The sequence below is a fragment of the Clarias gariepinus genome, chromosome 22 (genome assembly GCF_024256425.1).
Source record: "Clarias gariepinus isolate MV-2021 ecotype Netherlands chromosome 22, CGAR_prim_01v2, whole genome shotgun sequence".
In the NCBI taxonomy this organism is placed as follows: Eukaryota; Metazoa; Chordata; class Actinopteri; order Siluriformes; family Clariidae; genus Clarias; species Clarias gariepinus.
The window spans coordinates 22695018-22767106 of NC_071121.1; the positions used below are offsets into that span (position 1 = coordinate 22695018).

At 38.9% G+C, this 72089-nt stretch overlaps 3 protein-coding genes and 1 long non-coding RNA gene across 6 annotated transcripts in view; 2 read left to right on the top strand and 2 right to left on the bottom strand.

Moving 5' to 3' along the window:
• Positions 1-9177: 9177 nt before the first annotated feature.
• c1qtnf12 (C1q and TNF related 12) lies at positions 9178-33469 on the bottom strand. The gene is made up of 8 exons (XM_053481879.1): positions 32385-33469; positions 19691-19795; positions 19383-19494; positions 17818-17999; positions 15062-15170; positions 13335-13428; positions 10529-10607; positions 9178-10430 (listed from the first exon to the last, which is right to left on the bottom strand). The coding sequence occupies exons 1-8, from the start codon at positions 32556-32558 to the stop codon at positions 10332-10334; spliced, it is 954 nt and encodes a 317-aa protein (XP_053337854.1). The 5' UTR covers positions 32559-33469; the 3' UTR covers positions 9178-10331.
• A 4988-nt stretch (positions 33470-38457) lies between these two features.
• sdf4 (stromal cell derived factor 4) lies at positions 38458-46545 on the top strand. Its single transcript, XM_053483144.1, has 7 exons — positions 38458-38616; positions 41629-41962; positions 42121-42257; positions 42391-42504; positions 45124-45282; positions 45702-45877; positions 46011-46545. The coding sequence occupies exons 2-7, from the start codon at positions 41655-41657 to the stop codon at positions 46185-46187; spliced, it is 1071 nt and encodes a 356-aa protein (XP_053339119.1). The 5' UTR covers positions 38458-38616; positions 41629-41654; the 3' UTR covers positions 46188-46545.
• A 13993-nt stretch (positions 46546-60538) lies between these two features.
• LOC128510362 (cilia- and flagella-associated protein 73-like) lies at positions 60539-64358 on the bottom strand. Its single transcript, XM_053482586.1, has 7 exons — positions 64272-64358; positions 63668-63811; positions 62663-62764; positions 62291-62491; positions 61910-62131; positions 61312-61473; positions 60539-61003 (listed from the first exon to the last, which is right to left on the bottom strand). Exons 1-7 carry the CDS (start codon positions 64356-64358, stop codon positions 60869-60871), a joined length of 1053 nt encoding a protein of 350 aa, XP_053338561.1. The 3' UTR covers positions 60539-60868.
• A 7042-nt stretch (positions 64359-71400) lies between these two features.
• LOC128510719 (uncharacterized) overlaps positions 71401-72089 on the top strand; it is a 12261-nt gene continuing 11572 nt past the window's right edge. The window contains exons 1-2 of one of the 3 annotated variants that reach the window (XR_008356128.1): positions 71402-71804; positions 71928-72017. This is a non-coding gene — a long non-coding RNA (uncharacterized LOC128510719). Of the gene's footprint in view, positions 72018-72089 lie in introns of all 3 variants that reach the window. The other 2 variants (XR_008356127.1, XR_008356126.1) reach the window with 2 other exon arrangements.

Consider the following 72089-nt stretch of genomic DNA (forward strand, 5'->3'; position numbering starts at 1 on the left):
AGGGTGTGTGCTCAGATGAAGTCGTGAAACATCTCCAAGGTAAAGTCTAATTAGACCTGGATAACTAAATCCACCTCATTAAGGCTGTAACACTATCTGAATTAATTTTGTGCTTCAACAATACAAATCTTCGGGATAATACTGCCAGAAGTGACATCCCTATAACTCACTCATGCGTTTTCCTTCTTTTGTAAATTGATGTACTTTTCTATTTGTTTGATTTTTGCATCAAAGACGTAGGGTATATATAGGTATGCTCATTATTAAACATCCATTTAGACTCTGTTAAGGGCTTCTCGGTTAAGGAACGAAGAACGTCAAGCATTCACAAAGAGATCTTTCATTAGCGTTGCCTATTTTCGAAATGGTGGCAGTTGGAGGAGAGCTGCTCTAAGCATTTGGGCAAGAGGTAATTGTGATCACTCAGCTCATCTGATGCTGATAGCGGAGCAATGGGAAATTCCTGTCAACGAGCTCTGTCGTGGGTTTCGCAAGCACCTTGGCAGCCTCCATGCACTGCACACGGGGAAACGCGAATGAGTCGGAGCATGCTCGCATAGCTGTCATGTGTATGTGTGTGTTTTTTATTTTTTTAAGCAAACCGCATTACACAATTCAATTTAAAAGCTACATATCTCAGACGAGTTTCTCCAGTATTTAAGTAAGGTGAATGCCAGCTATCTAAGCCTTTGACTCAATCACTCGGGCCTGTGTTGGGATGTTGGGATTTGTGTTTGGGATGAATATTTACTGGAAATATTTGGTTTGAGTGGATTCTGCATGAGTCACTTTACCTGTCATCTGACCTCTTGAACAAGGTCGAATTCATCTCGCTTGTCATTTTTTTTCAGCAGTGTCTACGTAGTGCCTCATTTAGCCTTAGTTAAAAGTCAGTATTTATTAAGCATCAGATATTTTTCCTCAGTCCTCTGAGAATAATTATCCCCCCCCCCCCCCAAATTATAGAGTAAGTTTAATACTCATAATAAATCAGTGTTCAGCGAATGTGCCAAAAGAAATAAGATATTTAGAGCCTTCTCTTTCAGACAATAAAAGTAAAATGACAAAATAATAGTGTTGGCCTTTCTTTTATGTCATATTATTGGCCTGGGTGCAGAAGGGTAAGATAGGGTAAACAGTTCAGTTTGGACAATAACAATATTAAGAAAAGAATTCAATGACATGTCTAAACTTATTAATAGTAAGTGGAACTATTATAGAGATTTTTTAATACTGAGATTGTGCCTCAGCTTTAAAATTTACATTTATGGGATTTGGCAGATGCTGTTATTTAAAGGATTTTACTTACATGTTTGGTTGTCTGCTTGCAAATCATATTTTCAGGCTAGAGTTAAATTGGCCAAAAGGTACCAATAAACTAAGGTGCTGCCAGGGGGCAGGCGTCGGGACTGAAACATAGGAAAATGTAATACACACCAAGAGTTGGGCAGGGAAATATTATTCCACTTCATGGGTTTACAGAAAAGATTGCTGTTTCATGTTTTTGTTGTGTCTTATAGCATGGAGGCACAAACCATGCCATATTTGTGATTTCAAAGTTTAAAAGTTGGCAGATTTAAAGGAAGTCAAGGATGGGAAAACATCAGCAGATGGACATAGGCATAGTCAGAAAGACTCAATGAGTCAGGAATCTGCATGCATGCATAAACAATTATTATGTACAGGAACACAGGCCAGGAACATTTAGTGGTAGTCTGAATTCACATGGTACCACACAAGTGGCCCCCTTGAAGAGATAAATAGGCATATTGTCCTATATTTCTTAGCAGAAACCTATTAACTACGTTGTGCTGAGAATCATAGTTGCACTTCCAAGCCATACCAAGCTTTTGAGCATTTTCAAGGGATGATCATGGAGTTCCTAAAGGAACTGACACTGTCAAGGCATGGGAAAGAATTAGGCTAATGTTCATCCTCAGCTTTTACAGGAAGACTGACCACACTGAATTGGGTCATTCCAAATTACCAGAACATTAATTATGGTGATTAAAATGATCTCAGCTTCAAAAGCTATGGGTAACCCAGGCAGAAAACCAGACATAAAGATTTTTAAATTGATCAACCATGTTCTGGTTTTCCCTGCCCATATCTGTGATGAAATCAATGACAATGTGGCAATTTACAATATAACCCTGACACGGGGGCGTTGTTAGTGGCATGAGCTTGCCTGCTGGTAAAGCATGTAGAATTGTTCCACTGCATTAGAGGTCAAATGGGCATATGTCAAATTGGCCTCATATTAGGCCTTAAGTATTGGTTTGGAGCAGGTGGTAAGTGCTATACAATTTGAATGACCAGAAGCTTGTTCTGTGTGTGGTGCCATGTGATGCGTTCTCTCACAAAGCTGTAGGCACAAACCTCTTGCTTAGGTGGCAGGTACTGGTGACTCGTTGAGGCTGTGGTTGTGTGATCTCTTGGTCTATGTCCCAGGAAACTGCTTTCAGAAAACATGGTTAGGCGGAAGGATTTAATTGCTAGGTTGTCTAGGAATGTCAAGGAGACCAGACAGCAAGTCCGCTTTTATGTGTTTAAAACTTGGCCAGAACAAAAAGATGAAATGAAACATAGAAGGCACAAGAACTATGCCCTGTGATCGTTTTGCTAACTTGGGGTATTCCAGGTTTCATGGTCAATAAAAATTGGCATTTCGTTAATTTCGTCAAGCCTTTGTTGCCACTCCTTCATGGCTAGTTTGATTGCCAATAACCCACGGTTTCCTCTCTTCCAGAGACAGTTGCAATAATGCAACAGGTTAGTTTGTTTTTGGTTTGTCTCTAAACTGCTATCTAGAATGGGCATCTTTTTACTTATGATATGTCTCCTTTGCTCTGAGGTTCCATTGGTGGCAGTTGGTTCCCTTTCGTGGGGAAGTCAGAGTGTGCATCAAGAAAAATTAACCTTCTGATGATCCCTCTGTAAAAATTAGCAAAGCCAAGAGGTCCTAGGAGATCCTTTGACAGTTTTTGGAGGCCCCCAACTTGAGTGTGGACACTTTGTTCTGGTTCATAAAAACTCCTTCTGCATTTAGAAGGAGTATTTTTCATTATGTACTCCAGGAAAGGGCTCTGGCTCATGTCACAATGACACTTTTCCCTTTTCACATATATTGCTCATTTTTTAACATTTATGGAGCACTTGCAACCCATGGCAGTTGTGGGTTCCATATGAAAGGAAGCAGATCAATATGTTGTCAATGCAGGCAATTATAAATTGGCCCAGCTTGTCTCTGAAAATGTCAATAGTAAGAAACTGGTAAGTTAAAGACATGCAAGATGGCCCAAAATGCAGTACCTATAGTGGCCAGATGTCATTTATTGTCTTCTCTAACGTGGATCAGATTATGTTCCAGGTTGGCATGGAGAATTAATGTGAATCTAACTAACATGGTGTTAGTGTGAATCTGGGAGTGCCAAGCACTGGTTAACAGCATGGCCAGGTAGACTGGGACATCTTACTTTCAACATTGAAGTGCTTAGTCAACATTAGTGTACATTAATGAACACATCTAGATCTAGTAGATCTTGTCTTCCATGCAAGCCATATTTTGATCATGTTTAAATGTTTAAAATTACATTTACCTTAGCCTTAATTTCTACTAAAGGCTGATGCGTCTCTCCCATAAGGAATCTAGGGCAAAGTAATTTGTCGCAAATGGGAGCTGAAACTGATGCAAATGCAACTTATCATTTGTTTTAGCCGACATTACCAAAAGTTTCTGAGAGCATAATTCAAAAACGGGCACAAAGTCAGGCATTTTACAAACATCAACAAAAAGACAAATACAAAAACCAAAAGTCAGGTGAACAGCAAATAAAAAAGCAGAGAAAAATAAAAACCAAAAAAATAAACACTGAGAAATATTTTGCAAAGAAGGCAAAGTACAGATTGTGTTTACATGGAGAGAGGGTAATGGGGGACAGGTGTGATCGGAACTCAGGTAAGAGTTTCTGGCCAAAGCCATTGATTCTCTGACACTCTGTAATAAATTTCTGGGTTTCTTTTATATGCATTGCTGTTGCAGTGTGACATAAAATGGTAATGCCAGAATGTAAAAAATAATACACAAGAAAAAAAAGGAAACTGGAGTGTGTGGCTATTTTTTCATACCATTCCGCATTTAATAAATGGTATGTAAAATATGTTTTACTTTCTGAAAATATGTCTCACTGACGAGAAATTTAGGCCTCAAACCACATGCACAAAATGAAGTGAATATTATCAATTATTTCACAATGTTCATAGTTCAGAAAGAGAAAATAACTGGAGCCAATTGTATTGTGCTTGGACAGAAATTTCACCCTCATGCTTAGTCATACATAACTCTCTAGGGATATATGGTTTGGCAAAATATAGTTATTGTTACACAGCGCCCAAATACAGTAACACATTAAATCAGCAGCAAGGTCTACTAATTTCCCAGGATAATATAAAAATATGTCCTAGGCATGCTTAACGATTATTTATTAATTGAGTAATGTTCAAAATTTAAAACAGAAATCCTTGTGCAATTGCTATTAATATTTGGATTTTGATTCTGTAACTGCATTGATTCCCACCTCGGTTCGGTATGCGAGGAGTTTGCATGTTCTCCCAGGTCTTGGTGGGTGAGTGAGTGAGTGAGTAAATGAGTGAGAGTGTTATTACTGTATGTCCTTTCCTAGGGGTTAATAAAGGTCAGGGGCAGTTTTGTTCCATTTTACTTTGAATTTCACTAGGAAATAACTGGTAAAGATTTAGACATCTGTAGGAAAATCTCTTCTTAGCTGAACTTGATCTTATGTATGCAGGATGCCAGAAAATAGGCAAGATTAAAAAGCAAATATCAGTCTGATTAAAAACTTATTAATCTTTTACATTGTCAAAGCATGTAATAATTTACTCGTTGACAGAATTCAGCCACATTGGCATCCCCTGGGTTTTCCCAGACTGCCATAAGTAAGATTTTGTCTAGAGAAATCAATAAACCACAGCTGACATTCATTTTCGCTGGCTGTTAGGGCTGGCAAACATGCTATTTGAATGAGATTATTTGCAATCAGTCACTGTGTAATGTAGATTTAGAGGTATTTTATACGGTTATTATGCTAGCTCTAATTATGAAGAAAATTTGATGGGGTCAACTATGATGAATAGGTCGTAGTTGCATAACAGCATTATAATTTAATGGAAAGTATTTAATTCAATGCATGCCATAGCCAAATACTACTGGCAATGTTGCTTGTGTTACAAAAGATCATTAAAATTTGTATAAATAAATTCTTTTGAATTTTCAAATATACTAAGAATTTGGGCGGCACAGTGGCTTAGTGGTTAGCACTGCTGCCTTGCTCCTTCAGGGTCCAGGTTCGATTTCCAGGCCAGGTTCTATTCCAGCCTCTGTGTGCATGGAGTTTGCATGTTGTCCCCGTGCTTAGTGGGTTTCTTCTTGGTTCTCCGGTTTCTTCACACAGTCCTGCAGATACAGTAGGCTAATTGTCATTCCCAAATTGCTCATAGTGTCAGAGTGTTTGTGTGTCTGCAAGTGTGTGATGGATTGGCACCCTGTCCAGGGTGTTGCAACGCCTCGTGCCCTAAGTTTCCTGGCATAGGCTTCAGGCCCCCCTCGATTCTGTACACAGGATATAGACAATGCGTGAGTGAATTTTCTATAACAGCAGTCCTGATGCAATTTTTTCCCGGCAAGACAAAGCTTTAATTCAGTTGCTCTGCAGTAACAAGTTATAGAAGGACTATGGTGGAAGCTAAACTTTATATAATAAAAAAAAAATTATTGTTGATATGTTGAAGCTTTGCAAAAGAAATTTTGGCACTTTATAACAGTCATGGGTAAAGCTGTAACTTTAAATTGTCAGACACAGGAAATTCTTTGGAGCCTGATTTTATATAAATCGGCGATAACATAAATGATAACAGAATATACCTGTTTTTGTGGACTTTCCGCAATTATATTTAAGTATACATGGATAAACGGTACGGCAAAACACAACTGTTGCATCTAATGCAGCTGTAACCTTTGAACACCAGAGGTCCCAATCTGCACAAGACGTAGAGCTAACATACTGTACACAAAGAGCACTGCGGGCCTGATAGGTCCAGATCACAATGTACCAAAATGTGATCAAAAGGTATTATTGGTGACATGGTCACATAATCACATTCATGGTAAAAATAGGTTTTTAATAGCTTTTACCTTACATCAGGTTTATATCTTTAAAATTTACATTGTTTAGGATAGAGGCCACAGAAATTAGAGAAACGAGATAAAAGCTGCAGACATTTTAGCCACCTTTGGAGCTCTGCTTGAGGTTAACATGGTGCATTTGATTACATTTTTGGAACTATTTTCAAAATTATGTATTTCTATTTAAAATATGCTAGTAGCAACCTTGAAAAATCTCATATCTCCCATTCCTGATTATTTTCCCGTATCATGTTCTCTATTAATATGTTCTTCTAAAGAGTACACTAAAGCAGCATCTGTATCAAAACAAAAAGGCCCATTGACTTGTTCCAGTACTCTGAGACAGTGGCATAGGACCCCAGTTACTGAAAACCCTACACCTGAAGGCAGAATGGTGAAAAACCACAGAATACATAAATAAATACCTAGTCATATTTATGGGTGCTTTTTTTCACGTCAGTTCCCAAAAGGCAGTGAAAGGCTGGATTTTGGGCATCACACTGTGGTGCGTCCTGGTGGCTGGCCACAGTCAGCTTGGCACCGCTGTTTCTTCTCACCAAGGTATTTGAGGTAAAGTAAATGACTCAAAGATGTATTTTCTACTCCACTGCACCAGGTTTAACCATGTTGCTGCATAGCACATCATCAACAGGGATATTAAAGTTAAGGGAAAAAAAATCCATCCTGAGAAACAGGATTAAAGTAATCTTAATAATCACAATGTAATATTTAATTGTACCCAAGATTTATTTTTATATGTGTTAAAATTGTGCATTTCATTTAATGTTAAAATGCTGACTAAACCATTTTTTCTTTAGTTTAACCTTTGACTAATTCCACTTTGGTCCATTTTCATCTTGATTAATGCTTTTCGTTACTTATTGATAGTGATGCTGATTGGATTCCGCCATGGCTTCATCTTTGCAATACAGCAGCACTTTAGAGTTTTAAGTTGTTCACATTACAATCCATATTGTCTAATTCAGATTTTTTTGGTCAGATCAGAATTGCAGTAAGTTGGTTTTATTTGTTGAGATCCAGAAGAAGGAAGAGAGCCAGATACCTCACTTTAGCTGTTTTTAGCAGCTATTGCTAGAACTGCTATGAAATCCTTGTGCTGACAACAGCGAGCACCGAAGCAAAAGTTAATTTTCAGTATGACCATTCGCATTCATGTCACATGCAAGTGCAATGAACATATACTACCGTTCCAAAGGTTGGGGTAACTTGCAAATTTCTTTGTTTTTGTTTAGTGATTTATTTTCTACATTATACAAGAATACTGTGGATTTCAAAACTATAAAATAACACATATGGAATTAGGTAATTATGTAACAACAACAAAAAACAACAGTTATTTGTTATTTTAAAACACAGAGGTCAGCCTTTCTGTAATAGTTCTTGCAAGAACATTATTGTCAAGTGCATTTGCAAAATCCGTCAAGCACCATAATGAAACTGGCTCTCATGAAGGCCGTCCCAGGAGGACGAGACCAAAACCTACCTCTGCCGCAGACGAGAAGTTTATTTAGAGTTATCAGCCTGAAAAATGACCAATTAACAGCTTCTCAGATTAGAGGCGTTATGAAGTCTTTACAGAGCATAAGTAGCAGAAACATCTCACCATTAACTGTTCAAAGGAGATTAATGCATTTTTTGGACGTCTTCAGCATTCCTTTACAATGTAGAAAGAAATAAAAATCAGAACGTTTATGTAGTTAGAAATGAACCCTAAACCTTTGACTGGTAGTGTATATCCGATTGAAGATCCACATACAGAAGTAACTTAGATCTGATCTGAGAAACGTCAGATTTGTGCATTCAGACAGCCCTAAAAATCATGTCACATTATGGTAAAAAATTTGATTAGAGTCACATCAGGCTGGTAAAGTCAACATAGCCTTAACTAGTCCAGCTCTTTCCTCAGCTCATTTCATTCAGATCAACTTTTATGCTAATGCAGTGGTACCTCAGCATGCGAATTTAGTTCTTAAAGCAAAAAATTTGTATTGCAAAAATTATATGTAAATATAAAAATGTAAATACAGATCATCTGTTTCAACCACCCCAAAATATTGCCAATATTAATAATTTCCAACATTATAATCATATTTTTGTATATAAAAACAATCAAAACGGAAAAGACATGTAAATCAAGTAAAATATAATATAAATTGACTAAACATAATTTAACCTTAATTTATGATTCCTCTTGGCACTTGCTGCTTTAAAAACAAAACTTAAATTGGCCCCCTTTCCTACTTGCTGCCATCCTTGCTAACTTTCTTTGGACCCATGGTGCTATGTCTTCACAAAATCTGGCACAAAAGGCAAAAAAAAAAAAAACACATACAAAAATATGTAAACTCGTTTTCTTTGGCTTACCACTAGTGCAAACAATTTTTGAATGGCTGCTGGACGTACGCGCAACTTAGCAGGCGTTCGGTTCAGCTCGGATTGTTCGTTGGTATGCTGAAAATGCTTTTTATGCAGAGGCTAATTACTTGCAAAATTTCAGTTCTTAAGGCAAAAATTTGTGAGGATGGATGTTCGTTTGTCGAGGAACCACTGTACCAACATCAAACCATGCTCCTTGTCATTTTATAGATCACCTAGTAGCTGAGCCAAGCCTTTGTCGTGATGCAGCATACTGTGTAGCTAAAATACATTGTCATTGGAGATGCAGTGAGTGAGAAAAAAAGCTTTTGCACTTGAATTTTCAGGAGCTGAGAGAGCAAGATGATAAACAGCATTATTTATCTTTTAAAAATGTCTTGCGGCATAACACAAACCCACACAGTTTCACAGTAATAACACCAACAGTAATTATCACCAACCAACAAACTGCCACAAGATTTGCTAAGCACCTGACAAATATTTTAATATAGAAATATTTAATACCAGTGTGTTTTGCGGTGGTATTATCCTTTCAATAAAAAAAAATCATAAGTCTAAAAAGTAATTAAAAGTCCACATTCTACACAAATATTACTTACATTTATTAAAGGTAAAATGTTCAATCTCCATGCTACAGTACACACTCCTGAAGAGCAAATCTGCTTAAAAATGGTGTTTTATTCACATTATTTATTAGCGCTCTCATATTGATATCCCAATACTCACATAAATACTTTTAACAATTTGTATTTGTACTCATATATTTGTCTGCTATAAATGCAATGGCTTTCCCAAAGCAAGCACAAAAAAATGAAGGGGTGGGGGCGTGGTTGTCACCTCTAAAAACAAGAAAAGAGTGCAGCAGGAATCTTCTAACGTGTCTAATTCGTCATGGAGGCACCTCTTCCCGAGTGCCCGCATGCATTCCAGGGACCCTAGCTCAAATCTGGAAGTGTTTTCAAGCAGGCGTAACGAATAAACAAAGTCACAATCATTGCTTTTTATGGTGTGCTTGATCGCCTCCAGTTTTTGCCCTTTTGCAAGCACCGTTGTGAGCGGTGACATGATTAATTTTCCGAGTGCAGGGTGTTACGGTGTGTTATCTATTGTGTGATCGTTAGAAGTCAACAAAGGAGAGATGTGTACATTAGAAGTGAGAATGACAACAGGATCCGTCAGGTTCAGTGAGTCCCCAGCCAGCGCCTTTGCTCGGATTGAAAAATATACGTCATCTGCTAATAGCAGTAAATTTTTTCAAATAATGAATCTGCATCATAGAAGTCAGTCATTTTTCAAAGCATGGTATGTCTTATCATATATCTTTGTATACATCTACTGTAAATTATATGTGTGTGTGTGTGTGTGTGTGTGTATCACAAAAATAAATTCTGTTCAATATCATATACGTAACACCCCAATAAAACAAAAAAAAGATAACATTTCTTGCATATGAAAATACTCATAATTTCTTTTAGCATGCCTACAGCTCAATTAAAAGATCCACAATGTCTTTTCATTCCAAGCTGTGATACGAATTGCATCCAACTGTCTTTTTCCCGGCGGCGTAAAAATAGATGTGCCACAGTCAGCACAGTGGTTCAGTCATCATTTACTGAAGCATTTGCAGATTAACAGTTAGCTGCCTCTGGCTATCCTTTATTTCATTCAGTGTTGGATATCAGTCCAAAAGAAAGCAGTCTTAGGTGGGAGGGGGCAAAAGAAGAAAGGGAGGCTATACCCCCAACAGCATGCCCATGAAATCTGATCCGTTCTGTATCGTGATCGAAGCTCCTGCCGCATTGTCCACAAATATGGAGGTGTACTGACCAGCCTGAAGACGAAAGCACAATAAGACCAGTTAAAACCAGCAACAAATCATTAGTGATTGCATTAAGCTCACTGCTATATGTGCATGAATTAGCCTCTGACCTGGAGCTCCAGCAATCCATGAACATACACTGTGAATATCTTGCTGTTACTCTCCAAGCCAACAATCATCTCCAAAGACCTACAAAAAGATATCAAGGCATTACTGATTTGGTCCATCAAATAAGATGTTCAATATAAGATAAATGGCACAAATGCCTAATGTAAAGCCTTACACAGAAAACAATTTATCAGTGAGGCTAAAAATTAAAAAATATATTTATCAGTGAGGCTAAAAATTTAAATTTGCTCGGGTGCATAAAGAATGGACTGTGGAGCGAAGGAAAAAGGTCATGTGGCCTGATGAATACAAACTGACTCTGTTCCAGAGAATTAATAAGAAACCTGCTGTTTATCTGCTTGAACTACTGTCAGTGCTGTTTCAATAGAAAATTAATAATCTCAGCGCTGGTAAATTCTCGAGTCTGATTGGTCCCGAAGCTGCTCTGGAGTATACAAGTGTACCGAAAAACGTTCATGAAGGAATCCTTAAATGAGTGTTCATGCCCATGGCAGGTCTTCCAGTTGGAACGGAAAATCCGAAGTGACATTTTGACTTGATGTGCTTCATTTCTTTGGGCAGTCTGAAGATTCGCAGTGCACTGCCATATCCACCCACACCTCTTCGACAGAAAATGAAGAATTTGTCATGGTGAATGAATCTTGCTGATTTGTCTCGCTAAACTGCTTTCTCACTAAGCCTTCATCACATTCTCAGCATATCCTAGCAGTTGCCGGGTTTCGAACTGTGTTGGAAAAACCTAGCACGTTTTTTCCCCCCAAAGCGTGTCTAAAAGTTTATGATTGCAGTTTTTTTTTAGACATTTCTAGTAGATGTGACCTTTTTTTCGTGATAGTCTTTTACAGTAAGGTTAGTAAAGTTCTTCCATGAAAAGAGAAGATCAAATAACAGGTAAGTAAATAATATTTTAGCACCCAGGTCTGATTTGTGCAAACACATTTCTAGTACTTCCCTTGTTCAAAGAAACAACCAACTTAACCCTGTTAGGTCAAAGATGCTACCCTAAAGGTCAAAGTTTACCAAGGGTACCAGAGAAGGCAAAAAGGTTTAGGATATATAGTATATATATATTTTTTTGTTTTGTTTCGTTTTGTTTTTTTAAACAAAAGGCCCTCTTTCGCCTTTAACACAGGAAATGTCTTGCTGCTTCCACAAAGGGCAGAACAGACGACATAATTTAATTCCTGCAAGTTTTGGCTCAAGATACACCAGCATTGTAAGACTAATCAGCTTTATGAACCATCCTCTTGCATTTGCGTAGAGGGTAACTGGAGCAACAGCAACAAACAGCTAATTACTTCTGCCTTAAAGGATTTGCCTGGATCTGCCCTCTTTTCTCTTTCCTTTAGTGTCTTTTCTTCCTAAGCTAAAATCATTTTCTTGTTTGATTTCTCAAGGAGGACTTTTACGACATGCATTCGCTTGCCCAAACCACTTAAACAAGAACCACATGGTCTTCATTTCAAGAGGAGCCCAAAGAAAAATACTAATTTTCATCACCAATGATGTATTCCTCCAAGCTGGGGTCATGCATGAATTTATGAAGATGTGGATATGGTCTGTGGAAGCGGAGTTAAAATCAGGCGTTTGGCTGTAATAAATACATGAGGGGAAATTATACAGGCGACTGACTTTCTTACCAAAATTGCTGTTATAAGCAAAGATGTCTCCCACATGGGCTTGTTAACAGAGTTGACATTGTCTGACAACAGATGGAGCTGAAACCACCAAAACTAATGTTGGGGCCAAAGAGAATCACAGAGAATGTGACATACAATTATACATATCAGATTTTTTGAGTTCGGCATCATAAAACGGTCCACAAAGAGCGGTGACATGTCACTACTCAGAAACGCCGGAATAATGGGATAATATGCAACGCCATGAACAACATGGCAGAGTCACTCCACACGCTTTCATTTCACATTGGGTGAAATAAAATACAGAAGTCCCTGAGAAATGCATTACCTCATTCCTATGAGCACAACTGCATCTCTGAATAACCTGACTTGTTTGGTACTTGATCATTGCATTCTGTCTGAATGGATTTGAATGGAGCAGGGGGTCTCGCTTTTACTATTCCAGGACGCATTTGATTTGGGATTTTATTTGATTCTGTATATTGGTCTTTTTACAACATGTTGACCAGCTTGACTGATTTATGCTACAGCCAGTAACGCTTTTACACCACTACTGAATCTAAACACACATGACAGTAGCTTCATGAGCTTGTTAAATATAGAGAAGTCAGCTGGGTGTGTGTATAAAGCCTGAATTTTGTTCAACACATCAATCAAATATATTTCCTTTATTGAAGTTGGTATTACACCTCAGAAAGTGCCTGCAACATTAACACAATCCTGTACACACTCTTTAAACGCATTTTACAAACAAGTATCTAGCTAAGAATCTGCTTTTTTGCATTTTGCCTTTTTCAGAGTTTAAGTTCAGAGGTCCACCTTTCTTCCCTGACTTTTTCATTAGAATTGTGGCTTTAATCTTGGGATACTAACTTCTTCTTACAGGTACACACACTTTTAAATTCACAATTCTGAGATTTAAGTCACAATTCTGAGAAAAAATGTAGGACGTTTGAGAATCAATTAAGAATTCTGAAATTAAAGCCAGGATTCTGTGAAGTCAGAAGTCATAATTCTGAAATTTAAGTTACCATTTTGAAATTATAGTCACAATTCTGAGTCAGAACTTTTTTTTTATGGTGGCCCCAATCCTCTTCTGTACTTTACTGATCCCACTTTAAGAGTCACTGAATTAGAGAACACTCACGTGTATCGATGGCAGAGAGACTCGATGCAGATCAGGACTCTCACATTGTCTCTGGCCCTGAGTTGGTTTTTACTCCTTTTTACCTCACTGTGGTCTGCAAAGAGAACACACAATCAGTGTCACGCCTGGAGCTAAACAACTGGAACGCTCATGCGAGTGAGTTTGAACAATATGAGGTAAACTGAAGGAGAAGACAAAAATAAAGAAGTAATCTGATTTTCCTTTGCCGAAGTAAACATGGCCTGGAGCCTGCAATGTCATCAGTGGTATAAACATCAAGGTATTGGCATGTCACTAACAGTAAGTGCCAGCGAACTGAGGGAATTTTGTATACCACACGGAGACAAGTATACCACACAAGAGTCGATCACAACAGTCTAGCATGGCCTGGGTGTGGATCAAGGCAATGTTTGTGAATTTGTCAGGGGATGGTGGTGATTCTATTATAGTCTTGTGCTGAGGGATAATGGCTGAAGTAGTTTAGAAGTTTAAAAGAATTTACCTGGGAAGAGGACTTTAGGGTATTCGGTTAAATCACAGGAAAACGCAGTAACAACCAGGTATAATTTTAAAAATGACCTGAATTAAATACTAAAAATGGATGCTGAACAAACTGCTGTTGAATTTTCTACAACTATGAGTTGTTCTTTTTTAAATTAAGGAAACTAGTACATTACCATTTTTATAGAATCTGCTAATTCACAGTGACTTGTATGGCAGAACAGATAAATAAATAAAAAATATGCTGTCGTTTTACAGAAAGATATATAATCATCAGTATACATCATTCCTTTTATTTCTTTTAATATTTAAAGTTCTCCAATGTCAATGTTAATAACTTTCTGTATTTAAAAAAAGTTGCTGTACTTGCTGTAGCATGAAATAAATAAACACTTTGGGCCATGCTTTAATTAGAAAATTATATAACTTCCTTCTTTAGACCACTCTGTTGATGATTATTTTCCAATAATAGCAAGCCCCATTGTTAACTCAACTACACTACCTTAAAATTTTCAGTTCACATGACAGTCTAAACAAATGCTTGGATCTTATAAGTACTTTACAGTAGGCTTACAACTTAAAGATACATATGAAACTATATTTTACGCTAAATAATGTGTAAATGTATCACTATTTACAGCCATATCATACAAAGACTTATTTGAAAGGTGTAGAACTACTGATCAGAAAGTCAGTTTTAAACCCTAGCACTACCTAGGTGCCACTTTTTGGGCCCCTGAGTTAGGCCCTTAACTTTCAACTGCTCAGATGTCAGGATTTCAACACTGTGATACCTCAAAAAATGTTTATATTTACACGATAAATATAATTTTCTACTTATAATGCTTGATGTGCCATGTATTGAGGTAGGTTGATGTGGCAATGTTTTATTATGCATACATGTATATTATAAATGTATGTAAATATTTTTAATAAAACTCTTGATCCCAGAAGTTAATTGTATGAAGTCTCTCTAAAAAACAGAGACACTTAAGCCGTCCTAAGCGAAAATTACTATAAACTGCATACTTTCAAATCTTTCTTATATACTTAACTTTCTATCACAGCTTCTTTCTCTTTATTCTGCAACACTACCAGCCATTACAGCTTGACAGCTTTATTGCAGCGACTGTGATATATTGTTTGCACTAAACAATACTGTATCAAATAGGTACAGTGAACTATTTCCAAGTTTTAAAATGCAAAGATTTATGTAATTGTCTTACCAATATGGACATTGGCAGAGAACTGATAAATTCCTGCGATGGGTGCTGTAAATCGGCCAGTGGACTGATCCATCCCCGTTCCTCTGAGAAAGGCACCTTTGGCAGGAGGCTGCAGGTAAGAGGCAAGTGAGAATAACAGCACTGCAACTAACATCAGGCACTTACTGTATATTTTATTTACATTACATCAGTTTCTTTGGCATATATGAAATGCATCCTATAGCACTTAGGCAGTAACTCTTGACAAAAAGAACCCTGTAGAAAAAATATGTTGTGTCTTTTAAATAGTATTCCAAACTATTTAATGTTTAAAAAATGTTTTTTTTAAGCAGCTTAATATGCTACAATTTAGAAAGGCCACATACTGTTATAAAATAATTCATGTTTGGTTTGGGAGCATGGAGAAGTTAAGGGTTCAGAAATATTTAAGATTCTGCCAAGATGCCTTCAATTCTGTTTTTGATCATCACTGTATGGGGCAGTCATGCCAGGCTGTATTATCTGCACTACGTCTTTCCGAATCCATCAAAATGATTTTGTACATCAGTAAAAACTTTTTTTTTTTTCCTAAAAAGAAAAAGCTTAAAATAATAGTATTTATCTGCTTATTTATCGTGTAAGTGTTCTGTCATCCTTTTAGGACATGAAAGACTAGAAATTACCATTTACAATGCAGTCTCAAAATAAAACATGGTCGTGAATAATTGCTCTGAGAAGGGTTTAAAATCACCCATTCTTATACGCAATTTATAGCAAGGTTCCAGCTGGGCGCATATTCTATTACTGGTAAGAAATCATGCACCTTTAAACTTTGATGCTGTTTTAGCTCTGGGATGCTTGGCAGTGCAGCCTTGTATTGAGGAATCTTGTCTACATTTATCAAAGCCCTATTTTTTTTCCATTCCTTGGTGCAGAGGCTATTTCACAAATCACAAGGGTTTTTTTTTCTCTCCCTATATGCCGGCATCTCACTTCCCTGTGCCAGCAGCGTCAAAATGTCACAAGACATAGTTCTTCCCTGAACCAGTGTGCCATTTCAAACAGCATCTATTTTTTTTATCCTCTCCGTTCCCTGGTCCAAGTCCCAAACAGTGTACCTTTTTGTACAGTGCCAGGAAGGCAATGTGGCACATTTGAAAAAGGAGATATTTTTCAGCAGAAGGACTCTGAGAGGCTCAGATTTGTCCTGCCTGGATGATTGGTTAATCCATGGCGTCTCATCATTAGTGTTCAGATGACGAGAGCCATTCATACCGAGCTCATACTGCTCCAAAATATGGTACACAAGTCCCAGTTAATTCTTTAAAACTGTTATGATGAGGACACAACTGCAGAGTTTACAGTTACAGATCATTGCATAAATATTCAATCTTTTTCAACTTTTGTACTATAACAGCCTGGAAATGAAAATTTATCATTTAAAAATGTTATAATTTTTAACACCCTATAATATTAAAGAGGAAAGAAAAAAATGTTAACCAAATTTGTCGAATGGTTACAGGACAGTCATAATACATGACATAATAACATGTCATGTCAATCATAATTACAGACTGGTTATGGAATAGTATCAAGAAGAAAGCTATAATTTGGGCCCACATAGTGAACCATGGTGAGAGTAGCATTGTGTTGAGTTACTATTCTTTTACAATTTTTTACATAATGCATTTAAAAGCAAAGTTTGGTTGTTGTTTTTTTGAAACCATGTCCTGGATTTTTTTTGATAGCCCATTGTTTTTTTATGGTATGTTCTCTAACAAACTTTGGAGCCAGGAATATGGTATTGTATTGAGGTCGCGTGGCCTACAATTAACTAATTATCTGATTCCTAATGCCAACTGGTTGCACCAGAATTTATTTGGAAGTTTCACAGTATTAGGAGGAACACTTGATGCAAGCACGACTTTTATGTTTTTATTTGAAGAATTTTGCCAACTATTGAGCTATTTTGTGTTGATTCATGACACATAACCCCAATTAAGTTCCGGCTGTAACTCTACAAAATGTGGAAAAGTTCAAAGGGGGTGAATACTTATTTAAGGCACTCTAAGTGGAACCTGGATCCAAATCAAAGTGGTTCTCTGGAATTTGTGCAAAAGCAAGTCGTCGCCCCCAACATCAGCACCTAATGGAGCTATTATTTAGAACCACTTAGTGCCAATCAGAATATAATGTTAAAGTGTATTACGATATCATTAGATCTTCTCTGCTCCTCTCTCTCTCTCTCTCTCTCTCTCTTTCTCTGTTTCTAATTGATGATATATTCATTATGTTTTCTAAGCACAGAGGGCAGTCTCATAAAATAAAATCTGCTCATGAGTTGACTTCAGCCCACCTGTTTGTTTTTATGCATATGTGCCTTTCATGGCATTAAAGAATAAAGTGAAATCGAGATATGATTGCCAGTGATTAAAGCTCTTGTGGTGAGGTAATGCACATGGGGGAAGATAAGCCATAAAACAGTGGATGCAGAAAGAAAAACAGACAGGCAGAGGATGGATGTTGGAAAAACTCTACTGCCTATCTGCCACATAATGTTATCATTAGCAGGCTCACCTTTATATGTATACACTAGGCAAGTGCACAGTAGACGGATTTTCAGACAATACTGATAAACTATTGCAAAGAAAAACGGCTGTACTTATTATTTACCCAGGGCTGTGCATCACCTCCCTAAGTATTCATCTCTTTAAAAGCTTTTCATCAATTAGAACTAATACTACGTTCCCCAGGGAGTGCATTTTCATAATACTTACTGTCTGGAAGTTCTGCAGCTCAGTCAGAGTCTTCTTTTCTACGATGACAGGCCCTCTGAGCTTACAGTGAAAGGCCTCTTCAATCCTCCGGTAAGATGCCATACCTTCCAATGCCATCAGTGTTGTGGACAGGTGGCTCTGTTCGCTTGCCCTGTCCACCTGTGCTCTCCTCTCCGTGGCTTCTGGATGAACACAACAGGAAATAAATTCATCAGAATCCATTTCAGACATGATTCTTATGAAGAAATATCAACCACAGAGACCAAAAGGTCTTGATGCCAGTGAAAACATGAGACATCTCCTAACCATTATTTAAGCCATTTTTAAAGGTTTTTAAGGGTAGATTAAATAAATATGACAGAATTTAATAATATTTATGAAAAGACATTCTCAATCATCCATTTTCAGTTTACCAGCGTTGTGAAGTAGGTAGCAATGTTGCTTGGACAATTTCAGTTTTCAACATTTCAACAGTTTGTTTAAAAAAAAAAAAAAGAAAAAAAAATTCAATATTGTTTCCAGCAAGTAACTACTTTTTAAAAGCTGCTGCTTTTAGCTCCTTTTTTAGCAGTATAGCAGTGTAAGCTAGCTTCAATTTAAAAAATGCTGCTACCTTAGCTACATTTTAACAACTAAGCTATTTTAACTAGGTACTTTTTCAATAATTAATCTTGGAGCATGAAATGAAAAGATTTTCAGAAACAAGCAGTGAAGTAAGCTCTCTACGTCTTACTTGTTTTAATAATGCTGTTTTAGCTAAGCTAGTTTCAAAATAATATAGCTTTTTAATCCTGCTTACCTCAACAAGTAGCTAGCTTTCAAGAGTCATGGAGTAAGCTCTCTTTGTACGTGTTACTTCTTTAATTATTGTTGTTTTGCAGGATTAGTCAATGTCTGTATGGCATACCTAATAATAATTTTTTTCACAATATTTTATCTGCACAAATACAAACATCACAGATCATTTCTCCTCATGTCGACAAAGCCTTCGACTACTTTCATAGCACAACAAGCTAGATCAATAGAGCTAAAGTCTTCCACATGTGCTAATGGAAACCTGCCTCAGCCTCAACCTAGTGCATATTTGGTTATTAATTTGTGAGGTAAAAAATGTGAAAAATTTGAAAAACAAAAAACATACTGTGTGTGGGTGTGTGTGTGCACTGACCTGTCTACTACACTCAATAGATCAGTCATTTCAAAAAAAGCATGTGGTTAGCAGACACACATTTTACCAGCCTAAATGAAAATCTCCTTGTGTATAATCACAGGTTCTCTGACTGGTATCACACAAGCTAAGATCTTCTATAGTGGTTTTTGTGAAGCATGTTTGAGAATGTGTGAAAGTGAAGGCACTGGAAAACCACAGCCATGTCTATGGCGTCGTTCAGAAGATCAAACTTTTTTTAAAGCGCATATGGTTAGCATGTGCTGATTTTTAACAGCACTATGTCTTACTGGCATGTGAGAAGTGCCTTTTCCAATCACAGGTGCTAAGATTTCTTACATATGCCAACAGATTGGTTTTCAAGTGTGTGTATATGAATGTGTTTATGAGAGCACACCTTTGATCATTTCTTTAAACTCCTTCAGCAACACCTCTTGAGTGACCTCTGCACCAGGGGCCCCTGGGGGGCCCTGGGGTCCTGGAGGGCCGGGAGGTCCTTGAGGTCCTGGCTGAAACATAATATAAGCTCTGACGTGAAGGTTGTAAAACATGTTACAACATGACATAATAAATAAATTATGTAATGATCGTAATAATGCACTAAAAAGCCCTACAGTCAATATAAATGTTGACCTGAAGCTTTGACTAATAGGATAGAAACGTCGAAATCAAATCTGTGATGAATGACAAAGTACGATTCAGTACCAGTGGTCGCTTCCTTTTCCGACACTTTGCTGGAAAGTTGCCGACTGGCCTTTTGACAAAATCCATCCATGATCCATGTGGGTCTACTCTTTGGACCTCCAAGACCTAAATAAATTACAATGTAAAAAAAATACATGTATGTTATTTTGTAAGCATGCAAGCATGCAACACTTTGTTCTTGATTGTAGAGTTGGCTTCAGATACACATATCATTGATCATTCTGCCTGTGTTCACAGATTTTACTCTTGTTTTCCTCTTCAATGAGCCTTGGAGGACTGCACTAATTATGTGATTTATCAGACATGTTAAACCGGAATCATTCTCCACTTGGCATTCAGCGCGGAGTATTGTCACTAAATCCAATGAGTCATCACAAACCATCGTTGGAAAATCTAGCCTAAAGATACTATTAAATGGTGCCAGACATCATGGCAGGTTGCTCTCTCTCCTTCCTTCTCTCTCTCTCTCTCTCTCTCTCTCTCTTTCTCTTCATGCATATCTTTCTTTATTTTTCTCTCCTTTTCCATCAAAGGGAATAAATTGCTTTTCTGGCATGTTATGTTTCCTCATACTCATGTTCATGAATATTGCTCAGGTGAAACACCAGATCATACTGAATGTACTATTTACAAGTGCCTCCACATTATATGTTAAACAGGTATTGAAATAAGTCACATTGGAAATAAAGTCGCTTATCTTTTCACCTTATCTGAAGTTATTTTTCAGCATGATCCTGGCCCATTCGCACATAGTGTGGTTATCAAATATGCAATCTTGACAATTTAATATAATGCACACCTTTTGCCAATAACTCGAGCAATCTAAATCCCAGCCTGGATCAAGTACAATATTCATGCATCACTGATTGACATGCTTTGGACACATGTTTTGATTATGTGTGTGTGTGCGTGTGCGTGTGTGTGTGTGAAAGATCTTGCTTCTTAGATGGAAAGAAGAACATGCCTTTAGCATACAAAATACTAATCTTCATAATGCAGTTTTTTGGCTTTTCCAATGTTAATTCTGGTAATGTTAATAACTGGTGCTATAGTACTTGAGTACATGGTACAAGTTAACAGGACTTTTTCTCATTATAATTTTAGCATTCCATTAAAGTCACCATTACAGATAACCCCAGATCACTGTAGCCAATCAATATTGTGACTTTTCAACAAACAGCTCTTTTATAACTCCTGCACCAAATGATGATTTAACAGTGTAGAACCTTAACCCCCTTTATGAGGTATCTTTAGATTTATTTTCTTGAATAAATTATGTGAGTCAAAACCCTTTGAGATTTAAGATGTTCTTTTAAATTAAGTTGGTTTTGCTGTTCAGTAGCAATACATTGTTTGTTCATTAATTTTCTATACTACGCTTCTTGTTAGAGGACATACAGTAGGATGATCTTTCTTAGATCGTTAACTGTACAGCTAAAAAAAAATAGGGGGACAGCCAGGAGCCTATTCCAGGAGACTTTGGGCGCAGGGCAGGGTAAACACTGAAAATGGTGCCTATTCCACACACACACACCGGGCAATTTCAGAAAATCTATCACTCTAATCTAATGAAACATTTTAATGAAACCGGAGGAAAGCCACCAAGCACATGAAGAACATGCAATCTCTACGTCCACAGACCAAAGATGGGAATCGAACTCTTAACTCTGGTGGTCTAATAGACCCACATGGATCATGGATGGATTTTGGCAAGAGGTCGACTTTCCAGCAAAGTGTCAGAAAAGGAAGCGACCGGTGGTACTGAATCGTACTTTGTCACAGATTTGATTTCGACATTTCTATCCTATTTCTATCCTGGCGTAGTGGTTAGCACTGTGGCCTTGAACCACCAGAGTTGAGAGTTTGATTTCCACCTTTGGTCTGTGAACATGGAGATTGCATGTTCTCCATGTGCTTGGTGACTTTCCTCCGGTTTCCTCCCGCAGTCCAAAGACATGCAGACTAGATAGATTTGCTTTCCCAAATTGCCTGGTGTGTGTGTGTGTGTGTGTGTGTGTGTGTGTGTGTGTGTGTGTGTGTGTGTGTGTGTGTGGAATTGGCACCCTTTTCAGTGTTTACCTTGCCCTGTGCCTAAAGTCTCCTGAGATAGGCTCCTGGCTGTGCCTCCTTTTTTCTTTAGCTGTACAGTTAGCTATCTAAGAAAGATCACCTTCCTTTAACAGGAAGAATAGTATAGAAAATTAATGAATGAAAAATGTATTGGTACTGAACAGCAAAACAACTTAATTTAAAAGAACATCTTAAGGCTATGTAATCTAGTATTCACTTGCTGTGTTTAATATATCTAATGCTGCTACAGCCTAAAGGTAACAGTTAGATTAATATGTAAGGTCCAGCCAGCCAACATTACCTTAATTTATTGTATATACTGTTGATAATAAAGACAATGTTCACTTTAATTAGTTATTATAATCTTAAATAATGCATCACTTATATAATAATTTAGATTGATTTTGTCATTTATCATGAAGGAGGTTTATCCCTATGTTCCCAGAACCCTATATTCCTCAGTTCTCAGTATAGCACATTATGAAAACCTGAAAACAGTGTTCCCCAGCTCTGTATTTAATCGCATGAAATTATTTCTAGAGACCTCCAAACCCATATATAAAATGCTAACCATTAGTTTTTTGTAATTTAAAACATTTTAATGCCTTGTTTCAAACAAAATAGATAATATTCAGATATTATAAACATTTGCCTTGAACAGAATAAAAGTGTGTTAACAGAAAATTGAACTTGGGAACAAACTGAATTTGTATTTTGGTAGCAGTACACCCTCAACTAATTCGCAAGAATGATTATTGAGCAGAATCACAAATCAAAAAATATGTACAGCAAGGAATACCACAGTGCACAGGCAGAAACTCCTTCAGTAGATTTTCTTTAGAGTGATGTGTAGTGAATTGTATGTTGACTACAGATCCAAATAATCAACTTGATTCTCATGGCTTTACATACAGTAGTAGTAGTTCCAACCCAATCCTAAGAACTATCCAAACAACGACAATCCCTACTTCTATCCAAAGAACTGGTTAAAAAGTAAAGGCAGAATTCCAAAAACCACTACAATGGCTTCATGCCTTTTCCTAAATGTCAAATGACTACAGTTGAGATAAAAATAAAGATAGAGCAGAGTCTTAGAGGTGAAATGTCTGAAATGGATTTTGTTTAGGTTTGACAGCCTGACATGGATCACCTATCTGTTAAACAAACATGCCATTTTTCTTTGCAGAAAGACGTTTTTTTACACCGACAAAGTAAGCCCTTGTATTTTTTTTTTATCTCAGATATTCAGGAATGAAAGAGGCATCTATTTTGGTTTTGGTTGGGCAAGGTTTTTGTTCTTTCTCTCATTTTTCTTGTGACAGCAGACATAATAAACAACTTAACTAGCAAACGGGCTTCTTGCATTTTGGATGTCTTTGTGTTTGTGTTGTGCCTCAAGAGCCCCTAGACGTGTAAAAGACAGACAGGCTCAGTCAGTTGTAAATATATTGTTAAGGTCTAGAGTAATCCTTCAGATCCTTCCCACAAAGGTAATTGGTTTCTTACTGTTTCATTTCCTGGAATGTTGCCTGAATGTTAATAGGAGTAGGATTGGCAAAGCTAAGAAAAGCAGTTTACGTTTACAAAAGATGAACCATTAAGGTCAAAGATTCAGATCAAGAATATTATAATAAAAAATCACATGTTGGGTTTAATGGATAAGTTTTGGATGAATCCCAGTGTTAGTGCTGATACATTATCTCACCCATGTAAGCTTCCTCTTGGTTTCTATTTATTTCCTTTTTTGCATCCAGTCTTCTGGGATCCACAGTGACCATTCGTGGTAAAATCCAAATCCATTTATTCATGTTAAAGACCAAAATATTCACTAACCTGATAGAATTCCTAGGAATTTAGCACAAGGGTTCACACGCAGATTGAATCAAACTGGTTTTCTCTAGGGTCCGGAGGTCAATGAGTTCGTCAACGCCTTTGCTAAACCACTTCGAAATATATGACGACCCTGCGCAAACACTGCGGATGAACGGACTGAAATCATGCATGTGGAGACACCATAATGCTCTCAAAGCAAGGGATTAGCGCGCGACAAGACAAAGCACTTGAGCTTTGTAGACATTCACACAGGCCCAGCACTCCCCTTTTCGTGATGATATTCAAGACCACCTAATGCAACTCAAAAAAAGTGCAAATCCACCACTTGAGAGCCTGAGGGGAATGAATACGCTCATCACTGCTGTGTCAAGAAACAAGCTAAGGATTGTGAGCACGTAATTATAAAAACAATACCATGCCCCTGATGTAGCCCAGATCAGTTTCAAACCAGGATGATGATGATGATAATGGTGCCAAACCACTGCCTTTATTCCACATAATTCAAGTGATCTTTATTGTCTTGTTTGTGAAAGCAGCACTCATGCAATGTTCATTGTAAACAGAAGCGGCAACATGACTAGTGTTGAAAAAGCTGCTACGCTGAGTTATGTGAACATTTCGAGAAATGCCTGTGATGGATAATGTCAAGGAGCTTGTAGCTCAGCCTACCTCCACCTACGCACTTTTATGGACCTAGTTTTTCCTCTGATGATGTGGGTTTGTGGTTGTTAAAATAGCAGTGCAGTTTGGGGCAGGGCTGCCAAATAGTCCATTATGGGTGAGCTGGTGGAAAAAAAGAATTTCACCCAATAATATAACCCTCCCACCGAAGTAATGTAGAGACGATGAAAGGAAAACACAAAGCTCCATAATTTATTAGTCTATGAATAAAACACTGATGTAGTAGGGGTGTCAAGGGGTGTCATATGGTATGTGGATTTTGGACACCTAATAGTTTTGCTTTAACCACAGGAACACTAGAGCAATGCACCGTTTCGTATAATCAGCCCAGTTTTTTTTGTTTTTTTTTAAGTTATGCAGTGCCTAAATAGTGAAAGTAAATGACATGTATATGCCTGCAAATATGCAATTACGAAATAATTTGACCACAAAATGTACCTGGGCATGAAGAAACAGCAAATTGTTGCTTTTGCTGCTTTTAGTTTGGGTTTTACAAGAGACACACTGTACCTGTAAGTTGTGACATGATACAAATGCCAACTGCACTTTTTCGTTTTCAGGATGGTGTTTGCTGCATTCACTGAATATTTTCGTCACATTCGAGACTCTACATGATTTTAAAACAGATTCGCTTCACATCACGCGTTTTTTCTTTTTTTTTATTTGAAAACCTCTCCAAAGTTCTGCCACATAGTATTTGTTTAACATTTAAAGGAAATTTGAAAATGAGCTTATTTTGAGCAACAAAAAAGTGGGAGGAACAAGAGGCTGCCTGCCACGGCAAACATAAACACAGCCATTAAGCTATTTTGTGGCCGCCATCGACAGCCGTGCAGCACTGTCTCATTGTAGAGAGGCTTAATGATTGTTTAGGCTTCATTTCCATGCCATTACAATCAGCTTGGTTATGATTAATATAATTCCAGATATTCGCGCCGTGACTATGCATTAGGCCTAATTTTTTCCGTTGCATTTACTGACAGGCGTGTAGTGTAGGCCGAAGCCTGTAATTAAGCCCACGCACGCACAGCCTGCACAAACTAGACTAAATATTGTATAAATACTGAAGCCTTACAAATTGGGTGCCCATTACACCAGACAGACTAACAGTCGTGTTTTCTATTAACTTGTATCAGATATAGTAGTACATAAGCTATTATGTACAGCAGTGAAGATGGAAACGAGCCAGATACAAAACTGTACTGCCCAGCTCTCTGAAGTCAAGCCAGAGAAGTTTTTAATGCTAAAACCACAATGCACTTTGATGCTCTACTTCTATTTTAATACAACTCACTCGTACTTCATTGATCACAATTTTACGTGCATACAGACAATTTGCACATGAGTACTGCTGAGGTAATCATAAAGGCTGTTCCTCATGCATCCCAGCCCTTATATTCACAAGGCACTCTCAAAAAAAAAGGTACAAATCTGTACCTTTACTTCCCCACACTGGGACATCTTTTGTACCTATCTGTAAGACTACAGCATTTAGCCAAAAAGTATATGTACACCTAACAGTCAGACCCATATATCCTTGTTGAACATCTAATTCTGAAACCATTGGCCTTAACATTTGGTTGGTCTTGTTTGCACCTCTGCAAAGGCTTTTTGCTAGACTTTGGGACGTAACCATTGAGGTTTACCCATTCCGCCACCAGAGCATTTCTGGGGTTGTGCACTGACGTGCAAAAAAGCCCAAAGTTCCAGGTGTTAAGTTCACACTTTTATTCCAGATGTGTACATAGTGGTTGAGGTCAAGGCTTTGTGCAGAACACTTGAGTTCTTCCACTACAACCTTGGCAAACCATGTCTTCATATCGCACACATTGTGCACAGTGATATTGTCGTGCTGGAACAGGTTTGGACCTTATAGTTCTTGTGATGGGAAACTTTCACAAGAACTGTTACAACTAAACAATCATGAATTGGAAAAGACTTAAACATGGAAGGGTTGGTCAGGCATGCAAACACTTTTGGCCATTATAGTGTATGTTGTGCAGTGTCTGAACTTTCCTTGTGGTGCCTTCTTGCCACTTTTACCTCTGGATTGCTCAGTCAAGATCTAAATCAACATCTGGATTTCTGTAAAGTCGCTTTATGACAATGTCTATTTTTAAAGGCAACATACAGACTTGGACAATATAGACTTTTAACATTCTAGTAACTCAGGTGTGTGTTGAAATGATGAAATGTGAAGAACGTTCTTGCTCTGCATAATTTCCCACAGTACAAACTGTACAGATTGCCATCAGTAAATTCCTATTTTGGAATGTTGTGTAGTTACTGTACATGGTCACCAGATCTATAGATAGCACATTCGTCCAAGAAGCTGTTGTGAGTTTTTAAGGAGGAAAGTTTAACAGCAACCAACTTGCACAGTTTCCTAAATTCCTGAAACAAACCATAATCTGTTGCTCACAACAAACACAGAAAATACATCTAAATAAAAATTTTTTGCTTAAGAGAAATCTATTTGTGATCAGACATGGAAAATAGAAATATGTCATTGTGAAACGTATTTAGCTGTGCAGCACATAAGGTTCAGCTGATTGAATTGCCTCCATGTTTCCCCGCTTCCTGGCTTTCTTAAATTGTGCGGTTTTGTCATGTTGTCATTGTGCGGGGTTCCTCAGGGTTTTTAGGTTTCCCCACCTCCCAAAAACATGACAGTAAGTCCATTGGGGTCCTGTGTGAATGAGTGTGTACAATTTAGTTTAAAAGTTGTACATTTGCAAGTTCTCTTGCAATAAATGTGGTTTTGCATGCAATGCGGACAATTAGTTGTTTTTGGTCGTGTTTGCTTTACTGCATAGCATCTTTTTTAAAGATTAGCCATTCAATTGCACAACAAATCAAAACTATTGAAATATCACCTTACTGTACATGCATGAAATAGGAAAAACTGGCTTTGTGGGGTTATTATTATGTTATATAGGTTAGTATACATATATTATATGTTCTCAAATCACGGGATTAGAAAATATTTCTATGTTATAAAAGATTAAATTATGTCTTTAATTACATACATCGTTCATCATCTTCTGTGACCACTGTAACCATCAGATAGCAGTCCATCAGGTGCAGCATGTTCACAAAGGTTCACACCTCAGTGAGCAGTACATATATAGCATTTAAACATACTATTCTATATATATTTATTTATTATTTTATTATATATATATAACTCTCATATCCATCCCTTTTTAAAAGCACTCCTGAGTGAATATTGTGGAGATAAAAAGGAAAAAAAAATGTAGAGGAGAGCTTTGGAGGTGAGCTGTTTGAAATGGAATTTGTTTAGGTATGGATTCCGGACAAAGATCGCTTTTTCTCAAACTAACTTTTCTTCACTGAAAGTCTTTCCTCCTCGTATATGACAACAAAGTGCCCCATTGTTTTTTTGTGTTGTTGTTTTTTTTTCCTTTTTTTTAATGAATTGACTGAAGGGAGCCTCTCTGTCTTTGTTTCAGCAGTTGGACATCACTGGCGTGTGTCCTCGCTGTCACGCTCATCTCCCTTTGCCATTCAGCCGCCATTCCACTCCAGTGCCTTTCACTGGCACGGCAGTCCCAGCAGGAACGCGCGTACGGAAAAATCACCTACGCTTTACACGTGATCGTATGCTTTCACATTTGCACTTTGTAACAATGTGAGTAACGGAGGATCATCGAGTCAAAACCTACTACTAAACCTGCATTTTATTATGCTGAGCCCTTAAATTGCATGACATCAAGTGATCACAACTTAACATGTCATCGCATGACAAATTAGCATAGACAGAAAATCACATATAAAAAAATAAAAACATGCTCTGTGTGAAGTCCTCACGTACGAAACAGTACAAATAGTCTAAAAGCCGCATGTGCAAACTTTACACCTTGATCATGTCATTACAGTGACTTTTCTGTAACCTTGGACACAAAGTGGATCCCACTAAAAAAAAGTGGCACAAGTGCCACGCACAATGATGCCATTTTCCCAGTGTTTCTCTTTACAGGTCAAGAAGACAGATTTACAGTCTTGATTATATGAGCACATTGGTGGCACACCTCTGTGCCATACCTACAATTAAACCCTGGATTGATACTGTGTCATTATGCCCTGCGGGATCTGCACTGAGAAAAAAAAATCACTACATATCAAGTAGGAGGCATCCTTTTTACTAGAACTTGTTCATTATTTAATTTCATCACTCATTTCTGCCTAAGCCTTGACAGCTAATACACTCCGAACGGACAAATATAGACATGGCGCTTTTTTGCACGCTGAAATATTTGTTTGGCAGTTGCCATAAAGTTCCTTTCATCACATCCTTACATACACAGTGAAACAGTTAACTGCTGTGTTATTACTCCAGGGGAAAGTTGGAGAGGCGCCCATTAGGCCCATGGGTCATTAAATCAGTGACAACAAAGACGGCTGTATCTAATTTACACCGCCATCTAGCACACGTTTACAAAACACAGCGCCATTTACTGTATGTGTCGAGAATGGCTGGGAAACTTTCCATGAACGGAGAGATGCAAGCCGAGGTTAGCAGGGGCCCCGTGTTGTTTTTAATCTCTTGGCAGTGTAAACATTGTATAGATATTTTTGAGTGTGAGCGTATATCGAGTGCGCATTCCTTTGCTAGTGAAGACATGCGAAGAGTAAAAAAACCACAAGGCCTATTATGAGCTCTGGAGAATTATTCGGCCCACCTCCTTCCACAAGGATGAGAAGAGGCTGACTCGAGCATCACACCTGCTTTTGTGAAAAAAATTACAGTGCAGAGAGAGAGGCTGGACTGGATGCTCTTTTTTCTACCTTTTTCTAATCTGTGGTAGGTCAACTAGATGATTTATGCCACAGCGTTGCATCACTGAGATCTTGATCTTGATTACAGCCATGATTTCGCAAAGCGCTGTTGATGACAGCTAGTAATGACTTTTTCTTTCTCAAAAAGGACATGTGTGTTATTTGGTGACTCAGTTGTTAAGGCGATTGTGAATTTACATCATGACATCAGAAAGCTTTCATTGTTGGCGTTAAGATGTACCTTTTACTGTTTAGTTCAGTCTTAAGTCAGTTTTGATACTAAATGTCAGCGACTGAGAAAAAGGGCTGAAAACTAAAATATTAAAAAAATTCGTTAGTACTGTCGCCTTGAATCTCAAGGGTAGGGGTTCGATTCCCTCCTGAGGTCTGCGTGCATGGAGTTTGCATGTTCTCCCCGTGCTTGGTGGGTTTCCCCTGGGTACTTCGGTTTCCTCCCACAGTCTGAAGACGTAGATTAGGCTAATTGCCATTCCCAAATTGCCCATAGTGTGTAAACAAGCATGTGAGTGTGTGAATGTATACGTGTGCCCTGCCATGGATGGGCTCCCTCTTTAGTGTGTACCCCACCTCGTGCCCTAAGTCTCCTGATAACGACCCTGTACACATAAAATAAAGTGGTAAAGAAGATAAGTGAGGGAGAGTGATAATTTCAAGTATTAAAATGAACTAGGTTGTATGTATACATATATTATGTATACATACTTATTATATTTATGTGTTTTTTTATGGATGATTGCAGCTTTTTACGGAGTGAATAAATTTTTTTTTTATGTGAATATTGCTAAGAAGAATATGAATGGCTCATTTTACACCTCAGGCTTACACTCTCTGTCTAGGATTATGTTACAAATGGCAAAACCAACTTTATAATGGTTTTTTCCATCTCTTTTTTTAACATTGTGGTTATGATATAATTAAGCTTTTACTTTTCTCTATAAGATGCAAACTAAACTTTTCATTTTATAAAGAACACTTACTGTACATACTGTATAGTGATAAAAGCAGTCACTTCATGAAATCATACCTAAAAGGCAGGGCAAGTTCTGTGAAAGGCAAGTTCATATTCATATCTCCAAGATGTAAGAATGTTAATTATGCCTTTGGTACGAGCACAAAGCTTAAGTACGAATAAGTGAGGTGAAAAATGAGAGCGCATGCTTCTGTTTACCTTTTTCACCTGACCTGAGATTAAACATAGTATAGGGATTTGACATGTCTCCTTTCAATGGCCTCTAACATGCTTTAAAGCTCTGAAATTGATCTTCGGCCCATAACCTTGGATATCAACTTAACCCCGAGTCCACGGCCCAGGTGATGCTGTTTGGCACTGACACAATCTGGCATAACACAGGGTCTTAACGTGATTATGTCATTATTCCCTGATCGCATGGGATGAGATGAAAAGAATGTAAGCAAGGCAGGGGCAAAGCAGCTAATCCTCTTCTAGGTGTCCTCTTTCAGGACCCTTTCTGTGAGGCTTTGTGAGGGGCTTACACGGCCTGCTGCCCTGGTTTTTCTTTTTTTTTTTTCTTCTTCTTTTTTTTTCACCCTATCGGATGTCCCAGACACAGTGGAGTCAGGCTGGCCTGAGAATGACAGAATCAATGGGCTGGGAAAGAGCTCTGCCAAGGGTCTTTAAATATCTCCCCACCTAAACTTTCCCAGGAATTACATCATGGCAGCTTGCCTGCACCGGACCACAGCAAGAAGAAGAGAAAGAATAAGAAGAAGAGGTTAATTGCATTGCAAAAAAAAAAATACATTGTTTGGTAAAGCCTGGCCCAATCAGGGTTTGACCCAAGTAGCTTCTGATTTTAGATATAAATGCATTACAGCCTCAAATTTAAAAGGTAAAATCTTATAGTAGTTAATTTTATAGTTATAACCAAGTTCAAATTTTTGTCAGGATGTTATTCTGCAGTAGCAACGTGTTTGGGGAAAGTGTAAAAGTGTATTATTATTATTATTATTATATTCATGTCCCAGCATTGTGCTACCTATAATGTTAGATATTTAGTTTTGCCTCAACTTAGAAAGTCCAAGACAATCTCAAAATTAGTTTTCTGTAAAAAAAAAAAAAAAAAAAAAAGAAATACAGTTGTTGTGTACAAACTAAGTCAAGCATACAACTCATGAAGCGTTTTGGTATGGAGCCGGAGATCCAGAGCGAGTCATTTGAGAATGCCAACACAATGGGTGGCCCGAAAAAGGCAAATGATCCAGTGGAAACCATTATATCTAAACAATACTTATGCAATAAATAAACAGGGTTGAACTGGCAAAACATTTATCATGGTAAAGCCTGAGGATATGCATGCATACTTGCATTCAAGCTCAGTCACCGCATGTGGGCGTTTATGTCGCCTGAGTAATGCTGATCCAGACCAAAGTGTAATGCTGACATAATATTTTACATGTTCACTCTGGAAAAGTTTATTTTTGGAAAAACACTTTCTTGCCATACTGTCCATAGCTGCAGCTCATTAACACACTCAGAAGGCTTAATCAGTTAGGTATCTAGAGGTGGTTGGGAACTAATTGATGCACTGATCAGACTCCCCAAGTGCGCATTCCTCACATACCTAAGGCATTCATCCATTTTGGGCTACACATATTACAGTCTGGACTTTTTCTCTGTTTCGGACTCTATCATCTAAGCAGTGCACACCTGACCCAAAGAGGCTAAAGCCCATGCTCTGTCTCTTACAGTCTAATTCCATTTAAACATCCCTGACTGACTCATTAGTGTGTGTGTGTTGTGGGGGGCAGACATAAACAGCATTAAATACATTAAACATTCTTTTTCTCTGATGCAAAACAGCAGAAGACTTCTGCATTCACACGACACAGAGACATGATTATGATGGTCAGAATAAATCAGTTGGGTTCCCCGCTGTCTGATGAGTCTTCCAGATTTGCTGTGCTTAAGGAAATGTTTCTGGGTACTGTTTTCCATATGCTTCCAATACGATACCACTAATTATGATGACAAATGCGGCGACATAGCATTAAAGGTGCTCCCTGAGCATAACCGGGAGAACACTTAAGTACACTTAAAAACTGGCAGAGTGACCTTAAGGGTGATAATCCACAAATAAATCACATTATATGTATGTGCAAGCTTATAATAATGTTCCCTAATGACCCCTTAATGTGAGACATTTGTTTGTTATAATCTCTGTTGGAAATTGTGATTTATCATTTCAGGTAGTTCTGAACTTCCAGCAAAGTCACAGACATAGAAAGAGGAGAGTGGGAGAGGCGAATGAATTAGAAAGGAGCGATTTACCTCTGTGTTCTCATCCTCCTCCTCGCTGTTGGAAAGTGTGGTGTTGAACACCTCAGTGTGCTGCGGGGTCATCTCCTTTGGCCTCTTCCGTGCCTTTTTGGCTTCAGCCCCTTCCAGGAGTGTGCCTTGACTCCAAAGCAGGGCTGCCAAGGCAGCTAGCAGCCAAAGGCGCATCTTTTGTTCTCCAATCAATCTCCCAAAGCAATCTTCAGACCCTTCAGCCAAGTCTCACTTTGTAGCGCACACCCCTCTGTTGGGGACAGCTGAAGTTTCCCCAGGTATGCTTGGATTCAATGGAGCGCAATGGTTTGAGGGATAGGCACTTCAACTCAAGAACTCCCTTCGTAGGGAGGAAGGCTAGAGGTGATGGTGGTCTCAGTAGGCAGTAAAAGTAAAGTTCAGACTAAGCAGAGCAGCTCACTCAACTATAAGGAGTGTCAAGTAGAGTGGTCCTAGGGAGTGACAGATCGCGGCAGGGCTGACAGCAAATAAACCCATTAGTGAGATTTTTCACGCTTCCTGCCCCACTGAGGGTGGAGGGTACCATGGGGTGCCTGCAGAGGAGGGGCCGGGAGCCAAAGCAGGGAAAGGAGGGGGGCAGGAATGGTGGGTTCCCCAGATTCCCTTGTTCTCTCTCTCTTTCTCTCTCTCTGGCTCGGAGGCTGTGGTGAGACAGTTGTGATGAGCTGGAGTTTCTCTAGTGAGTGTAGTCGTCTGCTCCTCAGGGTAGATGAAAAAAGTCCTTAGAGAGATCAAATTAGGAGTAACTCCAGTTGGCTTGGCCTTTGCTCTTGTTTCAGTTTTGTTTGCTCTCAGGGAAAAAAAATAATTTCCCACAGACACCTTCAAGCACGCTACAAAGAAGAAGAAGGACTTGGTAAAGACAGCAATTGCTATATTTTCTTGTCGATGTAGGCACTTGCACACTCAACCTTAGAAGCCCCTAAGTCAACAGCCAATTCCAAAACCACAAGCACACACACCTCCGTGTCTGGGCTGCGTGGTGGGTCCTGCCTGCTCTGTGCCTGCTTGTTTCGACACACTTGCTTTTTCCAATCTCATGCACTCCTACACTCCCCAAACTTCCTGACTGAAGCATACAGGAGGACTTACAGCAGAGTTTATCACACAGCACTCTCTCTCTCCCCTCCTCTCTCTTTCTCTCTCTCTCTCACTCTCTCTCTCTCTTACTTTCTCCTCCCTCTCTTTTCTGATCCCCTAGCCTCTCTTCTCCTCTTCAGTAAAATTGGCAGGCCTGCTTGTTTCACTGGCCTGTTTTATCTCACAAATGAAATGTTCACGTAAGTGCCTATGAGCTACTTGGAGGATTTCAGGGGATGTGTATGTGTGATCCTGCTTTATTGTAGAGTAGTTCTCTGAAGTAATGATCAAACGACTGTCAAATTTAAAGAACTGACAGAACTGTCAGAGAGGAGACTATAAATATAAGTGCTCTGCTATATGCTTGGACAGTGTCCCATCTCACATCTACTAAATTAAAATATCCATTGTACATCGCACAATGTTTTTGTAAATATAATAAACCCTTATCAAAATTATTTTGTCATTCGGATTTCTCCAGGTGTCCAAAAAATTTATATTGTTCAAACAGCGAATCACCTTGACAACAGATGGTTTTGATGAGCTGCTTCCATTAATGTTTCATCACTAAGGAACACAACACTTTGGAGCATGGTGTTATAGAAAAATAATCCACAATAGGGCGGTGTGATGCAACTGGATTTTAATGTTTTATTCAAATTTTTTAAATAATTGGAGTTTATGCCGTATCAACCCCTGTGCAGCTCATTACTATTATTACAGAAACAACAGGTTAGAATGATTGCATTTTTTATAAACCTGGTATTTTAATTACAGCCTGTTCTAATGTCTCAGCTGTTATAGAAAATTTATTAACACAAATAATTGGAGAATTTAACAGTACTGTGGTATAATCACATTTAAAAACTTTCAGACCACTAGGCATAGACATAACCTTCATATTTTTTTTTAGCATCCCCCTGAGTTATTTTTATTATTTTATCAACTATCTCAATTTTATTAACTAATGTTTTTTATACAATAAAGTAAACATTTATTCCGACTAGTCATCACTGAGATATCTCGGCCAGACATTTCAAAAGATTTAAAAACACATAAAAGTAAAAAAAATAAAAAAGTATTAAAGCTATTAGTGTATAATGTAATTTTTTAATTCTAATATACAATATAATATTACAGTACATGCCAGAAAAGTTTTTTTTCACTTTACATTTGACTTGAATTATGTTGATACATTCCTTATATTTGGCAAATAAAGATTTAGATTCTGCTTTTATGGTGATGTAAGAATATGATGTACAGTTTATTATTATGGTTTATTATTACATACTTATAAATATTTTATAAGCATTAACATATCCCAATATCCCAGTATATTGGGATATACTGTATACTAGAGAAAAACTTGATAGGTCGAATGTGTTACATGAAAAAATACAGACTTTAAAACAAGAACTCTTGCTCCCTCTGGTGACAAAAAAGGAATAACACTGATATTTTTATCTTTTCATGTACAGTATATGATGAAGTCAAAAGCATGCACTAATTTTAGGAAAGAACGGAAGTAAGAAAGAAATAACTTTTTACTGCAGATAAGTAAAAAATATTTTTTCCTTTCAAAAGTACAAGTCTAAGTACATGCTTTTGATGTTACACTGACTAATTCTTTTTATATATTGTTCAGCTCACCATACTCTGTATTATAATTAGATTTCTAACAGGATGCTTATTCATCTTCATATTTTTCAGTATACAAATAACTGCCACTGAATTACTGCATTGTATGTGGGGATTTACTGTCCCACGTCCCAAAACTTATTTGCCTAGCTGAAGTCTGTTATTCAGAAGCAAAGTCTGTGCAAGTCAGAGGCTTATTCTTCTAAACAGAGTGCTCATTATTCCTCAGTAGCCAGCAGTCCTTCTCACCCATTGGCTTAATGACAGCCTGAACACAAACTAATAAAGTGCTGTATGTGGATGTCCAGGTAATAAGTTGTGTGTCCAGGTAATAAGTCTACCCTTAAACACAATACCAATGTTGTGTCATGGTCCAGAATCGACAGTCCCAACCCTTGTCCTGTAGAACCCTTAAGTCAAGTAAATTTTTGTGTTTGGCCAACACTAATACACTAATGTCAACTCAGAAAGGACAGTTTGTTAGTCTGATTAGTTCAATCAGGTGTGTCGGGAGCAAGGAAAACAAATTGTACAGGACAGGGTTAGGAATCTGTGCGATGGGAGAACATTGCTAAAGCTTGTTAAATTAATTCAACTAAGAAATGAAATAATTGAATGCGTTAACAAGATGATGACACATTAGCGTAGTGGTTTAGACTGTAACCTAGCATCTTTTAAGTCTGTGTGCATGGAGTTTGCATGTTCTGGGCTTTCTCAGCATACTTTGGTTTCTTCCCACAGTCCAAAGACATGCAAATTAGTCTAACTGACATTTTCACTTTGCTCATAGTGTGTGTGTGTGCCTGTGTCATGGCACCCTATCCAGGAATTATCCCACTTTGTATGCCAAGTTCCCTGGGATATGGTCCAAGCATCCCTCCACCCTGTACAGGACAAGCGGTACAGAGAATGAGTGAGAAAGTTTGAGAGAGTTAACAAAATATTTTAATTTAATTAGGTTGGCATGGTAGAATTGCTGTCTCCAGGATCCAATGTTCAATCCTCAGATTTTACATTCTTCTGGTATCCATGGATCTCCTTCCATCTCTAAAAGATCATGCTAGTAGGCATTAATCTACACTGAATTATTGTTAATGTGTGAATGAAACTGTTTGTCTTGTTTACACCCTGAAAGTGCATGCTTTTTGATGGACAATAATCCTGTTCAGGGTGTTTTTCCACCTTGTGGGACCACCCAGTGTCTCCAGGGTAGATTCTGAATCTACCTGCCCCCTCACCAGGATATTAATTTATTTATTCATTCATTTATTCATCTTCTATACCACTTATCCTCTACAGGTTCACAGGGGGCGCTGTAGCCTATCCCAGGAAACTTTTGAGGACGAGGTGTGGTACACCCATCTATCACAGGGCACATACACTATGTACAATTTGGGAACTCCAATTATTTAATTCATCTCCATGTTTTTGGACTGTATGAGAAGACTGGCGTACCCAGAGGAAACATACCAAACACCAATCACAGGGAGAACATGCAGCCTCTATGCACACAGACTCAGGGAAATCAAAGCCTTGACCACAGATGTTCAAGGCTGCAGTGATAACCATTATGCCATCGTGCCCCCTTACCGGGATAATGAAACTGAGAATGAGTTATTACATGAAATACACTACATGGAAAAAAAGTATTTAGTCAAATATGCATTTACATTGTATCCAAATACATATACTTTACAATATTTAATTGGTCCCTCTTTTGCAGCAATAACAGCTTCCACTCTTCTTGGAAGGGTGTACACAAGATGTTAGAGTGTTTCTGAAGGAATTTGTGCCCAGTCATTCTGCAGAGCATTTACGAGGTCAGCCATTAATGTGGGACGAGACAGCTTGGCTTGCAATCTCCGTTCCAGTTCTTCCCAAAGATGGGAAGAGGTTAAAGCTCTGTTGCGAGTTAGTCAAGTTCTTCCACACTAAACTCATCCAACAATGTCTTTGCAGTCATTGCTTTGTGCACTTGGCCACAGTCATGTTGGAATAGAAAAGGACTTTCCCCAAAATTGTTGCCAGCATGTTGTTGTTGGAAGCATAGTATTTTCCAAAATGTTTTGGCATGCTAAAGCATTAAGATTGTCCTTCGATGGGGATAAGGGAGGCAGCACGGTGGCTTAGAGTTGAATTGGAGTTCGCATGCTCTCCCCGTTCTTGGTGGGTTTCCTCTGGGTGCTCTGGTTTCCTCCCACAGTCCAAAGACCTGCAGATCAGGCTAATCTGACATTCTCAAACTGCCTGTAGTGTGTGAATGAGTGTGTGTATCTGTGTGTGCGCTCTGTGATGGACTGGCATCCCGTCTAGAGTGTTCCCCCTCGTAACCCTGTATACAGGATAAAGTGATATAGAAGATGAGTGAGTGAGAGTGGGGATATTGGTATATAGAGTTATGGTAGAGCTAAGGATTAGTGCGTGCATTCATTCACCATTATGTAAGCGTGTATTATTATATAATTACATGTGTAATTTATATGTAAGTCTGTGGCGTTGTAGTAAAATGTTGTAGTAAAGTGATAATATATTACAAAGTAGTAAAGGAGTTTGAATTTTTACTTCCAATAAAAAAAATAACGAAAAAAATAACGAAGACTACGGAAGCGCGTTGCATTCACAAAAAAAAAAAGAAATCTCAGGAATTATGTCATAGTCATGACTTAATATCTCATAATTATGAGATCCTGATCTCATAATTATGACTTACTAACTAATAATTATGACTTACTAACTCATAATTATGACTTAGTATCTCATTCATATGTCATAATATATTCATATGTCATAATTATGACCTAATATCTCATAATTATGACTTACTATCTCATAATTATGAGATCCTGATCTCATAATTATGACTTAATATCTCATAATTATGAGATATTAAGATGCTCATTGCTCATTGCATTCACAAAAGAAAAAAAAATATCACGGGACTTATGTCATAATTATGACTTACTATCTCATAATTATGAGATAATATCTCATGAGATATTATCTCATAATTATGAGATAGTAAGTCATAATTATGAGATATTATCTCATAATTATGAGTTAGTAAGTCATAATTATGAGATATTAAGTCATAATTATGACATAAGTCCCGTGATATTTTTTTTTCTTTTGTGAATGCAATGAGCTTCCGTAAAAGACAGATAACAATCTTTTCTTTTTCTTTTTTTGTGGCAATATACGAAATCGCTCCTTGCTGGAACCCTCGTTCACTCACACACGGTGTGTTTCATATACCGAAGGGTAGTTCTGTAGTGAGAGAGGGTGCATTTGTAACCGAGCCCTTGTCTTCGCAGCATGCGCGTGTGTTGTTCAGTCATTGGTCTGAGCGCTATCCGCCGCTGGCCACGTCAACAGGAACCAAACTTCATAATACGATGCGATTCACGGGACGATTAGAGGACTGACAGTCATACACCGTGTGTTGTCGCCGCTGTGCTTCTGCTCCGTCGTTAACGAAACCGCTTTTTTGAAACAGGTTCGTGGTTTGTTTTAAGCACGCGCACACACTTTACACCTAAGCCGTAAGCTAGCGGCTAATTTTCTCCAGCTAATGCGCTAACCGGGACGGAAGCTAGCATTTAGATACTTAGATACTTCCCCAATAAGATTAAACTGCTAGAGTTGACAACCGTGTGTATATTTTGAACTTAAGCTTTCCTTGTAAACCTCAGCACGGTTATAGTAAGGTCACCCTTTTTAAGGTTAGCAGGGTGAAACATGATGGCTAGGCTAGCTAGCATAGTTAGTCAGGTAATTTGAGGTGAGTGCGTTTTATTTCAAGGCGTTACGGATTATTTTCAGTGTAAAAGTGAGCTACTTCTCAAACTTACGACATAATAGTGTAATATGTTCATTAATATGTCTTTATAGTGACAATTTAAGTAAAAGGAAAAAAACAGAAATTTGTCTTATAAAACTGCACAAAACGTGCACTTTAACAGCAGAGTTAACAAAAAAAAATTTTTACTTTAATATTGCATTTAGTATAAGGATGTCTTTTTTAACTGTACAAATCTTTTATTTTTAAAGGTATCTTTGCTTTGTGTGATTACTTTGCATGTGCCTCACATATTTGCACAGTACTGTGTGCGCATATGTCTGTCCCTTTTTGTGTGTAGACACCGATCAGCCACAACATTATAACTACTGTCAGGTAAAGTAAATTAGTAAATTACTTTCTCGAATAGAGCAGAAGGCCTGTGTTTGATTCCTACCCACTGGATGCAATACTGGTCCCAAGCCTGAAAAAAATGGGAGGGTGGTGTCAGGAAGGGCATTCGGCATAAAACCTGTGCCAAGTTGTGTGCAGATTGGATGGTCCACTGTAGCGACCTCTTGCCGGCAACAACATTAGAGGTTACCTGTGGCTCTGCCCACGTTCTACCATCACCTGTGGAATGGAGTGTGTGGTAAACTCACTGTTGCTCCTTACGCTGCACCAATGTTTCGAGAGACTCACAGGCATAAACAGGCATTTCTCATCAAATGTTACATTCACTTGCCTGCGCGAACACACAGCCACAAACAGAATTTCTGTTTAATGTATTTTATATATATACGTGTATATATGAAAAGTCTGGCTGTATTTCACAACAAAGAATTACGATGCCGTTTCTTGCAACAACTGGCTTTCAACAGTTGCGTGTAAAAAGGGGAAACACATCAAACCTAATGAAACATTTGAAGATACAAAAGCAGAGGCACACGCTATGTTTAACAGCTTGCAGACGTCAGTTTGCAGTGTGCACGTCTTGGCCCCAGTCAGACTGACCATAGCAAAGTCAGGAGATCTGTCGTATTTTGCCATATAAGCCAAATATGGTTATATTTTTGCAAAATACATGCTAAACTTTGAAGCTAGTTTGTACGGACCTGTGTCCACTGCCAAAGGCACCTACAATGTGCGTCAGAACTAAATGAAAGAATGTGGCCTGGACTGACGGATCACTTTTTTTTTTTTTTTTGCATCATGTAGATAACATGGGCAGAAGGCGAGTTGGCGGCAACAGTGTAATGCTCTGGGCAATGTTCTGCTGGGAAACCTTGAGTCCTGTCAATTATTTCGATTTTCCTGTGACACATGACACATACCATCTGCCTAAACATTGCTTCTACCAAGAAAGTGCCATATAAACGATGTCCTCTGACTGCAGTGGCCTCTTTCAGCAGCATAACATGTCCTGAAAAAATTGTTTAAAGAGCAAAACAGTGAGTTTGAGGTGTTGACTTGGCTTGCAAATTTTCTAGATCTTAATTCATTTGAGTATATGTGGGATGTGATGGAGAAACAAGTGAGAACCGTAGAGAGCCGACCTCGCAACTTACAGGACTTACAAAACACACAATATAAGAAAATATATGAAAAAATATAGAACAATAAAAAAAACAGCTGTACAAAGTAGATATAGATTTTATGGAATTTTTGTGTGGAATGAAGTTATATAAATGGTAATGTCCAGGGGCTATGCAATCCACATATTTAAAGTAGCTTGTGATAGTGATTTAACTAATGACCATGAAAGTGCAGTTGTGCAGTGGCCACTAGTGTAAACAAATGTCCAGAGTGAGTGCACAAACCATATGTGTGGATGTGCAAAATTAATAAGTACTGTGTGGTGTACTGATTAAGAGACCGTGTTGCCTGCGGGAAGAAGCTCCATCTCAGTTTCTCTGTGTTGGTCTTCAGGGAGCGGAATCGCTTTCCTGACTTCAACAGTCCATTTCTGGGATGGCTGAGGTCCTTCACGATATTCCTGTCCTTGGTCCAACACTGCTTGCTGTAGTTCAAGTGCAGGTCAGGGAGCTTGGTGCAGATGGTGCGCTCAGCTGATCGCACCACCCTTTTTAGAGCACATCTGTCCTGCATGGTGCTGTTCCCGAACCAGGTTGAGATGTTTCCCGTCAGGATGCTCTCTATGGTGCAGGAGTAAAAGTTTCTAAGCACCTTGTAGGGCAGTCTGAAATCTCTCAAGCGTCTAAGGTGGTAGTCACGCTGTCAGGCCTTTTTCACCACGGTGTTGATGTGACAGGACCATGACAGGTCCTGCGTGATGTGAACACCGAGGTATTTGAAGCTGTCCACTCTCTCCACTGGGCTCTTGTTGATGACGGGGGTTTGGTAGTTGTAGCTTGTCAATTCCATGAAATGGTCTATAATCAGTTGCCCTTTATAAGTCCTTTTCACGAGGTTTTGGAAGGTAGATGTGGGGATTTGAGCTTGTTCAGCCACAGGACACTAAGTAAGGGCAGCACTTGATGTTATAACATGATAAAATTGTATTCTTACAGCATTCCAAGATATTTTATTTATGTTTACTTTTATATGTTATATCAAAGTTGTTCCAAGGAGGGATGGTCAGCTGTGCAAGTACTGTTGACCATATATGGAATAGCTCAGGAAAAATTATACCATTTTCCCCTCTGGATGAATCATGTCATCATGTAAGTAGCATGAACGTTAGTCCAAAATTGTTTTTTGTACTTGCAGCTTTCCAGCTTCATACAGTAAAAGTCATGTCCAGTACAAGAGGACTTTGGACAAGGCACCATGTGGTGGTGTTCATTGCCCTGTTTGTAATGTTGATCATGGATGTCCAAACACGGCCCGCAAACCTGACAGTCCACAGAAACAAACATGTCAACGGTAAGGAAGACAACGAGATCCTTCCTCCTGACCACCTAAACGGTGTCAAAATGGAAATGGACGGCCACCTGAACAAGGATTTTCATCAAGAAGTGTTTCTCGGAAAGGAGATGGAGGAGTTTGATGAAGACTCTGAGCCCAGGAAGAACCGCAAGAAATTAATTGAAATTTTTAGCAAGTAAGTTCTGCCTGCTGAACTTTTAGTCCAGAATGTTGTTTGTTCTAAAAGAGTATAGTTTGTCTTGCTCAGTTTTAATCCAATGCAATCCAGTCCAATTAAAATCCCACCAAATTATGTTGTTTTTAAAAGCAACCTTTTCTACTTTTTTCCTGTAGGGTTGATTTAAATAAGGACAGAAGCGTTAGCGCTAAAGAGCTTCAACACTGGATCATGGAGAAGACGAAAGAGCATTTCCAAGAGGCAGTGAATGAGAACAAACTTAATTTCCGTGCTGTAGATCCAGATGGCAATGGTATGCTTGGACAGCATTGTTTGACATTACTCCCTTATTTTTTTTCTCTGTATTCATCAGTAGTTGATTAACATATTATTTACATACTTAAATAACAAAGCCACATCATCCGATTTAATTGTTCCTCTTTCAGGACATGTGACATGGGATGAGTACCGGGTGAAGTTCTTGGCCAGCAAAGGCTTCAACGAGAAAGAGGTGGCTGAGAAGATAAAAAATAATGAAGAGCTTAAACTGGATGAGGAGAGTAAGTTAACCCCTCACTTACATTTACAGATGCATAGCATTTTGCAGTAGTTTAGTGAAATTGTCTTCGCTTTTAATGCAGGAAACCACTTTAGAACAAAAGATTAAAGAATGAACAAACTCGTACTCAAATATCCACAGTGAACAAACACAAAATGATTTAAACTATCATAAAATGCAATATGAAAGTATTATCTACAGAAAAATAATTTAACAACTTAAATGTGAACAGTTTCAATATAGCAACAGAACAGGTAAATATCTAGCAAATCAGCTACAGTGTAAAAAAGAAAAAGCAATTATTCCATCCATAGTAAACTCTACTCACATCTCACAACTTCTACAGTGGCCTATACTCCTGATCACAATGTTAACCACTCGGATATAGACATCTTTTTTTAACAGCATCAAACTGCCAACATTATCCCAAGAATTTGCAAAAACCCACCCTTCCAATTATCGTCCCCTTTCACTCATCAATCCATCCAGACCAAACAGGATTCATCAAAAACAGGGACCTTTTAGATAATGTCCATAGACTATTTAACTTGATCAATCTTTTACAACAAAAACAAAATTATGATGGTATCATTAGATGCAGAAAAAGCATTCAATAAGGTAAATTGGTCTTTTCTCTTCTGCATTCTCTTCTACATAAGTTTGGTTTCGGAGAATCGTTCATCCATTGGATAAAAACACCATATGACAAAACATTAAAATTAAAGGAATTCATGACACAAATTCACAACACAAAATTAGTCTTAATTAAATATGATGACATATTACATTTACAGGACCCCTACAATTCACTAAACGTTACAATTTACTAAATGTTCCGATTTTCTCCCCAATCTAGTCATGTCCAATTCCCTTCCGCCACTAGGGGGGGCTCCCACATTAAGAATACTTACTACCATTCAGCCAGGAGGGCCGAGGACTGTCACATGTTTCTTCCAAACCAAGTGACACCAGCCGACCTTTTTTTTTTTTCGAACCGCTTGAGCACACACCATTGGGGCCGGTGTAACGCACTCGGAGGACAGTGCTATCCGCCCCCTCTGCGTGCACAAGCTCACAGACACCCCGAATGGCGTAGAGCCGTGATCAATGTGGGAGCACTAAGTACCTCTCCTCTCTCCCCGTGTGAGGTTACAGCATCACCCTTGAACCGAATCAGCGATCTAAGGATGATAGGGCGAGCACTTTACCACTGCGCCTTTGGGGGCCGCAAAGGAAACATTTAAAACATTTTCCAAAATATCTAACTACACTATGGAATAAATCAACTATAGTCCTACTATCCGGACATGCCTGGGATTTTGGCGCTCAGGAATCTCCCCTCCCATTTCATACGGACAGCATTAAATATTTAGGTATTAATATTTCCCCCCCAGGCTTTCGCAGCTTTTCAATCTCTTCATCTTCAATTATTCCCACAACTCCCACAGAAAATTGGTTTAAATTACTTTATTCACTAACATCTCTTTTTTTGTTGTTGTTTTTTTTTTTACTGGAAAAATAAGATACCCAAAATTAATTTATCAGCATTACAACAGAAAAAAATCACAAGGTGGCCTTGAAGCACCAAATTGTTAACACTACTTTCTCACAACACAACTACAGTACATAGCCAAATGGATTCAAAAGAATGATAACTCATAAATAGACTTAGAACAAAATCCTTGTAAATCTATTTCAGTCGCAGATCTCGCTTTCATGCCGCAATTAATCAAAACAATGAATTCTTTTAAGAATATCACTATTTCATAAACTCTGACAGCCTAGTGGAAAGCTCACAAGATCACCAAAATCAACACTAAAACCATGTAGATATACCCCTACTATCCTGGCACAATACTGACTTTCAATTACACAATACCCCAATCCACTTTCCAACACGGCAGCACAAAGGAATCACCCACCTTCACCACCTATTTGAGAATAACCAATTTCTATAATTTAATACACTAATGGAGAAGTATGGAGTTGGGGGAGAACAGTTACTCCAATACCAACTTAAATCTAAAATTAAATAAAATAATTTATATAACTAATAACCCACTACAGCCTTCCAAATTAGCTGATGAGATTATGAAAATTACAAGATCAAAGAAACTACTATTAAAACTCTATTAAATCATATCTAATGAAGACACAATAACAACAATCTCAATAGCAAAATGGGATAATGGGATCTTACTTTCTTTCCCAACTCCGACTTTTAGACAGAACTCTGTAATAACATCTCTATGACCAGCAACACAAATTTGACAGTTTAAATGAGACACACACACACACATTTCTGCAAACTCCAAAAAAAAGAGGAAAACCTAGTTCTTCTTCTTTTTTTCTTTATTATTATTCTTACTATTGCTATTATTATTTATTTTGGTATTAATAACAATAATAATAAAAATAATAATAAATTAAATTTGAATTTAATTACAATAATAACACATATTCAAATTATTAACTACATACACATCACTAATGCTTGATTTTCTGAGCTTGAGTTTCAGCTGTGCACAATTATTCTGTCGGTCATGTGAAAGCCATAGTAAGTGCAAATATTCCACTGTTCATTGAGATAAGGTTGAGTTGATTTGTTGTATTTCAACAGCCCAGGAGATACTGGAAAGTCTGAAGGATCGTTGGTTTCAGGCTGATAACCCTCCAGCTGATCAGCTGCTGAACGAGGAGGAGTTTCTCTCCTTCCTTCATCCAGAGCACAGCAGGGGGATGCTCAAATACATGGTCAAGGAGATCATCAGAGACCTGGGTAGGCGCAAGTGTACAGCATCTTGTGGTGTTTTTTTTCTGTGCTCTTGTTCTACATAAATTTTTATATTCAAACCTTTTTTTTTTTACCCTTGACTTATCTGGGGTAAAATGTTAACGCAGCATATTTGAAACGGACACTTTCTCAGTACTGGCATTAAAAAAATGCCTCCATATGGAGCAAACTAGCAAACACTGTTAGAAACAAATTAAATAGATTTTAACAAGTTGATTTTAAATAAATCATAGTGACAAATGTGAGCTGGTTCACTGCCAGTTGTTTTGCTGCAATTTTGCACTTTTACTTACTTGCACCAGGTGATGAATTACATATAGACAAGCTCTTTTCCATTACTCCAGCGTGTCTTATTAATGTCATAAAGCACAGTACATAAACTGTCTGTTAATGCTTTTTGTCAGATCAAGACGGAGACAAAGAATTGACCCTGTCCGAGTTCATCTCTCTGCCCATGGGCACAGTGGAGAACCAGCAGGCCCAGGAGATTGATGATGACTGGGTACGTGAGAGGAAGAAGGAGTTTGAGGAAGTAATCGACGCCAACCACAACGGCATTGTCACCATGGAAGAGCTTGAGGTTCGCCAACTCCATACTCCCACACACACACATGCTCAGACACACAAAAAAAAAAAGTTTGGTGCATTTTTTTTTTTTTTTTTTTTTTTTCTAACCAGCGTTCTAGCCAGCAACACATTTTCTGTTTCTGCAGGAATACATGGACCCCATGAATGAATACAATGCTCTTAATGAGGCCAAGCAGATGATAGCTGTTGCTGATGAGAACCAGAACCACAACCTAGAAGTGGAGGAGATCCTAAAATACAGCGAGTACTTTACCGGCAGCAAGTTCATGGACTATGCCCGCAACGTACATGAGGAGTTCTAGGATGTTACCTGTGATGCTTAAAAACAGAAAAAACTACTTCTCCCCTTAAGCTAAACATGCAGACATGTACTACACACATCCCTTAAGATTGCTTATGGGTTTGCCTCCTAGGGATCTGATTAGCTTATTGGAGAGTGTGTGTTTTTGTAAGCGCTTGAAGCAGCATTCAGAATGTTCATGTCTCATTGTAAAGTATTCAGAATTTTCTGATGTTCCTCTTTAATTTTTCTCATAGAGCATCAGAATCCGCCATTCGAGCCGCTCTTGCTGCTGAAGTGTTGATAATGAGGTTAATATTTTATATGAAAAGATTTTTTTGGGGGGGGGAAATCATTGCTTACAGGTATACATGTCTTTTGATCCCCCAGTTAGGATTTGTTTAAACAAAAAACAAACCAAAAAAAAAAGTTGAAGCCTTCGCATATAAATGTAAATAATATTCATAATGCTTTGAGTTACAAACAATTGATTTTTACAAGATAATGATCTTGACCTGTGGACACCTGCTGTTTCTGGAGTTCAAGGGCTAACATGAATACGTAAAAGAACGTCAAAAAACAATTAATAATCATTTAAACTGTAACTTCTTAAATTTCAAAAATCTTTAAAATTTAAGAAGTTTCCTTTTTGCACGTTTGTATAAATACGGACTTGCTGACAAGATTTGTTGAATAATTATACAGTTCCATCATGAATATGATGTAGCTTGTGTACCTGCCTCTTTTATAACTGTAAAGAAATTATGGGCGGGGGGTTTTGTTGTTTTTTGGGGTTTTTTTGTTTGTTTTTTACTTCGAGACAACAGGGACTGACCAAGAAGAAGCTGGCCCTAATATTATTAGCAGCCCAATGGCTCTGGAAACAGCACTGGTATGTTGAGACTCTTAAATACCTCCCATGAATCTTGCACGCTTTTGCTTTCACATACTAAGGGGCCTCGGACCCCGAATCACATGCAAAGCGAAAGATTCATTTTAGAGTTTTCTTCTTTTCCATGACTAAAACGGATTAGGTCTGTTGGCATGTATTGTAAAATTGGGTGTATTGATGTATTATTTCGAATATATATATTATTATAGATAAATAATATTTTCTTAATGTACAAGTTTTATTTAAGTAATATATAACAGGTTCGTCCCCTTCTTTTTCTCTGAGAGCTTTGCTTTGTATTTGATTCCAATCTTAACATGTATGCTCTCTTGGCTAATTTATTACTGTCAGTGTGCATGATATAAGTTGATTAAAGCCATCTGTGTACAGTATAATGTTTTTGTCCAGTAGCGATTTTAATTTTAAAGCTGGTTCTGTCAGCTATGCGCACACATTTTTCTTCAAGCTGCTAAATATTTTGGCTTTTATGCATTAAACAATGCTAAAGAAATTGAAATTTGAGACTTTGCCTTTATTCTGTCATATGCAGTAATATGACATTTTTGTATTGATAGTTTAATCTTGTGACTCAATGAGACTAGTTTTTTTTTTAACACAAGTCTGTGCATTAGCCTAAAAAATGGCAAATATTTAGACAGGAGAAAATGATGCCCTATCAGGGCTTCTGGCATCATGGCCTCCTCCTGAGGAAATAAAAAAGGCTTCACAGGCAAGGATATTGTGGCTACTAAGATTGCACCTAAATCAACAGTTTATAGGATCATCAAGAACTTCAAGGAAAGAGGTTCAATTCTTGTTAAGAAGGCTTAAGGGTGTCCATGAAAGTCCAGCAAGCGCCAGGATCGCCTCCTAAAGAGGATTCAGCTGCGGGATCGGTGTGCCACCAGTGCAGAGCTTGCTCAGAAATGGCAGCAGGCAGGTGTGAGCGCATCTGCACCCACAGTGAGGCGAAGACTTTTGAAAGATGGCCTGGTGTTAAGAAGGGCAGCAAAGAAGCCACTTCTCTCCAAAAAAAACATCAGGGACAGATTGATCTTCTGCAGAAAGTATGGTGAATGGACTGCTGAGGACTGGGGCAAAGTCATATTCTCCGATGAAGCCTCTTTCCGATTGATTGGGGCATCTGGAAAAAGGCTTGTACGGAGAAGAAAAGGTGAGCGCTACCATCAGTCCTGTCTCATGCCAACAGTAAAGCATCCTGAGACCATTCATGTGTGGGGTTGCTTCTCATCCAAGGGAGTGGGCTCACTCACAATTTTGTTTAAAAACACAGCCATGAATAAAGAATGGTACCAAAACATCTTCCAACAGCAACGTTTTCCAACAATCCAACAACAGTTTGGTGAAGAACACCGTGCCATAAGGCAAAAGTGATAACTAAGTGGCTCGGGGACTAAAACGTTGAAATTTTGGGTCCATGGCCTGGAAACTCCCCAGATCTTAAGCCCATTGAAAACTTGTGTTCAATCCTCAAGAGGCGGGTGGACAAACAAAAACCCACAAATTCTCACAAACTCCAAGAAGTGATTATGAAAGAATGGGTTTCTATCAGTCAGGATTTGGCCCAGAAGTTGATTGAGAGCATGCCCAGTCGAATTGCAGAGATCCTGAAGAAGAAGGGCAACACTGCAAATACTGACTCTTTGCATAAATGTCATGTAATTGTCAATAAAAGCCTTTGAAACATATAAAGTGCTTTGTAATTATATTTCAGTAGATCACAGAAACAACTGAAACAAAGATCCAAAAGCAGTTTAGCAGCAAACTTTATGAAAACTAATATTTGTGTCATTCTCAAAACTTTTGGCCATGACTTTTACATTATTTACCAAATCAAAAATAAATATACTAGTTATTATACAGATTTACACAAATCAGCCATAACATGAAAAATAACATGACATGAAATATTAAACCTGCTGCACATATTTTAAGGATAATTAAGGACAAAGATGAGCTAGACACAACTCCCTGTTTATCATCCAGCTCAGAAACCATAAATGTCACTCTGATGAACAGTGAAGAAAGTATCCTGTCGATCCCACAGCAATTGCCTGGCTAACTGTGCTTCGTTAGCTCCCAGTCATGGGCAGCTGTGGGAACCCTGTGATATCCTAATAACATTGTGAATGATTTTCTGTTACTTTGCACGGGATCATTTAATCCCTTCTTTAATTTCAATTCCAGGTTCTTATTAATTATTTAGTCATCATTTCCCATGAACAAAACTTTAGAGGTCCTGTATTTTAGTATATCTTTATTAAGTAAATGCAGATTTTAGAATTCTTTTGAAGTGTGTTAATGCTTCAGCTGAAAAAATTCTCAGATAATAAACTCCCCTTATTTCACTCAAAATTCACAAAATGCGTTGCGGGCTCTTCTTATAAAATCACAATAGGGGACATTTTGCAGGTTCCCATTAAGGTATATTTAAAATTTTGCTCATCCAATCTCTGCTGTTATTTTCTCTCCAAGGTGCACCCATGCCCACAAGGACCTGTATGGGCTAATCCCAGATAATAGCCAATGTAGCACAAATTGCCAGACAAACAGCCTGATCCATGTATGCACCATCCTGCAACCCACAGCACCAGAGGAATCTTCCACCAACAATGATGTCCTGATGTCATAACATACCAGAACATACCTCACAGGGCCTGTCGGGCCATGCCGAGGGACCAGAGCTGCCCGGATGGCAAAAGGGGAGCCCAAAACCTAGGTGGTCATAATGTTAATGTTTTTTACATTTAGGCATTTGGCAGACGCTCTTATCCAGAGCGACTTACATATTTATCTCATTACACATCTGAGCAGTTGAGGGTTAAGGGCCTTGCTCAAGGGCCCAACAGTGGCAACTTGGTGGTTGTGGGGTTTGAACCTGGGATCTTCCGAACCGTAGTCCAATGCCTTAACCACTGAGCTACCCCTGGCCTAAACTAATATTAGTGTTATTCTCAAAACTGACCCCTTTTTAAAGTCTAATCTGTGTATAGCAGGAATCCCAGACAGACACAATTGGAAAAAGCAAAACATAAACGTTATGGCAAGTGTAACCCTCTTTACGATAGAGTAACAGAGTAACAGAAATAGTTATCTTTAACAGTACTTGGACCAGTAACAGAAGATGCTAAGTCTTTAAGAGCCAGTGGTTTGACACCAATAAAGACAGAAACAGTAATTTGTGTTGTTGTGATCACTCTTTGTTTAACAACAAGAACAATAACAACAGTGTAACAATTTAATTCAGAAAAATAATAATAAAATAAAATAATAAAGCCGGCATAAGTTTCCCTTAAAACAAAAAAAATAAACCCAGTTTCAAAAATAGTCCTATTGCTCGTTGGGGCCCTTTTTTTCTTTTGATTAAATCAGTGTCACGACAGTACCAGTATCTGTTACGGTATCAGTATGTCAGTGCTTGTGGATCCTACCACACAATCCATGAAGGAAGGAAAGCGAGACTGCGCAAAGACTTTTGCTTGTGGGTCCGTGGCTCGCCACCCAACGTACACTGGGAATCTTTTGGGGTTTCAAGGTGTAAACATCCAATTCAAATCGGACCGGAAGGCTTCAACCCCAGGTCGGGCTTGACTTCCGATCCATGTGCATCACTGGAATGAATCTGGCAAAAAAAACCTGACCGTTGAGTCAATGAGTGGGTCTCTTTAAGGTTGTCCAATCAGCGGCAGCTGTCTGCTAATCGCGCTCTCCTAAGGATGGTAATTGACTCGGAATTCAGCTAGGTAACGAGACAGCCATGAAGTCTTTCAATCAGGAAGTAGTTAACAGTAAGGGAAGGCGGAGCTCGATTGCCTGAAGTTTTAGAGCTCAGTGATTGGTCAGCTCCTCACAAAAGGAGCATGGGAATTGTAGTGCGAACTGTTTTTCAGGGGGAAAATCACTCTTTTTTCTATCTTTTTTTTATGCATTTGATCACTTATTGTAGATGGCGTTTTTTTCTAAACCTACCTTTTTAACAAACACATATTTATTCATTGTCATCACTTAACTGTTTTTTTTTTCTCTTTATACATAGAAAATGTACTTTGATTAATTAACTTAACCATTTATCCCAAGACGCAATTAACTTTAAGAAAGGGATTATTATGCCAAGACCTCGTTCTAAGACCTGGTTACACTCTCCCCTCCTGAACTCATGTACGTCCCTGTACATGGAAGAGCTCAAATGTGCTTTATCTGAGAGGGGTATGGGAGGGAAGGTGCAGAGGCTATTTGATCTTCATTTAAAACATCGGACAACACAGTGGTCAACCCCTGGAGAAATGACTTAACAACTGTGACCAATGGGCTTCGAGTTCAGTATAATCCAGTCGCCTTGGCGGTTGACGTTCCCTTTTGGATTTCCTGACAGGAGCATCTGTGACTGTCATTCTCTCTGCTTCCTCTCTGGATTCAGTTCCATCCAATTCCAGTTTTTCTCCTTCCACAGACTTCTCAGTCTTTGTTCTGTCTACTTCCTCCTCACGCTCTGATATGTCAGAAGACACAGACTGCTGTTCATTACAGATGTCATTGACAGCATCAAGCATGGTCTCTTTCTCCACAGGATGTACTTCAGGTAAGTGGGTATCAGGCAAGTTACTTTTAATGGGGTCAGTTTCAGGTACTTGGTCGATTGGGGCTGTGCTTTCAATAGGTAAGTGTTCTGTATTACTGCAATGGTTGGTAGGTCTACTGGACCTCAGAGGACTGACTGGGGCATTGGTAGACATATCTGATGGACCAGACAGTTCAGGGTGGCAATCTACGGCCTGGGCATTTACTGGGCTCTCGACAGAACAGGGACCTGGAGATACAGTATACTGCCTATGTTGTTCATCAGACAAGAATTCTTTGGGCTGTGCTAGACCTTCATGGACTGTGGGGATGAACACATTTGAGACCTCACTGAACCAGTGGACTGGGATGAATTCATCCTCGTCCTCCTCTAAAGCGTCAGCATCCAGAACAGGATTTGCACGAGTTGCTATCCTGCGCTTTGTAGGTTGCTTGACAGACTTGCTGCTTTCCTCTATAGGTAGGAATCCACATGGGAGGAGTAAGTCCCTGTGCAGGGTTCTTAATGGACCATCACTGACTTCGGGCTTGACAGTATAGACAGGTAGGGTCCCTGCCCTGTTCACTACTACGTGGACGGTAGACTCCCACCTGTCTGAGATCTTATGCTTCCCCCGAATGCGAACGTTCCGGACTAGCACTCGGTCTCCAGGCTCCAAGTCTGAGGCGATCACTCGTCTGTCGAACCGTGTTTTGTTCTTGTGTGCAGTCTTTGCAGCATTAGTTATGGCTAACTTGTAGCTCTCTTCAAGCCGTGATTTAAGGTTCTGCACATATTCGGAGTGTGACGTGTGTTGCTTGCCATGCAGCGGTAGTCCGAATGCCAGATCAACTGGTAGGCGGGGCTGGCGCCCAAACATCAGCTCATAAGGTGTGAACCCCGTCACATCGTTTTTAGTGCAGTTGTAGGCGTGTACAAGGGGTCTGACAAAATTACGCCAACGGGACTTCTCTTGGTTCTGAAGGGTGCCAAGCATATTGAGTAAGGTGCGATTAAATCTCTCCACAGGGTTGCCCCTGGGATGGTAGGGTGTTGTCCTCACTTTTTTTATGCCGGCCACTTGACAGCGTTCCTTTATCATGCGGGATTCAAAATCTGGTCCCTGGTCACTGTGTAATTTTTCTGGCATTCCATAGTGCACCATAAAGTTCTCCCACAAACACTTTGCCACTGTACGGGCCTTTTGGTTGGGAGTGGGAATGGCTACTGCAAATTTCGTAAAGTGATCCGTGATCACAAGGATGTCTTTAGTTCCATTTCTGTCAGGTTCAAGGGAAAGGAAATCCATACATAGAAGTTCAAGGGGTCTTGTGGTCTTGATATTTATTAGGGGTGCAGCTCTCTCTGGAAGTGCTTTCCTCCGCACACACCTGCCACAAGTCCTCACCTTTCTCTCCACATCCACAGCCATCCTTGGCCAATAGAACCTGGTCCGAATAAGGTCCAATGTGCGGTCAACTCCCATATGACCCATATGGTCATGGAGGCTAGTCAAAACTGCGCCACGAAGCTCAGTTGGGAGGACAAGCTGGTAAGTTATTTTGGGACCTTCTTGGCGTCGTCTGTACAAGACATTATTCACAAGTTCAAGGCGGCTTAATTCTCTTAAAAAGAGAGGAAGATCAGGAAGTTCATTTCGCAAGGTAGGGGGCGGTGTGTCACCTGTCTCGATTTGGGAAATGACGTGTTTTATGCACTGGTCGGCCCTTTGTCTATCCACCAGTTCTGCTTCAGACAAGTAAGGGACGGTGGAAAGTTCACCAGACTGGTCTGCTTGTTGATAGCATTGGGGCACCGCATCCGCGGAGACTGCAAGGCATTCGACTAAAACAACGTTTCCAGTGTTACTGTCATCAACATGGGTGCTGTAAATAAGTTGTCTTTCACAGATTGCTTGTATGACTTCCTCATTAACAGCATTGGCATTATCTGGGTCAGAGAGATGGTCTTTGGTGAACTGGAAAATGCGTTCCCTCTCTTTCTGTGACTTTGGGTCATCCTCCAAGGTTCCGTGTGGCCTGCGTGACAGACCATCAGCATCACCGTTCTGTTTCCCAGGTCGGTAGAGAAGCTTGAACGAGAATGTGGACAGTGCTGCCAGCCATCTGTAGCTCGTCGCATCCAGTTTAGCTGAGGTCAATATGTAAGTTAGTGGATTACTGTCAGTTACAACAGTGAACTGATTACCATATAGATAATCGGCAAACTTTTCGGTGACTGACCACTTCAACGCTAAAAATTCCAATTTATGCGCCGGGTAACGACTTTCACTCCGTGATAGCCCTCTGCTCGCATATCCAATTGCTCTCAACTGGCCCTCCTGTTCTTGATACAAAACTGCACCAAGTCCAGTGGTGCTGGCGTCAGTGTGCAGTACATAAGGTTTCTGAGGATCTGCAAAACCTAGCACAGGGGCGGTGGTAAGTTTTTCGATTACAGTCTCAAATGCTTGTTGGCAAGCAGGGGTCCATCGTTCCCCAAAGGGCTCTTTTGGGTCTCTGTACTCTGGCCTTTTTGTCACTTTAACTCTCTTTTGGGAAGGTGGGTAGCCAGAGGTTAGCTCATGGAGGGGCTTCACAATATTGGAGTAACCTTTAACAAATCTCCTATAGTACCCAGCAAACCCGAGGAAAGATCTTAATTCTGGCAGACTCTTAGGGACGGGCCAAGTCTTGAGAGCAGCAGTTTTTTCTGGGTCAGTTTGTACTCCATTTCTAGACACCACATGACCAAGGTATCGGACTGATGTCTGAAAGAAGACACACTTTTCTGGGGAAAGTTTGAGGCCAAATTCTTTGAGACGGGATAGCACCTTCATCAACCTCTCCTCGTGTTCTTCAAGGGTCTTGGAGAATATGATCAGGTCGTCAAGAAAGACCAGTACTTCTTTCAAGTGCATGTCCCCCATGCATCTCTCCATTAGCCTTTGGAACGTACTGGGTGCGTTAGTCACTCCTTGAGGCATCCTATTGAACTCCCAGAAGCCGAGTGGGCACACGAAAGCTGTTTTTGGCTTATCTGCCTCTTCAACCTCTATCTGGTAGAAGCCAGATTTTAAATCGAGGACAGAAAACCACTGAGAGCCATTAAGTGCACAGAATGTGTCCTCTAGCTTTGGGAGAGAATACGCATCCTTTATGGTCTGGAGATTCAACCGTCTATAATCTATGCATAGGCGGACTTGGCCATTTTTCTTTCTCACAACCACGATTGGTGATGAAAATGGAGACTCTGAATCTCGGATGACTCCTGCATCAAGGAGCTCCTGGATGTGGTTTCGAACGGCCTCAATATCCTGAGGGTGAATTGGTTGTGCGCGCTGTTTGAAAGGTGTGTCGTCTGAGAGTTTTATATGATGTGTTACTTTGTCTGTTCGCCCAAAATCTGCATCATGTTTTGCAAACACGTCATGCATGTTATTTAGTTTCTCTGTGATGCGTTCTTTCCACAGAGGTGGGATAGGGGACTCACCGAAATTGAAGCTCAGAGTGGACCTTTGGGAGGACTCTGCTTCCGCCGTCTTTTGGGATGGCTCAGCTGACTCTGCATTGTGCTGCTTTAACAAGATGGTCTGGTAGGTATGCATTTGGGCTATTGTGCCCTTTGGGGGAATGACAACATCATGATCGGACTCATTACAAATTATGACTGGTAACTTATAGGGTCGCCGGAGGGGAAGATCAACCAGAATGGCCTTTACAAGCAAACCACCAGGCAAGGAGGGCAAGTTTGGGTGTTCGATCAGGACAGATTTCCCATTCTGGAATCCATTAACGGGGGAAACTCCCTCAAGTACGACAGTTTTGCCAGCTGGAACAATTTGAGCACTCTTCCCCAGTAATTTCACAACACCTTGGGGCTCAGGATGGGTTGTCTGGTTGTGTCTAACTTCAAGTACTTTAAGGACTGCTTGATAGCCGTGTGGGATAGGCTGATGTTTAACCCCAGATTCGGAACAGATGTTGTAAAGGACATCAAGGGTGTTGGTGCCTATAAGCACAAGGGGTTCTGTAATGGTGTTAAGATTTGGGACCACTAATGCAAGTGTGTTTACTTCAATTAGTGCACCAACAAACTCTTTTGGGAAAGTTATAGCTAGTTCAATGTACTCCAAGTAGGGAACAGACTGTCCTGCTGCTCCTTCTACCTGTAAGAGGTCATGGAGTGGCTTAATCTCCTGCTCTGAGAGATGTCGTTCATAAAATGACTGTGGAATAGTTGTTACTTGTGAGCCTGTGTCGAGCAAGCAGGTAACTTCTTGATCTTTTATGTTCACAAAAGCTGTACTTTTTGTACCGATGAGTCCTTTAGGGAATTTGAATGGGGGGCTACCGTCTGATTGTTCAGTGCTGGTGCATGCTTGTGAGTTGACTATGAGGTTTAAAGCTGAGGGACATTGATTTGTCTCAGCCCCTGTCTGTCCCACCACAGGAGCCGTTAGTCGTTTAACTGGGAGCCGGGGTTAGCCTTCATTTCCCACTCACTTAATCTCTTTTCCAACTGTTTTCGTTTTTCAGCCACCAAAGCAGGATTGGGAGCTTCGGTACACGTAGAGGAGATATGCCCATCCTCTCCACACTTAAAGCAGTACCAGGGCCGGGGTTTGTTCATCTGCTTTGTTCTTATCTGGGTTTGCATGTTAGCATTTGTTTTGTCTGGTGTTCGGCTCTGGGGTTTCTGTGCAGTTACTTTTCTATCTTTCCTTTTCTCTGCCATGAAAGAGGTCAGCTGGCTCTGCAGGGTGGCAACCTGCTTCACAAGGTCTTCAATGGCACTGGGACAGACCTGTGGGTTCTCCTTCGGGATTGCGCATGCACATGCACTCTGAGACTGAACTTGGACTCGTTTTGTGGCACCAATATGTTTCCTCATGCGGCTGGCTTTAGCTTGCTGCCTGTCTTCCTCTGTGCGCAACATTAGCAGGAGCTCTGCAAATGAAGGTGGGCGACTTCTCGCCTGTTCAAGCTGCAGAGTAGAGAGCAGAGTACTGTCTCAACACCCTCTACAGAACTGCTTTAGAAGGTGTCTGTCAAGTTCTCCTGGTGCAACCCCACCCCTTTTTACTACAAGGTTTAATGCTACTTGCAGCCGATGAAGGTAAGCGGAAGCACTCTCCCCTGGATTCTGGAACGTGTTTAAGAAACGTGCAAAAAGTTCTTCCCCATCCTCAACAGCGCCAAAAGCCGAATCAAGTAGCTGCAGGAAAGCTAAAGGGGGTGAATTGGGCTGTAATCCTTTGACCACATCAGCTGCGGGAGAAAGCAAGCTCTCTTCAATCTTTCTGGTGATCTGAAGGGGAAGTATGTTAGGATCATTTAGCAGCAGTTCGATATGGGAGCGCCAGGTGTCATAATCAGTCTCATTATTGGGCCTGGGAGTCTTTCCAGAGAAGGAGCGGAGCCTTAATTGGGGCTGAAAATGAGGATTGATTGCTTCGCTCCTAACAATGTGTTCAACCACAACCTTTTGAATTTCTGGTGGATTCATGTCATTTGCTGAAAGTGAAGGGGCTGTACCCACACTGTTGATTGTGATGGTGTCAGGGGGAGGAAGGCCATCATTTCTGTGAGCGGTGTCTGAGGATAAGACAGGGGGATGCTGTTCAGTAGAGGTAAGGGTCAGCTGGGTCTCACTGGGGGTTTCAGCACGGGTAAAAGAAACTTCCTCTGATACAGAGCTCATCGCCTCAATATCTTTACTAATCTGGGACATCACTCCTTTAAGCACATGTCCGTACTCAGCACCGCTAAGTTTGGCTAAGGCCTTAAGTTCTGACAGGTAAGTTCTGGTAATATTACCACTGATCTCAGTTTGGTATGCACCGCTCAAAGCTCTGATGTTGTAAACAACAGAGGGATCATCTTGCAAGGCATATTTGTATGGCAATACTCCACTTAATGTTTCTAGAGCTGTGCCATACGTATACTCAACGATCAGGTTTTGGTAAAATTCAGATTCACATTCATCAACTAAAATGGTTCTTTTGATAGACCCATATTCTTTAAGGAAGTCAATAACTTGTTCATCTTGGTCTCCTACTTGTGTTAGTCCACTAACAATAACTGCGTTTGGGATTTTAACACCACACCTCTTTACAAAGTCCATATTGGACACGTGTTCAATATTGATATTCAAACCAACTGGCTCCTGGCTGGCTCGCCAAATCTGTAACCCTCTTTACGATAGAGTAACAGAGTAACAGAAATAGTTATCTTTAACAGTACTTGGACCAGTAACAGAAGATGCTAAGTCTTTAAGAGCCAGTGGTTTGACACCAATAAAGACAGAAACAGTAATTTGTGTTGTTGTGATCACTCTTTGTTTAACAACAAGAACAATAACAACAGTGTAACAATTTAATTCAGAAAAATAATAATAAAATAAAATAATAAAGCCGGCATAAGTTTCCCTTAAAACAAAAAAAATAAACCCAGTTCCAAAAATAGTCCTATTGCTCGTTGGGGCCCTTTTTCAGTGTCACGACAGTACCAGTATCTGTTACGGTATCAGTATGTCAGTGCTTGTGGATCCTACCACACAATCCATGAAGGAAGGAAAGTGAGATTGCGCAAAGACTTTTGCTTGTGGGTCCGTGGCTCGCCACCCAACGTACACTGGGAATCTTTTGGGGTTTCAAGGTGTAAACATCCAATTCAAATCCGACCGGAAGGCTTCAACCCCAGGTCGGGCATGACTTCCGATCCATGTGCATCACTGGAATGAATCTGGCAAAAAAAACCTGACCGTTGAGTCAATGAGTGGGTCTCTTTAAGGTTGTCCAATCAGCGGCAGCTGTCTGCTAATCGCGCTCTCCTAAGGATGGTAATTGACTCGGAATTCAGCTAGGTAACGAGACAGCCATGAAGTCTTTCAATCAGGAAGTAGTTAACAGTAAGGGAAGGCGGAGCTCGATTGCCTGAAGTTTTAGAGCTCAGTGATTGGTCAGCTCCTCACAAAAGGAGCATGGGAATTGTAGTGCGAACAGTTTTTCAGGGGGAAAACCACTCTTTTTTCTATCTTTTTTTTATGCATTTGATCACTTATTGTAGATGGCGTTTTTTCCTAAACCTACCTTTTTAACAAACACATATTTATTCATTGTCATCACTTAACTGTTTTTTTTTCTCTTTATACATAGAAAATGTACTTTGATTAATTAACTTAACCATTTATCCCAAGACTCAATTAACTTTAAGAAAGGGATTATTATGCCAAGACCTCGTTCTAAGAACTGGTTACACAAGCTTAGAATCACACTGGAGCTTTGAGGCAGCAACTCGACTATGTGTGGTGTTTTGAGCATTCTCAACCAAATAGATTGAGCCAAATCTCCTTCTGCCTTCTGACATCTTGATTAAATAATGTACATTGGCTATTGGACTGGGGTAATAGCCTGACATGAGAACAATTGATACAGGATGAAACAAAAAGATGTGTATCAGTCAGAATTTTGAACAACTTTTAAATGTTGATATAGTTTCTTTGTGTACTTTGGTGTCAAGCAGGTATGGAGTGTGCCCATGTCATTAATTTTCCCGAGGACAAGTGTTCTATTAGGTGGAAATGCTGATCCCCCACACAGTGTGCTACAGTACTTCCCAGTGTCCCACTCTGAAGAAACATGAAGGGGTCAAAATAATTTTTAGGACCACAGTCTTAAGCAGAGTAAAGGCAGGACAGTAAATCAGCCTTAGTATTTTTAAACTTAGGTCTATACAATAGCAAAAAAAAAGAGCAAAACAAAAATTCTTGGTGAGGCTTGGGACATTTAGCCACCAGATTTCAGATACTTCAGCTTCTTGTGGTCAGTGAATATTGTGAGAGGATAAGCTGCTTGCTACCTCCAGCCATTGATGCTGAGAGTTGGTTTGCAAGGAATGCCATAGAAATGATATACAGTAGGGGTCCTCATGAAGGCAACTTCATCAGCTGCCGGATTCCATGACATTTTCAAAATATTCAAGTTGCAACTTTTTAAGTGCAAAACACAAAACCCAACCACAAACACATACTTCCTTTTTGCCAGCAGCCCGCTCCCTTGTGCGTTTGGCAGTTGCGTTTGGCACAATTTTAACCGAGATGGTCAGGAGTGCTGGTTCATGCTGGGTGTTGTAATCCATGAAGGCCATGTTTCTACAGTATTCCACAATGAACTGAGTTGGAATTCAGTGGTAAAATGACAGTGTAAAATTGTAGCTTTCTCAGCTGCTGATTTAACAAATGTTTACCTCAATATTAAGCCTGACTTTACTGACATTACTAAAATAAAAAATGCTTTACCAACCAGCAAATTTAGGATTGAAGCCTCAATCTTTTAAAGTAAAAATAGATCACAGGCCTTGGTGATATATTTTTTTAATATTTGGCTTATTTATTTGCATTTGCTACTCAGTTCATGTAGTCATTCCTCACAATGCTTAGTTTACCTTTCTTTTGCCCAGCATCTGATAAACTGCTGCACAGGTGCAGACAGCACTTAGTGGTGTGGTGGGTGACACCAAAATGACTGTCTATAAAATTTTTCAAGCACATTTTTTTTCATCCCTGTAGTACGGCATCCCTGTAGTTCTCTAAATTAAGTATTTGCAGAGTGCAGACAATGTGGGCAGAAGTGTCCTTCTTGATAGGTTGAACATCTCCATCCATTTAAACAAAACGCTTTCTTTATATTGCGCACCAAGTCTTCGATAAATAACGGCATCAGGTACCCCCTTACATCACGTGTGGGGCATTCATGTTTGTTCGATCCACAAAAATAAATATAAAAATGAATTGATGCAACACGTTTACGCCTGAACTGTGCATGGAGACAGTGGTCTTGACTGAAAAGCGCTTCTGATAAGACAGAAGTTTTAACAGAAGTTTTAATATACTTGGTGTGCGGCTAATTTTTGACTCACGCTCCTATTCAGGTTGGCCTGGGATACAAACCTGCCTTTGACACCTGCAGCACAACAAGGTTTATTAGTTAGGCACCCAAAACATTTTAGGTAGCATCATACTAGCAATAAAGTGACAAATGTCATGCTTTCAGGCTCCTGACAGACGTCTGAGAAACAACCAAACACCTCCACCATCTGCTAGTGAGTGCGACTGACCCAGATCATGAGGGACAAGTGTCGTGAGGGTTTAATTTTCACAAATATTTCTCATGGATTCTCACAGGGATTTAGATTTAACTTAAGCAGCACAGGGTTTATAGTTTTTCAGGCTATTTAGTTTTTTTCTTGCGTTGTAATTTTGCTTTGCTGTTGCTCCGTTGTCCTGTGTAATGGTAATCTTTTTCAGAATCAGTTTTACCCATTTTCTCCCAAATCAACTTCAGATCACATATAAACTCCTGAACCTGTGAACGCAAAAAAAATAAAATAAATAAATCTTAAGTATGTTTTTATGTTTTTGCATTCACAGCACATTTTAGACTCTTTTTTTTCTGTTCTCTTCTAGGACATATTCTTAGACATCATATTTTGTGTTGCACAATGTTTTCCAGCCATTTAATGTTATTTAATCAGAACAATCCCAATTTAATGCAATTACACATTTTTAAAGAGCGTTTAGACTTGACATGTTAATTGATGAACGATTCATAAATATACTCTACTTTGTAACCATTACTAGCTTGTAGTAAGTAGTAAGACTGTTCTACAGTACCTTATCCAGCACTTCTATAGTCTCCTCTGGGTTAATCAGCTTTGGTACGGTGCTGCCCAAGTTCCACAAATGCTTGGACATGTTCAACATGGCCATATTAATTCTAGCCAGCTCATGGTTTTTTATTCTGGCTGCCTTTTGAACGTCATTCCACATTGCCTCCTGGTAACGCAGAGACATTTGCAGGAATATTATCAGTGAATGGTTGCTCAATGGTTAGATAAAAAAAAAATTAACAATTAGATCTATTAAACTCAGTATTCAAATACAACATAAGGTTCCATTATAATAATCTGTCCATCCATCCATTTAGAAACCTCTGTAGTGCAACTTGGGATCATGAAGACCAATAGTGACTATTGTATTTATCCCTATTTTTACGACCATGGTAAGACCTCCGCTCAAAATTCACACACGCATTCACACACTACAGGCAATTTGGGAATGCCAATTAGCCTAATCTGCTTGTGTTTAGATTGTGGGAGGAAACCAGAGCACGGGGAGAACATGAAAACACCGGATGCTGCAGGTGCAAGGCGACATAATAATAATAATAATAATAATAATAATAGTAGTAGTAGTAATAATAGTTTTTTACCAAATTAAGAACGTGCTCTTTGGTCTCCTTCAGTTCACCCTTAAGCAGATCCATCTTGGTCTCATGATTTATTTGTGCAAGGGCGTACTCTTCCATCGCATTAACTAACTTGGCACGGGATTTGGCCATCTCCACCTCCTTCTCCTCTATGTAAGACAGCAGCTCGTCCTGTACCTTCTTCCGCGTCTCGAAATGCGTGATCAGTTCTTCTGGCTCATGAAACTGTTGCAAATACGTATAAATATATTACATAGTCTTTCATAATAAATTCTAATATAGGATAAATCAAATGTTAAAACATTTCATCACTATTAGTGTATCTATTTTATCATTATTTATGCATCTACTAGTACATAAATAACATGAATAACAAGGACTAACCTCCTTACTTTCCTCCACCACTTCATCTAGATATTCAGCATAAATGCAGTTCAATTCAATTTGCCTCTTCAGCGTGTGCCGCAGTTCGATCAGAGTACTAAGTTCCTCGCGTAATTCTTCGAGGTACTCCTGCTTCTTCTGGAACATCTCCCTGTTGTACGCTGCTTTCCTCTCAGCGTCACAACGTCGATCTTCGCTTTGCTGTGTATAAAAAGTGTGACAGTTACATAAGAAAATTGCCCTAATGGTCTTAAGGAATCTACTGCAAAGTACTGTACACTTTATATGTATGATTACAGACTGTGTTGTAATAGCTCACTGATATCATTGAATTAGTTTGGATTTTTTGTACATATGTACATAAATATATACCTTAAGGAAGATACTGGATTGGATGAGGTGATGCATCTGCTGTTCTTTTTCCTTCAGCTTTTCCTTGCACTTGCTCAGGACATCCTGAGCGGTTTTAAAGTCCTAAAAGTAACCGCAGATAGTCAGAGAAAACTATGCACAGTGCAATGTTGCAACATAACACATGATTTGATTCTGAATTGAATTTGATTTGTGCTAGTGTTAAACTGGAAGTCATTCTCTAGTTTTTATAAGACGTTTCCTTGTATTCAGCATGGATAAACTTAACTAGAATTGGCTGAGCGGGTTAGTCACCAAAATGCAGAGATGTGTAGTGACTCAGCAGCAGCACTTACAGTCATTAGTACAGGTACAGTCAGAACCCAAGAGGATCTTGTGTATAAAGTCTTGTTAGCTAACTCAAAAATAATTAGACAAAGGGATAAAATGTCTCTTTCCTGTGAGTCCATTCGGGTATCCGTGGAAATGAAAGAGCAGACAAGATGGCAAAAGAAGCAACTAAAAAAGTGGCTATTAAGGGTTAATATCAAAGGAGAAAGTTATAGTGTGAATAAAAGCAAAGCAACATTTGTTATCAGGAAAACTGCCAGGAATGGGCTGGGAATTCTGTCTCATTTCTACTTTAAATTGCACTTCAGTTAATCATCATTCAGTCCTTCTAAAGGATTTGATTATGTTTTACAGCTTGTTTTACAGAACATTATTTAAAACAGACTAGATGAAGTACAAAAGAGATTGTAGAAATAGTTAAAAGGTTAAAGCTAAAAATAGGCTGATCAGCTTTAATGTAACCAAAACTGCAAAAGTTTCAATAAATTATGTCCAGACAGTCTTGAGTGATACTGTGACAGACAGACAAAAAAAACAATGTACAGACAAAACCTTCTATTTATAGATATTTTCTGCTAAGTAAATCACAAAAAAAGGAATGTTCATTCAATAAACCTATATTTTTTAAAGTCTAAAATCTCATCTAAAATAACTTTCAGTGGTAAACTGCCTGACCTCTATCTGCTGCGTGACCTGTTTCTGCATATCCGTGGCCTCCATTTTTTTCTCCAGCAGACGACGTGAATGAGTCGGCTCTTCTGCATCTTCCTTCAGCTTTTCCTTATGCTTTCGTAGGGCGCGCTGAGCCGACTCTAACTCCTAGAAAGGATCAGTGAAGAGTTAGAGGATGTAATGTATAAAAATACACAAAAAAGAGCAACAACCAACACAAGTTAATTTTTTGAACATGAATGTGTTTGTTTGGAGCATAAACTCATTCCCTACTCCGAAGAGGATGTTTCTATTAAGCAGGATGCATCATTTCAGTTGGGTATTAATAGCTAGTCTAATATTTGCACTTATACCTGCTATGAGGGAAGAGAAAAACACAGGTAAACCTGCTAGGAATCTTATCTCTATTTTTGTAAACTTAACTTTAGTTAATCATCACTCAGAACATGTGATTTCTACATTTATAACTGTGTTTCTATAATAACAACTAAAAGGATGATACTTATTAAATCACAAAATCATCTTCATCAAATAAAGCAGATTTCATTTTTTGTAGTTTAAAAATCAAATATAATTTAATATCTCTCTCAGTAGTAAGTCATCTGACCTTTATCTGCTGTTTGATCTTTTCCGGTATTTCTTTTCTCCTCTTCAAAAGATGACCTGCAAGGGTCGGCTTTGCCTCCTTAGCCATTCTATAAACAAAGCAAGGTCAGATATGTTAAAGGGTAATAACCACAACACTACCTAAAACACACATACACAAATCTGTCAATAATACAAATACTTTATCTCTAATCTAATATATTATCGTAGAAAGACGTACAGTAGTAAACGTAGTAAAGACATACTACTATGTGAGTGTAAGTTAAAAAATGATCCACACTCTGCAGTTATATTAAAACTTCTGTCTGTCTTATCGGCCGGTGCAGGTGTGAACGTGTAACATCAGTTAATTTGTCTATGTGGTGTGAGCAAAAATTAATGCCCCACTTTGTGATTCATGTTTTGTTGTTGTTGTTGCCTGAGGGTGTACCTGGTGCTAAAACAACTCATGGAAGAGCATAAACAGAAGCGTTTGGATATCTGCAAACAAAATTTGGGCTGATTTTTTTAAGGAAGGTGAAAGTTTCTTAAAGAGAATCATTACTGAAAATGAGACATGGATTCATTACTACAAGCCTGCGAGTAATGGGCAGAGTATGGAACAGAAACATCCTCAATTGCCAACCAAGAATTTATTCAAAAGTCAACCCATTTTTCTGGGATTCTCAAGGGCCAATATTGAAACATTATAAGGAAAAAAGGTTTAACAATTAACAGTGCTTATTACAGTGAGATGCTTATTAAAGAGCTGAGGCCTAAACCTTTTAAATGAAATGCTAAGGACGACTATCCAAGGGCGTTGTGATCTTGCAAGACGATGCACCTCTGCCCATCTCTTCCCCACACTGTCACCACTTTGTTTTGAGGTGTAAAAGCCTCCTCCCTATAGTCCTGGTCTCACTGCATCAGACTTTCACCTGTTTGGTTCCCTGAAAGCAGCCCTAAGAGGAAAAAGATTCACTCCTGAAAAAAGAAGTGAAGACAGCAGTGCATTCGTGACTCGCAGCTCAGCCTAAAACATATGGGACAAATACATTGGAAATACAAAAGCTTGTTGACAGATGGACAATGTGTGTTAAAAAGCAAGGAGATTATGTCAAAAGATTATGCATTTGTCTTTTCTGAAACTTAATTAAGATTAATTCAACAGCCAGAGTGCGGATCAATTTCTGACTTGCCCTAGTTATAATTACTATAGAATGCTGTAGTTTACACTAATACTCTGTAGTGAACTGTGGTGTTAGTTATAGTATTTAACTAAAGTATTTACCACGTTTCTTTTCTTATAGGGTGACACAGAACCTTTAAAAAAATAAAAAGACCAGGTTGCAAACCCCAGAATAAAATGGCAGAAATATCATGCATAACTGTTTGGCAACAAAAATGGATTAGATATTGATTTAACATATTATTTAAAATATATATATAGCTATGGATAAAAGCTAAACTTACAAAACTATTCTCCAAAATCCAATTCAGATTTTCTCCCATAACACAAGACTCGCTTGACCGTGTGCACGTGCATGTGGCACTCAACAATATGTATTCTACTTCTACGCCGATTACGTCATAAAAGTAATGACGTTTTCGTTGCCTGGGGGTGGGGGCGTGTTTTTTTTTTTTATCTCCAGGAGGACACTTCCTTAAATTTATTTGACAGAGTTAATAAACTTGGTCGATTTGAGAGCTCAGACACTTTACTGTCTTAACAATTGATTAATTCCCGGGAGCTGATTATGATCTCATTAAGCTCTGTTTTAATTAATGCATTGGTTAATTAATAACTAAATAAAATCCTCATTAGTGTGAAATCAGTCAATTTAAACTGAAGTTTGATCTGAAGAGGAATAAAGTATTCCAGCTCTTTTGCAAGAATAATTATGCAAGATTAATTATTTATGAATGATTAAATTAAATATATGAAAGATTTGTAATAAATATTTGGTCGGAGTATTTTCTTCAGTCTTGTTGGTTTTATAATTAATTCACTGACCCAGATTTTAATTGAAGTTTTAGTTTGCTGCCACAAGATGGCGCTGAAGTATCAGCAATGGTTTGCTACAGGCGCACGGCCACAAAAAAACACACACATAATAGCTATGCTATGCTACACCTTAATCTAAAACTAACCGTGACTGCAGTAATTAATATGAAATTCTAATTTTAATGTAAAAACACAGTTTTCCTTCAAGTCAACCCCAATGTCCCCACAAGGTCAAACATCTTAACTGTTCTATACTTATGAAAATATATTTGTTCCCCACCATGATATAAAAACGTGCCTGCGCTTACAGTGGGCCTCAGTGATCACAAGGTTTCTCATCTAAGCTTAAAAAAACGGGCTTAAATCCATGATGAGTACTTTAACTCTGTTCTTATGATTCATGTGCATACACTTGCTTTTGAATGTCCTTCAGGATTCAGCTGATAAAATTCACTGAGCTACACTGTAGTAGGGTGTGGCGCTGTGTGTAGAGTAGACAGACGGGTTTTCAGCTTGGTAGCAGTGGGTAAAAGGCTTGGTAGCTCTCTCTCTTTCTCCCTCTCCCTCTCTCTCCTCTTATGCAAGGAGGGAGAGTCTTCCCACCTCCCCTCAGCGTTGTTGTTTTTCTCAATGAGCCAGGCTCTCCCCGGCGCAGGCCCCTGAACGCGCCTGTCCACCGGGCCCCTTTCCTGGAAAAAGAGCCCTCTCGGAGAGCGACAGATAGAGATGGAGAAAGAGAGGGGGAGATGGGGAGAGGGAGGGGGGGTCTTCTTCCCCTTCCTGTAAGTCACATGGCTGAAGATTTGAGCCTTGGCCCTGCACAAACCTCAGATTTGGCCAATCCAGCCTGTACTTTGCTTAATGTGGGTTGTGTTAGGTGCAGGGCATGAAGGACATCGAGGCCGTTCGGATCAAGGCGGGATTTTTTTAGTTGAGCTCACATCCTGTTAAATAGTTCAAGAAAGAGGCAGTTTTACTTACACAGGCCGCACACAAAATAAACAAATTCTTCATACTCATTTTTCGTCCGCTGTGTTGCAAGAAGAGAGAATATAACATACCGGACATATACCATAATAATTAAACAAGAAACATTTATACTGTTAACATTGTTCAGTAGCAAAATATTATTATTATATACTGTATATAACAATGATGCCATTTTGACTGATTCATGAAACAAACTGACCTACTATTAAAAGAGGAAATATAGGGGATAAATGACATTGTAATTACAATCAGTAGTGAAAAAAACAATACCATGTAAGTGTACATTTATTTTTTTTATAACAGCATAATCTACATTAAATTCATATACAGTATATTTTTACATATTTTTGTGATGGAGCGGTTATGGCTCAGTTGGCTGAGGCTTTGGGTTGAGGGTTGGGGGTTCGTGCTCTGCCACCACCAGGTCACCACTGTTGAGTCTTTCGGCAAGACCCTTAACCCTACTCCCCATACAACCCAACCACTATAGGCATATAGTTCTAGTTCAAAGCCCGGTTTGATAATGGTAGAGTTGTAACAGGAAGGGTATCAAATGTAAAACCTGCCCCTGATCTTGCAGCTTAAATGATCTAATATGGTGACCAGTGAGTTAAAAGAAACGAAGCCCAAGAAAAAGATTTTTACTTGTTCTATTAGTCAATTGTACCCTTTGTAAAAGATACCTTGACCTGCAATGCAAAATCTAAGGATAATATTTAATTTATTAAAATTTTCTGTTACAATAATCATTACTATGCAACAGTTTGGAGCAACCAAATACTCTAATTGGATGAGAGGCATTCCATGACTGCTGATATACAGTAATAACAGCACTGTAAACAATATAGATTTATCGAAGGTGTTCTAACAATCACTAATCCCTGAACAAGGGCACTACTTGCTGTGTTAAACAAGAGTCCTGAAGCTGTAAATGGAGACATAAAAAAAATGTACAAGATTAACAGGACTGCTCCAATCTCCATGATTGATTCTCCCCAACTTTTCGCTACATAATACCGGTAAAGATGTACTTTCACCCCTTTTAATTACACTAACTGTTAGTCGCTAACTGTCAGTCACCAGCTCAACGTCAGTCATACAACAATATGTGTTGGCGGAGCAAAATGACTGATTAAATAAACAAACAAGTCATCACAATTGGATAATAAATGGTGTTTATGGAACCGCTACATATCACATTTGAGGTTGTGTTGCTAAGCTGAATATCAGTACAGATGTGATAACTTTGGTAGATGGCTGCATCAGAACCGTACTGATATTCAACACAACAGCGCTTCCTCTTGTGTCATATTGCTGATTATGTTGCAGCTTCCTGTAAAATGTAACATATATGAAAGGAGTCTAAAGTGCCTAGTATCAGTAGGGTTTCTGCCACAGAGGATTTTCTGCTGCTTTTTGTTGTCTTATTATCCATCATTTGCCTCTGTGTCATTTTGTTGCATCTCAGCTTGAGGGTTCTTGGTTAGATCCTGAGTTTTGGTTACTGCTTGAAGTTTTTGCTTTGCCTGAATTTGACCTGTGTCTGCACCTGTAAGTCTAACCAGACTATATAAATATGACATTTATCTTCTTTATTTTGTGCACATGATGCTAACATTATACACACACTTAATTTTGCCACTGAGAATCTTTCTCCAAGAGAGTAAGCTTAAAGTTCTTGAAGAAATTGATGTAAAACTCATAAATTTTTCAAAATGTGGTCTATTTGGACTGTGTTATATCCCCATAAATTCCCTTGGTAATTTTGATTGGGTTAATGGTGACTTTTGATTAGTGGTATACTTCATTCCAATCGGATGCACGTATTCAATGCACCTACATTATTTCTTTCTTTTACACTGTATCTCTATCATTGTCATGCACAGCACTGCTCTTTATGCATTCGATATCAACATCAAAACGAGAGCCAATGGCCTTTCTTCTGCAGGTTATTATTTTTTTTGTTTCATAAAAAATAAGGCATGTTTTGAAATTCTGCTCACAATAATTTTAGCTATGAGTCTGCGCGACTTGCTCAAGGAATGTAGACACTGCTCCAGTGCTTGTTTACATCTCAGCTTTGTGGTATAGAATTGGCCCCAGCTGGGACTTCTCAGGAATAGATTTTCAGCACTGGAGTGTTCTTAAAGCTTGAAGCCTGCCACTCTTTCTATGCATCCTTGCTCAGTTTCATGTTCAGTCCTCATACCTGTTTAAAACAGTATGGAACCAAAAATCTGCTTTGCTTATACAAACTGCAGCATGTTGATAATCTTGCAAATGACAGAAAATGCACTTAGAGTTAAAACAAATAGTCAGAGATTGTATATGTGACTTGATTCCATACCATTTTGTTCAGCAAAGTTCTCTAAAACATGAGGCAAGTTTTGCAGGTAGACATTATGTAACGTGTTAACCATAATTGCATTTTGATTTATTTAGTTCATTGTTCTGGGTGAGTTTTCTTGAAATGGCAAATGTAATATAAAATCATGCACTGTTTCAAGAATAGCTTGCATATCTTACCTGAGCACATGTTTTCATCTATTTCTCCAACACATAATGAGATTTCACTGATAATATTTATCTTATTTTTTTCTCAACTATTTATAACAATGCAAAATTCAGCACAGTGCATTGATGTTTAGTCAGCTTATATGGAGTATGTATTTAAAGGGTATGTAGAAGTAATATTCTGGTATAAATGATGCATTTATTTATCCAAATTTTTTAACAAAATCACTAAGCTTTAATAAAATTAAACCAGAAGCCAGAACACATGGAGGAGAGGTCATTCAAAAAACTTGTGTAAATTAACACTATTTACTATCACTAGTGTTGCTTCCAGGAAAATTAAGGAACTCCTGTGGCTGAGACAACCTAAATTACACCAGCAGGTTAACGTTTGGACACACCTTCTAATTCCATGGTCTTTTCCGATTTCCATTTCTTTCTGTAAGCGTAAAACAATGCTGGAGGTGTCCGAAATATGCAATAACCTTAAATATTGAGAGGTTAACAGTTAATATTGACATATATCTGTTACATTACATAAGCTCTGTAAAACCGTTATACATTTACATTTACATTTAGGCATTTGGCAGACGCTCTTATCCAGAGCGACTTACATTTTTATCTCATTACACATCTGAGCAGTTGAGGGTTAAGGGCCTTGCTCAAGGGCCCACCAGTGGCCCTTGATAATGACTATAATCTAAGAAGCTATTTGTTAACAGGTGATTTTTGAGGCTGGTAACTCTAAATGAACTTCTCCTCCGCAGCAGAAGTAAGTTTTGGTCTTGCTTTCCTGGGATGGTCTTCATGAGAGCCAGTTACATCATGGTGCTTGATGGGTTTTGCAAATGCACTTGACAATACTGTTCTTGCAAGAACTATTCCAGAACAGCTGACCTTTGTGTCTTAAAATAACAACTGACTGTTGTTGTTGTTGTTGTTGCTGCTGTTACCTCATTACCTAATGCCATATGTGTTATGTCATTGTTTCGAAATCTCCAGTATTATAGGAGTATCCAAACTTTTGACTGTATGCAGGGATTCTAAAACAAACAAACAAAAAAAGACAAACATTAAAAAAAAAACATTTAGGCCCTTGAGGTAACATGAACAATACTAATTTTAATACAATAGTAACAACAACCTCAATAATAATAATAGAGCATAGAACATCTGAGCAATAGAGGGTTAAGTGCCCAACAGCTCAAGGGCCTAACAGTGTTAACCTGGTGGTGCTGGGGTTTGAACCTCGGACCTTCCCATCAGCAGTCCTTGTAGCAGGAGTATATACCGTAAGTACCTTACCAATACCTATACTAATACTATAATATAAAAATTATATACAATATATTTTTTATATTACACCTTATGCCAAAACCTTACCAGTAGCAATCACTAAGCTACCCCTGATCCCCAATTGTAAACAAAACACTAAGATCAATATATTCTCCTCCTAAATCCGTTCATATTCAGCTTAATGAACTGTTTGTAACGTGCACTGAGTGATCGTCAAAAGCGCGAGCGCTGGAATGTTTTCAATGTGGAGCGCGCGCAGCGGAGAAGAATGCTTCAGCTACTCCCACTTCCCGGACATCCAATCCGAAACGAGCAGCTGTTTCAAGGCGCCCCAGTGAAAGCCCAACGAAAGCAAAACAATGGCTGAATAAATCGCATAAACGCGTTTTCTCGCCGCGATCTTCATTTCCGATTTGCTCGGGTTGCCGCGCCGGACGCGCGCGAGCCGTTTGCTTGGAGTCTCGGCGTCGGGACCGCGCCTCGCGCTCAGGTTGTTTATGTGTAGTAAAGGGGAGCTTGAAACCGTCCGCCTTGCCCCATGTCCTCGCTTGTTTTCCTTCTCGCGCTCGGATTCTCCATGTTGTCGAAGCGGACTCGACTCTGGCGCAGAAATAAATACACCCCGCGCTGAAACGCACAGCTGGGACGCACAGCAAAGAAAAAAAACAAAACAAGAACAATGCTTAGCTGATAAGAGACAAAGTATCGGGCCCCTCCCATATGGATCAGAAGACAAGGCGGGAAAAAAACGTAATTACATAGTTAGAAATAAAAGGATTTTTATTTGTTTATTGCTTTTATCAACGTAGAATAGTTTAAATTTATTATTATTATTATTCTCATTATTATTATTATTGGTTTAACGCTGACCAGCTACTGAGTTTGCACAGAGATGGATTGGAAAGTTCAGTCATGGTACAATTGCAGAGACACTGGCGGACGTGTAGCAGCCGTCGAAAACAGGTAGGAGGACACGACACGCGCGTGTACTGTCAAGTGTTGTTTAAAAAAAAATGCAAGAATGTGTTATTATTA

Bases quoted from the DNA above. Each gene is read 5' to 3' on its own strand.
- c1qtnf12 (XM_053481879.1), bottom strand. From the start codon at position 32,558: ATGCGCCTTTGGCTGCTAGCTGCCTTGGCAGCCCTGCTTTGGAGTCAA. The intron at 13,429-15,061 runs GTAAGACAATTA...TTCTCTTTGCAG, and splicing joins CTCTGCCAATGTCCATATTG to ACCACAGTGAGGTAAAAAGG. The intron at 10,608-13,334 runs GTGAGTGTTCTC...ATCTTTTTGTAG, and splicing joins TCTCTCTGCCATCGATACAC to GTCTTTGGAGATGATTGTTG.
- sdf4 (XM_053483144.1), top strand. From the start codon at position 41,655: ATGTCCAGTACAAGAGGACTTTGGACAAGGCACCATGTGGTGGTGTTC. The intron at 42,258-42,390 runs GTATGCTTGGAC...TTCCTCTTTCAG, and splicing joins TGTAGATCCAGATGGCAATG to GACATGTGACATGGGATGAG. The intron at 42,505-45,123 runs GTAAGTTAACCC...GTATTTCAACAG, and splicing joins GCTTAAACTGGATGAGGAGA to CCCAGGAGATACTGGAAAGT.
- LOC128510362 (XM_053482586.1), bottom strand. From the start codon at position 64,358: ATGGCTAAGGAGGCAAAGCCGACCCTTGCAGGTCATCTTTTGAAGAGG. The intron at 63,812-64,271 runs GTCAGATGACTT...GATCCTTTCTAG, and splicing joins AGATCAAACAGCAGATAAAG to GAGTTAGAGTCGGCTCAGCG. The intron at 62,492-62,662 runs GTATATATTTAT...TTTTATACACAG, and splicing joins AATCCAGTATCTTCCTTAAG to CAAAGCGAAGATCGACGTTG.